The following is a 72,089-nucleotide window of genomic DNA, read 5'->3' as shown; positions in this document are numbered from 1 at the left end:
ATTCAATCAGCAATTGTGACAGTAATTTCCTTAGAGTCCAATGTAGAGCTTGGCCTATAACAGGCTCTCAGTAATTCTTGGTTGCAACATTAAAGGAAACCAAAACAGTCTGATATAAGTTTGAGTCTACAAAAGCAACATGAAGGGTATGGTAGGTCTAGAGAATGAAATGAGTTGCAGTAGAAAATTCATGAGAATCCAGAATGAGCGCCAGGCTACGTGACTCCTGGTTTAGGGCTCTTATTTTCACTGTCAATTTAATCTGAAATTCTTTTCCTAATAATCCCCAAAGCAAGATTCTTTCATGGCAATCAGTTTAAAGAACTCTGTAGGCCTTTGTCCTCTCTCCCACTCCAAATTAAATGCATCCAAGCTACCTAGGACCTGCCCAACATTTTCAGATGTAGAGGGTAAAGGATTAAGGACAGCTTTTCCATTAGAAGATGAGGGACGGGTACTATGTGTGGCCTTGGTATCTCAAACAAACAAACAAATAAACAAGTAAAGGTGGAACTGTGTAAGCCAGTGGAACATCACTGATCTCCTTAGTTACTTCTCTACTCTCATAAAAGAGTGAGTGCAAAGTGGAAAGAGCAAACAAAATTGCTCAACCTTAGAATTTCACACGCCATCCACGCCTATCCAATGATGGGGAAGCTTAGGCTGAAGCTTAGCTTAGGCTGAAATTCTGAGCTTAGGGAATAAAAGTCTTCACAAAACACTCCCAAATTTGGGGTATTATTACATACAACACCCATGGGTACCTCCAATTATTAACTTTCCAGAGAGAAATCCAAGTCCAAGAAATGAAATAAATTCTCTCAGATTAAGTGAAAGGAAACTAAAATCCAGAATTCTTTTCTCCTTGCCATCTCCTCCTACTGTGTCCTGGTCAGGGGGATCTCATAAAGATGCTCCATGTGAGTTGGATGTCCCCCTCAGCAGCTGCATCCTCAGCCTTCCTCCCAGGAAGTGGAGGGTGGGAAATTCCATCAGCATCTACAAAGTTGAATGAGTGCTAACATGAACACTTCACTGATCTCAATTGCCAATGAATCCACATGTCAATGGGATAAATTGAATACCTTGGCTCTAGCCCCACATCCACAAAATATAGAAGCCAACATGCCATTCTCAACAGGTATATCTCAACAGGCGCATCAAATATAGGTATGTTTTTGGAAGTAAATGAATATTTCAGTGTAGATTTACACTGCTGTGGATGTAATTAGCCAAGAGCCATAGCAGTGAAACCTTAGAGAAAAGAGCGAAGAGGCAATCTCCCTGATTTTAGGTTTACAGGATGCCAGCTAATTTCTGAACTTGAACTGTATTGCTGTGAGAAATTTTCTTTCATGCCCTACGCATCCAAAATTCCCAGGAAAACATTCATCTTACAAATTGACTCTATTCTCAGGTAGGGGTATTTTCAACACTCTCATCATGCAAAATTTAGGAATTTGCTGTGGTGGGATCCCAGGGGATCTCCAGTCCATCAACAGTGTTGCTTTATCTTGGCACCCTGAAATGGGCTCTATCTCGACACACAGATTTTACTTCCTCTTATGAGCATTCGTAACAGAGAATGTTCCAAGCAAACTTATTATCCTCCTTCTCCACAGACCCAGTGTCTTGTGATCCTCTTTCTCCTTCGTCTCCAGAAAGATCATAAGACATTGTGAACTATTAGACACTCTTTCTGTCTTGGAATTCCAGAGACCTGTCTTGAAGGCAGTTTTCCCCCAATTCCTGAAGACTTACGCACAGTGGCTCCCTGAACCAAACTTTATTTTGCTGTATCCAAAACCTGTGCTGCCAGAGGGTACAGCAAAATGCAATCTGTTCTCTCCAAGATGCTTTTCAATACATTGCTTTACTCTCTGCTTTTTTATTGTCCAGGCTTGGACTAACTTCCGTTATGAAAATGGTAGCGAGATCGTTCCTTTTTGTCACTACTTTTTCTTTGCAACGGAGGACATGACTCTGTTCTCCAACTTTCTTCAGGTAAGCTCCACTGAATTTGTAAAAAATTTAGCTACTTCCAAGTTCATTCTAAACTTAGTCTTCCATGTATAAGATCAGAAACAACAAAGCAAACTTCGTTCCTTCTTTCCTGCCTGCCTTCTTGCCTTCCTGCTTTCCCACTTTCTCTCCATTTCCCTTTCCTTTGGGGTCGGTAACTACTATTCCTAACATATCTGAGCAGATTCTACCTTGTGGGAAGCCCCATGGTAAGATTTATGACATAGATGAGTTTGAGTCAAGAGTAACTCTTTGTGAAACAAATCCTTGTGTACCTTGCAATTGCTAAGAGGAGTAATTCTCCCACGTGTTATTCCATTATCAGTCTAACAATTCATCCAGGACAGTACTTTAATCCGCCATTCTTCCTGCATGGCTCCTTCTTCTGGCATGCACTATTTGTCCTGAGTCTTCCCTTAAAGTCCTAATTCCATTCAGTGAAGAGTAAGCTTTGCTTAGACTCTAAGAGCAGGGAACACATCTGCCTCATTCACTGCTTTATAACCCGTGCTTATGACATGTCCATAGTAAGTGCTCAGTAAATATTTTCTGAAAAAGTAAGTGAGTAATAATGGCGTCTTAAAATTTATCTTGGAGGGGCTGAAATATTCTATGCTTATCTTTACAACCAGTCTTTTAAATTCTGTCCAGATCCTGTACAAGCTTGAAGTGTAACTGTCTTTATTTTTAAGGCTTTTTTTTCTTCCCTCGGTATTGACTCCCTATATCTGGTTTTAAAAAATTATCTCAGTGATTAAGCCCTGGGTCAGTCTCAGCGGGGAGTCTGCTTCTCTCCCTCTCCTCCCTCTCGTCTGCCCTTTTCCCTGCTCATACTCTCTTTCTCTCTAAAATAAATAAAATAAAAAATCTAAAAAAAAAAAAAGAAAAAGAAATTATCTCATAGTGATTTCTGTCTCTAGGTTCCCACTTGTTAAGTTATTCTAATTTGTCTGAGACTCTCTCTTCATTGACAATTCAATATCTCTGCACTATAATCATCTTCTGATCTCTTAACAACAGACAAGGACAAGGAACCCAGACAGAAGAGTAAAGTGAACAGAAAAGAAGGAACAGATGGTGTATATTTAGGGGGATTCATATAATGGTGGTCATTAATATAATAGGTTGCAGGGAGGTAGGTGAAGATGAAGGCCTGGAAATCTGATTCTAGATAGGAGCCACAAGAAGGATGTTTCAGATCCATGATGGGGGGCAGAAACCAGTTGTCAGGGATTCAGGGACTGACTGGGTGTGAACACATGGAGGCAGTGAATGCAGCTCTTCCTTCAGTAGCCATTACGGGGAAAGGAGCAGTTGGTGAGAGAGACGAGTTGAGAACCTGAGGTGTTGACAGAGGATTGTATGTTTTAGAAAGAAACTGAATCTGAAGAAAGGGAGAGTAGTTTTTTTCCTCTTCTCCACAGCTTCCATTTATGCTACTTTTCCCCACTCCTTAATTTAGTTCCACATTGAGTTTCTTTTCTGGACTAAGCAGTTGGGACTGGGAACAAAATGACAGCTATAACACTGACCTTTCCCTGGAGATGTTCCTCACATGAGCAACAGGATCCACTGAAGACAACCAACTGGAGTGTGATGAGGAACTGCTGCTTTGTGTTAGAAACACAATGCTTTGGGAACGCAGAACAAATTGATTGCTTCTTTGCTTCAGGGAGAAAGGAGTTAGGAATTTTATATTGGTTTATGAATTTTATATTGGTTATGAATCTTTTCTGTTGGTTCTTTTATGCTAAAAAAGTATTAATCTCTTCTTTTTCATTATACAAATCATTAATTGTTTATTTGCACCCTTAACTTTGCCTTTTCTTTTGAAGATTTTATTTATTTGAGAAAGAGAGATACAGAGAGCATGAGAGAGAGGGAAAGAGAGAGCACAAGCAGGGGGGAAAGGCAGAGGGAGAGGAAGAAACAGATTCCCCGCTGAGGGTGGAGCTGAACGCAGGGCTTGATCCCAGGAACCCAGGATCATGATCTGAGCCACCCAAGCACCCCTTACCTTTTCTTTCTTATACTCTTGCTAGCATGGCTCCAAGCCTTTTCTCGTAGTGAATTGGAAGCTCAAATGCAGCTGAATATCCTTTCTACAGTCTTTTCCTGGGCCAGCAGATTTTGTGTTAGATTTCTTATAACACATTTGTTAAGCCCCGCCTTCTTATGCCTATGTCCCTTCAATTACTTAATATTATCATTATCTTATGTAGAAGTTTTTCTCATTAGTCAATTCCTTCCCTGAATTTTTTTTGTTTTGTTTTGTCTAGAATGCTACTTGTCCCTGTTAAATTTTTATTCTCTACCCTATTTTCTTTTTATTTTTTAAGTACCTTTTTCCCTTTGGTTTTTTAAAAGCACTGCCATGTAATAAAACAAACTTTAAGATGAATTTGAAAGGTTTCTTCTTCCACAAAAATATTTTCCAAATGTTTTCCTGTCATTGAGGATTGATCTTTGTCAAAGGGAAGAATAAAATGAATAGTTTCTGGTTATTAGAAACAGCTCCATACAAAATTATAAATCACTGAGATTTTATTTATTCATTTTCTTCATTCATTGAACAAATATTATTGAGAGCCTTCTATGTTCAAGAATGAGGTATTTCCAGCCCCAGTTCTTACAGTTATAGTCATCTTCTGTGGCTGTATACTCTCCCTTCTTCAAACAATGCTCATCATCATACTTTCACCCCTTCTCCCTATCAGAAGCTGCTAAGAGAACAGAATCTAAAACTTCCTCATACTAAGACATGAATGAGTGATAACAGCTTGAATTTAAAATCCATCTCACAAGTATTTTAATTTCAAAGTGAATAACTTAAAATCAAAAACACAAGCAAAGCCAAGACAGTATTATTTCAGATAGTATCAGAAGAAGTCTTCCTGTGAAAGAGAACCAGTCATCTTAACACAGGGAAATGATGCCATGCAGGTAGTACCAGTTTTTTCCAGTTGTTTTGACTTCTCAGTAGCTAACTTCCAATGTGCCTAAACGATGGAGCAAATTTGACTTACTTGATGTGTACAAATTGTTCACATGATTCGAACATCATTGGGTGACCTTTACTTCATGCTTCTTGTGTGGCGTGTAAATGATAGCCACATGAGAACTTGTGAAGAGATACACGAAAAGATCAAGATGACACACCAGGGTGTAACAAGAGAAGGCAGGTTATGTTGGATGTACCAACTTTCCTTATATATTTAACCTCTCCCATCTCTTCCTGGAGTGCTGTCACTTGCTTCATTTCTTGTCTAGCTCCTGCATCTTTGCTTAAGCATTAACCTTGTATAGAAACCTTGCCTGTCTGTCTCCAACAGGCTCTTAAGTGATTATCCTCTCTGCTCTTACTTTGGTCTCTCAGAGCACAGGTCTCTCTGTGCATATCTTTATTTTAGTATTAATCACACTACATACTATTAACAGTTTCCTTGTTTACCTCTGCCACTTCATTTTTTGAGGGTAAACACTGCCTATTCTTTTCTGAACACTCTAGACGTTTAAAAAAAGTTCCTTGAAATCTAGTGGCTGAAAAAAGTCCATTGAATAAATACTAGGATTAAATTAGGGGAGACTTCAAGAATTGCCACTAAGGTGCGCTCTACATGAAATTGGTTTAATCAACTATTATGATAGCACCTACTGTCTAAAGTTTATGATTAATTCTACAAATTGCAGAGAATTTTCAAAAGATGGAGGAGTTCGGAGTTCCTCAAGAACCATTTCTTGTGAGTGTTTTTAAAAAGGGAAGTAAGAGTAAAAGAGAGTAAAAGAAAGCTTCTTGCAAAGCTTTTGGATGATCCGGAAACTCTACATCAAGTTGCCTCTTAGCACACAATTAACATGGTAGTGTATTGTAAGTGCCAAGGGAGCAATGCATCAAAAATTTATTTTGTCACTGGGAAAGTTCCTGAAAATTCCAGCAAGAGATAAATTTATTAAATAAAATATTGTGCATTTTTAGTTGTATTGACCATGCAAATGGCTATGCAAGCTTGGAATGAAGGTATACCTAATGCATCTCCTTGAATTCTCTGATACAGATGATAAAAATTTTTTGACAGTTTAAAAAGAGCACACCTTCTGTGACCATGAAATGTGTTACAAGTGGGTCAGCAATCACCTTATTTTCTAGGGTAAAATCAAACTGCCTTGCCTTTCAATTTATAACACACAATTTTAGAAACCATAAACTTGTGAAGACTTCAGTATGAGTTTTATGGTCTCATCTTAAAAGAACTATACTAAGAAATCTATCATATCTTATGTACACTCTTCAGACATGCTCATACTTCTTCACTCAGCACATGACATCCACTCAGTATTTTTCCCTATATCACTTCACAAACAATGTCCACCCTATTAAAACTTCTCTAATTCTTCATGTATAATCACTTGTTTCTTTTTCTTCATTCATTTTGTATTCAGCTGCTACTTATTTTATATTGCTTTTTATATAATGTGTTATTTGCTTTTTTTGAGAGCATACCTGTAGGCAAAGATTCTTATAAAGATTTTTCGTAAATATATTTTACAGAGTAGATTAGTAACAAATATAGTTGAATGAATGAAAGTTAAAAAACTCAAAGTAAGCATCTCAATTTCTTTTTCCCCAGGCTGCATAGATTCAGAAGTTAAAATTTTTGATTAAAAATCTTCTCCTTCTCCTTCTTCCCCTTCTTTCCCTTCTTCTTCTTCTTCTCTTCCTTCCCTCCATCTCCTTCTCCTTCCCCGCCTCCTTCTTTCTCTTCTTCTCCTTCTCCTTCTTCATTGTAATCATTGTTGTCATCATAAGAAAAATAGAACCAGCAAGATCCTGCCTTTGGACTCAAACTGAAACACTGGCTTTCTGGGTCTCAGTTCTTCTGGTTCTCAGGCCTTTAGACTCAGACTAGAATTATACTATCGAGCATCCTGTGTCTCCTACTTGCTGACTCACCCTGCAGATATTCAAACTTGTCAACCTCCATAATCACATGAGCCAATTCCTTTTATTCAATATTTATATGAGATGGTGTAGTTCCAGTCTGAGTCCAAAGGCCTGACAACCAGAGAACTAATGAAGTGGTCCCCATATGAAAGCCAACAGGTCTGAAACCCAGGAAGAGCCCATGTTTCAGTTTAAGTCCAAAGGCAGAAAAACACCGATGTCCTAGTTTGAAGGCAGGCAGGAGGAATTGTCTTTTACTTGGAAGATGGTCAAACTTTTTGTTCTAGTCAGGCCTTCAACTGATTGGATGAGGTCCACCCACATCAGGAAGAGCAATGCTCTACTCAGTCTACTGATTCAAATGCTATCTCATCTAAGAACACATTCATAGGAACAATCAGAAAAATATTTACCTATTATCTGAGCACCCCATGTCCTAGGCAAGTTGACATAAAAATCAGCCATCACAATCCTCATCATTACTTAATCATCAGTAGAAGATATCATTTATTAAATTTCTGTAGAATACATTGTTGGACTTATCATTACCAGGGAAACCATGGATTCTCCAGTAAATCATAACCTACAATGGCATCAGCAACAAAATAATTTTATCATTTGGGGAGAAACAGTTTTTTTTTTTAAAGATTTTATTTATTTATTTGAGAGATAGAGAATGAGAGAGAGAGCACATGAGAGGGGGGAGGGTCAGAGGGAGAAGCAGACTCCCTGCCGAGCAGGAACCCCGATGCGGGACTCGATCCAGGGACTCCAGGATCATGACCTGAGCCGAAGGCAGTCGCTTAACCAACTGAGCCACCCAGGCGCCCTGGGGAAAAACAGTTTTGAAGAAAAAATGTATATTTTTATGTGACAGGGTGAGAGAATATGTTCATGAACTAAAGAAAAAACTTGACTAAATATTGAAGAAAATACTGTTTGAAAGAAATAGATTCGAAATTAAATCTAAAGTCTGTTGAATATTAATTGCTTTCCCAAATATTTATGTCAGAAAATTCTTCCTCTATATTAGTTAAGGTTATTTCTTTGTCTAGAGGTATGAGATATCAAACTTCATGAAGTTCCAATGCCAGAAATACAACACTATAAAAAATAATAGTGTTTTAGTTAGAACTGTATCTTGAGACCACATTTTGAGTTAGTGCAAAGAAAAGATGTTAAACCAGGATGTACAGTTTCTCCTAATGGTCTCGTTTGTTCCCCCCCCCCCATTTGTTTGTATCTTATAGTAGAGGAGAAACAATAATTTAAGGAGGGAACTTTCAGAAATGAAAGCTTACTTGATAAAAATACAGTGACTTTTATTATAAAAAGTAGAACACAGACATAGGATTGTAGAGATGTAAATGACCTACTTAAATCTAGGGTTTGTGAGTGGCTAACTAATATATAGTTATTACACTGTTTTATCTGATTCAAAATACTGAAGAGCAACTATTGAGACAGAAGAGGATTCAAAGGCAGATTTTGATATCTAATAGCTGTGAAATCTTAGAGAGGCCATTTTAAGCTCAGAGCTTCAGTTTTTCCAACTATAAAATGGGGATGATGACACATAGCTTTCCTAAGTGTTGGAAAGGCAAACACTTTGCCTTTCCCAGTGTGCTCCTAACAGTGGTTCAGTCATCAATAGTTGTTATTCCTTAAGACTGTATGCTGACTGAGTGTAGAGGTCATTTCAATATTATTTATCATTTGTCCCCAGAATCCAGCATACCGCATGCATATGGTAAACATTTATTGTTTAAATTAATGAAAAATGTTCCAGACTTGTATAAGATAGAGCTAGAGAGGGAAGACAAACTCTTCACGAGTGACTCATAAAATAATGACCTTTTAATACAATAGTCTTTTTTTTTTTTTTAAGATTTTATTTATTCATTTCAGAAAGAGAGAGAGGGAGTGAGCACAAGCAGAGGGCACAGGCAGAAGGAGAGGAAGAAGCAGACTCCCCACTGAACAGGGAGCCCAATGCAGGGTTCAATCCCAGGACCCTGAGATCATGACCTGAGCCAAAGGCAGATGCTTAACCGAATGAGCTACCCAGGTGCCCCAATACAGTAGTCTTGTACAAGATCATGTAAGGAATGGTTAGGTCAGGAAAGTATGAATGAGATAGGCTGGGTTGCATTTATCTCTGAGTGAAGACCAATTCTGTGCAATAGTAGTGCATTTAACATTTTATTTATTTTGTGAACATTTATTGAACACCTGCAATGTGATGGTAAAATATACTCTGATGGACATATTTTAACCTCACAAATGTGTCACTACTTGGTGTGTGTTGCTAGAAGTTTAATGAATGGACAAAAGTCAGGTTGACTGTTTATATAAGGCAGTGCCAGCAGATTGGAAGAAAAATGGATATATTTTTCCTGCCCTGGAAATCTCTTCCAAACAGGATGCTGATTTGTTTTCCTGGGATAATTTCGCTCAGTGTACTCAATCTTAACTAGATAAGTCCGATCTCCTGTTGCCTCAGTTACCTGGCAAATTGAAATTAAAGCTCAATTTATAACCTACCTTTTCCACAAGGACTGCTGCCATCATGCGATTCCATTTTCACAATGAAAGCACAAGAGCTATGTATAATTCTACCAAGAAACAGAGAGGTGCATTCACACATGGCCAACCACACTCTTCTCTGGGGAGTTTGGTACACTTCTGGTAAACGTTGTTCCACTACAACTCTGGTGCAGCTGAGGGCCACCCTTTAACATGTTCATTGTAATTGGGCACACATTGAAATCCTGCAGTAATTAGATCAAGGCAACTCCAGACTAGACTTGCCTTGGGCTCTGTAAGGCAATGGGAAATCTGCCAAAACTTCTGGCTGGCACAGTGTAAGTAGGGTCATAAAGCTTCCCAGACCAATGTCTTTCAAAGTTGACAATTTTTTCTTTACAGTTTTATAGGCCTCTTGGGTGTCTTGATAGGGTATAATTCTCTGACTACTAAAAATGGAAATATTTCATGCTGGATAAAGAGAGTGAATTTAATTGGGGAGAAAACACTACACAGGTGGCTTCCCTGCATACGTCCCTGGAGATGGTAACAAGTGGATTTAATACCCACTACCTCAATGGTACTTTAACAAAACAATAAGGTAAAAATGATTCAGACTCTGAAATAGGCCACAAGTTAAGCTTTTTCCATATAAACTAGGAGTGAGGCAAATGTGTTTGTCTAATGAGGGTGACATGAGTTTTGGAAACAGTCTGTTAGAGAATGAGGAGGGAGAAAGTTTGGAAGAGAATTTTTTGTGGGGGCAGACTTTCGAAGCTAGTTTAGGGTTAGGAATACAAGGGAGAAAAAAAGGAGAGGGACCAAAATGGCAGCAGAGGAGACTCCTGAACTTCTCTTCACATGGATGCACTGAATGTGCTGCTACAGGCAGAAAAAATTCCATTTGAGAGAAATCCAGACTAGCTGAGTGACTTCTATACACCAGGTAAATGAGAAAGTACCCACGTTGAAATGGGTGGGAAAGGCTGAGACATACACCGTAAACCCCACCCGGCACACTGACATACAGTTGTGAAAGAAACCCCAGCCCCTAGCTTCCCCCTAAGGAGTTTTACTCCTGCACACCCAGTGCCCCAACTTTTAAGGCTTCCATCCAAGGGACGGGCCTCCGAAACACCTAGCTCAGACAGTGAACGGAGCTTGTGCCCAGGAGGCCACTGGTAGCTCACAAAGAAGTAATTCTTAATGGGCACATGTGTGAGCATTCACTATGGTATCTCCCCAGGGCTCAGCACAGAGGAAGCAGGCAAAAATGCCCATCTCCCAGTCTTTCTCTGGAAGGAGTTTGACTGCAAGCTTTGCATGCTACTGCCTGAGGGTTCAGCTTCTAATTAGCATGTATCTAGGTGTTGACTGTGATCTTCCTCAGAGCCTGGGAGAGCTGGTGGGTACTTCCCCTTTTCCCTCCATCTCACTCGAATGATAAAACCAAGTTGCCAGCACCTCTCCAGAGGAGCACATACATGCATCTGGTACCCCAGCTTTTGTGGTTCCACTTGAATGATGGGTACCAGATTGCCTGACTCTGATAGTCAATGGATCTTGCACACAGAACTGTAGCAAACAAAAAGCAGTTTTAAATGTACAAACACACAGGCATTCATCATGGCTATCCCCCCAGGGCTCAGTGTTGAGGCAAAAAACATCCACCCCCCAGTCTTTCACTGGAAGGGGTTTGACTGCATACTTTATGAATTCCTGCCTGAGGGTCCATCTTGTAATTAGCACACATAAATACTGACTGTGACCTTCCCCAGACCCAAAAGACCCAGTAGGCACTCACCCACCTTCTCCCTCTGGCTTGTTCCAACAATTAAAAACAAGTTGCCAACATCTCCTTGGAAGGAGGTTATGGACACATTTAGTACACCAACTTTTACAGCTGCCAATCCTCCCCCCAAATCACCTAGGTCTGATAGCCAATGAGGCTTGCATTCATTCATGGGAAAATAGCAACAAAAAAGCAGTTTTTAAATGGGTACAAGAGGGCACCTGGGTGGCTCAGTCGTTAAGCATCTGCCTTCAGCTCAGGTCATGATCCCAGGGTCCTGGGATCGAGCCCCACATCAGGCTCCCTGCTCAGCAGGAAGCCTGCTTCTCCCTCTCCCCACTCCCCCTGCTTGTGTTCCTTCTCTCACTTTGTCTCTCTCTGTCAAATAAATAAAGAAAATCTTAAAAAAAAAATAAATGGGTACAGGAGCACCTCCCCATGGCTATCCTCCTGGACTCAGTGCAGCGGACGTAGGTAAAAACACGTGTCTTCTAGTTTCTCCCTGGGAAGGACTTAATTACATACTTTCCTAGCTGCTACCTAAACATCTGGTTTCTAATCAGTCTGCATCTAGGTGCTGACTGCAAACTTTCCTTTGGGACATAGATCGGTCTGGGACTGGTCTCAATTTCTGGGAGCCACTAAGAACAAATAAGGTGGCATAGACAATTACAAATGTTTGAGAGACAACCAGGAGCTTGGGCCATGCTGATTGATGAGGTTCATTTCCTACACATGACCAATATGTAAACATGGGGAACAGTTGCTGTTTTATCTAATGTGCAGAAATCAATAGAGAGAGTCAAGAAAAATGAAGAAACAGGGGAATATGTTCCAATGAAAAGACCAAGATAACCCTCTAGAAACTGATCTTAATGAAATGGAGATAAATGATTTAGCAAAAAAGAGAGTTCAAAATAACAGTCATAGAAATGCTCACCAAGGTCAGAAGAACACTTTATAATAAAATGAAAATTCCACCAAAGATAAAATATCAAAAATACCAAAGAAATCATAGAGCTAAATAATAGAACAATGGAACTGAAAAATTCAATTGTGGGAGTCAAAAGCAGACTGGATAAAGCGAACAGCGCCTCAGTAAACTCAAAAATGGAGCAGTGGAATTCATCCAATTAGAGGAGCAAAAAAGAAAAAAGAATAAAAAATATAAAGATAGCTTAGCAGACTTAAGAACATCATTAAGTAGATCCATATGTGTATTGTAGGGGTCCCAGAAGGAGATAGAGAAAGGGGGAAAAAGCTCACTCAAAAAAAAAAATAATAATGACTGAAAGCTTTCCTAACCTGGGGAAAGAAACAGACATCAAGAGCTAAAAAGCACAGAAAGTACAAAATAAAATGACTCTAAAGAAACCTATATAGACTGGGGGGCCTGGGTAGCTCAATTGGTTAAGCTTTGCCTTTGGCTCGGGTCATGATACCAGAGTCCTGGGATAGAGTCCCGCATCGGGCTCTCTGCTCAGCAGGGAGTCTGCTTCTCCCTCTCCCTCTCCCCTTTATTTAAATAAATAAAGTATTAAAAAAAAAAAAAAAGAAACCTACATAGAGATATATTAAAATTGTCAAAAGAGATAATCTTGAAAGCAATAAGACAGAAGCTACTTGTTATGTACAAGGAAATTTCCATAAGATTATAAGCAGATTTTTCAGCAAACATTTTGCAGGCTAGAGGGGACTACCATGATATATTCAAAGTGCTGGGGGGAAAGACTCTGCCGATCAAGAATATTTTACCCAGCAAAGTTGTGATTCAGAATTTACAGAGAGATCAAGAGTTTTCTAGACAAACAAATGCCAGTGGAGTTCATCACCACTAGACTGGCCTTACAAGAAATTTTAAAGAGAATTCTTTAAGCCTAAACAAAAGGGTGCTAATTAGTAACATGACAACATATGAAAGTATAAAACTCTCTGGTAAAAGTAAATATATAGATAAATTCAGAATACTCTGATATTGTAATGATGATAGGTAAATCACTTATAACTCTAGTATAAAGGTTAAAAACCAAATGTCTAAAAATTAGCTATAACTAAAATAATTTGTTAATGGATAAACAGTATTAAAAGCCATTACTATGAAATGTGTGGGGGGAGTGTAATAATGCAGAACTTTTTTATTTATTTAAAGTTAAGTTGTTAACAGCTTAAAATAGACTGTTATAACTATAAGATGCTTGTATAAGTTTCATCATAACTACAAAACATAAACTTACTGTTTTTATAGCAGAGACACAAAAGATAAAAAGAAAACATACTGCTACAGGAAATCATCAAATCACCAAAGAGAGCAAAAGAGGAATAAAGGAAAAAAGAAACCACAAGAACATCAGTATATAATTAACAAAATGGCAATAGTAAGTCCATACCTGTCAATAATTACTTGAAATGCAAATAGACAAAATTCTTCAATCAAAAGATAACCAGTGGCTGCATGAATTAAAAAAACAGGACCAACTACATGTTATCTATGAATCTCACTTCAACCTTAAGGACACACATAGAAAGTGAAATGATAGAAAAAAGTATCCCATGCAAATGGAAACCAACAGAAAGTATGGGTAGCTATACTTATATCAGAGAAAATAGAATTGAAGCCAAAAACTGTAACAGAGACAAAGAAGGGCAATATGCAATCATAAAGGGGTCAATGCATGAAGAGAATATAACTATTATAAGTATTTAGGAGTCCAGCATTGGAGCACTAAATATATAACACAAATATTACAGTCCTGAAGGGAGGACAGGAGCCCTGGACAGCGTAATTGGGAACAGTACATGTGCACAGGGTGTGCATCTATTCCGACTCCTGTCCCCACCCTCCCAGCGTTGAGTTTCTGGGCTCCAGAAAGCTAACTGCACAACCTTGCCTTGCTCACCAGACTAGGCTGTTTTGTGTCCCGTGTTTTTGCCTGTGTGTGCCTTCTGCCGGAAATGCCTTTGCGCCATCCACCTGCCCCCGCTCGCTCCTAGCCCATCATCATCTAAGGATCCTTCCTACTCCATGTCTGGTCCCAGCATAGAGCTCACGTGGGGGCCGTGCAGGCTCTCAGCTCCACAACCTGAAATCAAAATCTTTCTGTGACAAGGTCTCCAAGATTTTCACATGCTCTTTCAAGTGTGAAAGCACCACTGATAACCGCTGCTTATCCATCAGTGTTCAGCTCAGAGGCCGCCTCCTCCAGAGAGCCCCCCTGCCCTGCCACCCCACCCCAGCCTGTAGCAGGGACAGTTAGAGAGCCACGGCGGCCCAGTGCCAAAGACATCGTAGAAGCTGCAGAGATTCTCACTACATATGTGGGCGCTAATGCAGGCAGTAACACACACAGGCACACTTTGGGTCAAATAGAGTCATGAGTGCGGGTCCTTCTCCAAATTGCTCCTGGACCCTCTTCTGTCTGCCCTGTGCCCAGGGCTGGCTCCTGTCTGCTCTCCAGGCCCTCTGGGGGCTGCCCTGCACCAGCAGTCCATTGAGGCCTGGAGGGCAGAGGGGGGGACTTTGCCCCATTCCTGGGACAGCCCCCCACTGGGCTCAGCAGATGCCACCTCCCTGTCCTCTCTCCAGGCCCAGGGGTGGGACCACCTCTCCCTGTGGCTGGAGGCTGGGAGCCCCCTCCTTGATCCTGCCCTCCTCCCTGCTGCAGCTGGGGACTGTCCCCGGGCCTCTTCCTCCGGACCCTGTGGGAGAAGCGCTCCTGCCTGGGATCTTCCCTGGTCCATCGGGAGACTCTGCTCTCTGTGCAGAAGATCAAGGAGACTTTCCTCTCTTTACACATTACACACACACGTTTTTTTCCTTTCAGTAATTTATTTATCTACAAGCAATTAATGAAATTGTCAATTCTATTTTTACATTTTCCAGGTACTCACAAAACAACTACAATAGTCTAGATTCTGCATCCTGGGGCGTGTGCGTGTGCACGCGTCCACGTGCATGGGAGTGTATGCTTGTCATCAGGAGAAAACTTCGTATTTTGACTGCTTAGAATACATAAGTGTTAAACAATAAATAGTATCTTAAACAAAACAACAAAGATTAAGAAAAAAATCATGGAACAAGGAAGAAATGGTTGCAGATTCTTAAGCTTTCCTATCTATAAGTTTAAGATTAAACTAATCCCATGAATTTAGGACTAAAATAAGAATTCAGGACTAAAATATGAGTTGAGGGCTAAAATTTGAATTTAGGACTAAAATTTGACTTTAGGACTAAAATATGAGTTAGGACTAAAATTTAATTTAGGACTACACTAACCATTTTAACAGTTTAGTGGGATGTTGTTTTGTTTAAGTTTTTCTCTCTCTCTCTCTTTTTAAGGCAATCACATTTTATTCACATAAATACTGAGTTATTTCTGTGGAACTGTAACCCTAGTCTTAGAGCACAGAAATGGTCTTGTTTGAAAGTCTCTATCCATGTCCACGATAGAGGATGTCTTCAGTCCCAGTGGCATTAATTTAAATCTGAACACCATACTGACAGCAGAGAGTTCTAAAGCGTCTGGTGGGGAAGCTATGTATTCATGACAATGTGGACGAAGCTCTAGTTACACAGTCCGTGATGGGGTTCCACCGCTATCCTGCGGAGAGTCACTGTGGCGTCAGTTCCAAAATAAGAGCCATTTCACTAGAGAGAGAGCCATCAGACGTTCTTCACGGAGCTCCGTGCAGATGCTGAGCCGGGCTTTGGCTGCTCAGAGGGCAGCTGCCCTGAGCCCGTTCACCCTTGCAGGCGACTCCGGGTCCCGGGGCCCTCACGGTGGGCCTTCCATCCCCCCTGGGGGCCTGATGACCCCGGGGACCCCCTGACACTTCCCAGCCTGCGTGGGCTGTGGGCGGAGCAGCAGGACCAAAAGGGTTCCTCAGGACAGGCCGGCAGCTGGACTCCACACCGGCTAGCATCCGCCTCAAGTGATCATTCTCTTTCCTTAGCTCCTGGAACTCCCTCTCTCTGGATGCAGCTCCCACCCAGCTCTTTGTGACTCTGTCCTGATGGAAGAGGACCAGCTTGCGATAGTAGGAGGTGGTTCTCTCCAGCTCCTCGCCCAGGTCTTGGGCCATCTTCTTGTAGAGGTTGCGAATCTGGCACGTGAAGTTCATTTCTCTGTGCGCGCTGGCCAGTTTCTTCTTCATTTCCAAGCACTGAGCTTCCGCTTGAAACACTTTTCGGTCAAGTTGCAGGATGTATTGGTCCTGTTCATCCAGGGGGTTCTGAAGTTTCAGCTTCAGTGGCTGAATCTCCTTGTCCAGTTGTGAAGTTTCCTTCTGCAAAGAGGCTTCCTGGGTTTGCAGGCTGTGGATTTGTCGTGTCAGCTCCGCGATCTCTCGCCTTTCTGCCCACAGTCGTCTGGCTCTGTGTTGCGGTTCCCCTTCGGGACTTGGAGGGGACCTAGGGCAGCCAGCATCCTCAGGGACGCCCTTCAGATCCACTGCTGCCCGATGGGCAGGCTGATCGCCATTTCCTGCTCCCCTCTTTGGCTGGACTCCCCGGGTCCTGGCACCGGCATGCTCTGCAGGGAGGTCAGGCGGGGGGATGGCCTGCAGCCCGGGTCCGGCCCTGGATGGGGACTGGCTGGCTTGATCTTTCGGGACCAGCTCCATGCATGCCTTCGACGGCTCCAGCCTTTCTTCCCCCTCCTTCTCCTGCCCTTTCTGCCTCCATCTCGAAACTTTTTGGTTGAGCGGTTCGGGTCCTTCTGGAAAAGGAGTGTTTTCACTCCGATCCTTCGTTCTTTTCGTCAGAAGCTGTTCTCCATCCTTCTCCGATGTTCTGAGGATGGGTTTTTCCCCAGGGACCTGGGGCAGGTCAGGAGGCTGGCCCAGTTCCTTCAGTGCCTTCCTCAAAAAGTTGACAGTGTCCCTATCCACCAGCCTGCTCAGTTCTGTGTTCATTGCCGACAAGCACAGGGCTTGTAACAAGGGAGGACTGGCCACCACCGCGGGCGGCCTGAGGGCGGCCTTGGCTTGTGTGGTTGGGCCACTCTCCTCACGGCGGGCTCCACACACTTCGTGGCGGGCAGAGCCCCTGTGGCCCAGCGCCTTCACGCTTCTTCGAGTGAGTTGTCTCTTCACTAGGAGAACCAGCAGCACAGTCCATATGAGCACCGCGCAGGGCAACATGGGGAGACTCGGGCTGTGTCCCCAGCTTTCAGAAATCAGCTGCAGCGCCCCCCACAGGTGCTCCAACACCAGCTGGCAAGTGGATCTGGCGGCCAAGAGGGGGCCCTCCATGGCTGCGTCGGGCTCCACAGCTCTGTCTCCAAGTGCAAGAGTCCTGTGGCCGCAACTGACCACTCAGAAACCTGTGGAGAGTTCCACCTATGAGGTCAACGGTGCCCGGCAACCAGGGCAGAGCAGTTGGGCTGGGGGAGGGGAGGCCATCCAGGTTCCAGAAAACAGTTGCCCCTGACTTTGCCATGAAGTAGAAAGTTGTCTCAATCACACAAGCCCTGGGGGAGGTGGGAAGGGCTGATCCCAGCCCGGAGCTCAGCCACTCAGGCCCACCTTGCTCTACAGCAAACCTAGGGGCTCAAGGCAGGGCCAGGTCATGTCCGTCCGTGCACACAAGACAATCAGGGCAGAGTGTTCAGGCCTCCTTCCCGGGCGAGGCCCGTTCTCCTGATCTGAAGTTTCCCTCGTCTGCAGGGACCCTGGTTCTGGCTGCAAAGGTCCCAGGTTTGGGCGCCTGGGTGACTCAGATGGTTAAGTGTCTGCCTTCGGCTCAGGTCATGATCTCAGGGTCCTGAGATCAAGTCCCGCATCGGGCTCCCTGCTCCTTGGGAGCCTGCTTCTCCCTCTGCCTCTTTCTCTCTGTCTCTAATGAATAAATAAATAAAATCTTTAAAAAAAAAAAGAAAGGTCCCAGGTGCTCCCTCCTCTGAGGCTCCCTCCCTCCTCTGTGTGGTCACTGTGGGCTGGCAGGTCACTGTGGGTCTGAGACCGAGGGTGTCCCCAAAGGTATTGCCTAAGAGACCAGGATTCCAGTGCTAACAACTCAGGAGAAATCCACCGGAACCGGCTGGTATGACACTTCCGTGGACCTGTGGAGCCAGCCTGTCCTTGTTCAATCCACGTGTTCCTGCAACGGGGTCACTTTGGTACAGGAGACCCGGTGACCCAGGCTGTTTCCCTAGGGGGCCCTCCATCTACAGCCTGTGCCTCCCAAGGAGGGCCCGTGGGTGAAAGTTCATGAGCAGTGGGGACAGGAGAGAAAATTCAAATACGACAACCAGCCCCAAATGGGCCACCATTGAAACTAAGGGTAAAATTGCACCCGTGAGCATTTGCCAAGGTCGCTGGCCAGAGGCTGGTGTGGGGAGCAGAGTGCAAAAGTGCCTCACGGAGGACACGAGCAATCCATGGATCTGCTGAATGGGGCCCCTGTCCTTCAGGGCTGGATAAGATTTTCAGGAGTCTGAGGATGGGGGCGCCAGTCAGAACCAATTTCCCTCTTCCCTCCTGGCCCTGCAGGGTTGCCCAGGGAGGAGACTGTGGGGCGCGGGCAGCCGTGTTTGTGCAGCCCCTTCCAGGCAGCCCCTTTGAGCCTCAGGCCCCTGACCTTCAGGACAGGGGGTGAGACTTCGGGTCTGGGATTATAAGGTCCAGGAGGAAGCCTCACTCAGAAATGCAGAGAGTCACTGCTGGGGCCGCAAAGGCCTGGGTCTTGCCCCCAAAGCCTCCTTCTTCCTGTAATAATCATAGGGCCTTCAGTACCCCACTTTCAATAATGAATAGATCATCCAGATAGAAATTAAAAAAGAAAATAATGGACTTAAGCTACATATTAAACCGCTAAACCTCAGGGAGATACACAGAACATTTTATCCAACAGTGGCAAAATACATGTTTTTTTCTAGCACACAAGGTATATTCTCCAGGAGAGATTATATGTTAGGTCAGAAAAAAATCTTAAGAAATTTAAGAAGACTGAAATTATATCAAGCATCCTTCTGACCACAGTGGTATCAAACTAGAAAACAATTATAAAAAGAAAACTGGGAAGATCACAAATATGTGGAGATTAAACAACATGCTCCCAAAAAAACGAACAGGTCAAAGAAGAAATCAAAAAGCGGGGGGGGGGGGGGGGGGGGGAGGGAGAAAAACTATGAGACAAATGAAAATGGAAACACAACAACCCAAAACTTATGGGATGTGACAAAAACAGTTCTAAGAGTGAATTTCATAACCATAATTGTCTATATTAAGAAAATGAAAGCTCTCAAACAACGAAACTCTACGCCTAAAGGAACTAGAAAAAGCAGAGCAAATGAAGCCCAAAGTTAGTAGAAGGAAGGAAATAAAAATCAGAGTGGAAATAAATGATATAGAGATTAAAAAGACAATAGAAAAGATAAATAAAATTAAGAGCTGGTTTTTTGAAAATATAAACAAAATCGACAAACCTTTACCTAGACTGAGAAAAAAAGAAAGAAGACTCAAATAAATAAAATCAAAAATGAAAGAAGAAACATTATAATTGATGCCACAGAAATACTAAGAATGATAAGAAACTACTATGAACAGTTATATACCAACCAATTAGATAACCTAGAAGAAATAGGTGAGTTTCTAGAACCATACAACCCGGCAAGACTGAATCAAGAAGAAAGAGAAAATCTGAGTAGGTCAATTACTTATAAAGAGATTTAATTAGTAATCAAGACCTCCCAACAAACAAAAGTCCAGGACCAGATGACTTTGCTAATGGATTCTACCAAACATTTAAAGAAGAATTAATACCAATTCTTTTCAAACTCTTCCAAAAAATTGAAGAAAAGAGACACTTCCACGCTCATTTCACAATACCAGCATTACCCTAATATCAAATCCAGATAAGGAAACTACAAAAGAGAAAATTACAGGCCAATATCTTTGATGAACATAATACCAAAACCCTCAATAAATATTGGCTAACCAAATTCAAAAGTACATTAAAAAAATCATATATCATGATGAAGTGGGATTTATTCCAGGGATGCAAGGATGGTTGAACATCTGCAAATCAATCAATGGGATACACCACATTAACAAAATGAAGGATAGAAATCATATTACTATTACAATAGATGCAGAAGAAGCATTTGACAATATTCAACATCCTTTCATGATAAAAAAAAACTCTCAAAAAACTGAGCATATTAGAAATGCTTTCTGACCACAGTGGCATCAAACTAGAAATTAATTATAAGACGGAAACTGGAAAAATCACAAATATGCGGAGATTAAACTACATGCTCCCAAACAATGAATGGGTCAAAGAAACATAAAAAGGCCATATATGACAAACCTATTGCTAATGTCATACGCCGTGGTAAAATACTGAAAGCATTTCTCTAAGATCAGAAACAAGACAAAGATGTCCACTCTCACTACTTTTATTCAACATAGTACTGGAAGTTCTAACCAGAGAAATTAGGGAAAATAAATAAATAAATAAAAAGCATCCAAATCAGAAAAGAGAAAGCAAAATTGTCTCTGTTTCAGATAACATAATATTATACTAAAAAAACTCTAAAGACTCACCCCAAAACTGTTAAAACTAATAAACAAAATTCAATAAAGTTGTGGGATAGAAAATCAGTATGTAAAAAACAGTTCCATTTTATACACTAACAATAAACTGTCCAAAAGAGATATTGAGAAAAAAATCTCATTTTCAATAGCATCAAAATAATAAATTACATAGGAATAAATTTCACTGAAGAGGTGAAAGATCTGTACTCTAAAAACTATAGAGCATCAATGAAAGAAACTGAAGATGTGAATAAATGGAAAGATAGTCCATTCTCATGGATTAGAAGAATTAATGTTGTTGACATGCTCATACTACCCAAAGAGATCTACAGATTCAATGTAATTTACCAAAATTCCAATGGTATTTTTCACAGAAAAAAAAATCCTAAAATTTATATGGAATCACAAAAGACTCCAAATAGCTAAAGCAATCTTGAGAAAGAAGAATAAAGCTGGAGACATCATACTTCCTGATTTCAAACTATATTACAAAGTATGATAATTAACACAATATGGTTTTCACATAAAAAGAGACACATAGATCAATGGAACAGAAGAGAGAGCCCAGGAATAAATCCATGCATATCTGGTCAATTAATTTTCAACAACAGTGCCAAGAATGCACGATAGTCTCTTCAATAAATGTTGTTGGGAAAACTGTGTATTTACATGCAAAAGAATGAAACTGAACCCCTATCTTATAGCACTTACAAAAATTAACTTGAATTAAAGACTTAAGCATAAGAACTGACATCATGAAACTCCAGAAGAAAACAAGGAAGAAGTTCCATGACTTTGGTCTTGACAATGGTGTTTTTAGATCTGACACCAAAAGCCAAGGCAAAAAGCAAACAAACAAGAAAACAACTAGGATTACATCAAACTAAAAAGCTTCTGCATAGCAAAGAAAACCTTCAGAAAATAAAAAGGCAATCTATAGGATAGGAGAAAATATTTGCAAACCACATATCCAACAGAGAGTTAATATCCAAAATGTACAAGGAACTCATATGGTTCAGTAGTAAAGAAATCAAATAACCCAATTTTAAAAATGGGCAAAAGAACTGAAGAACATTTTTCTGAAGAAGACTACAAATGGCACACAGGCACATGAAAAGTGCTCAATATCACTAATCATCAGAGAAATGCAAATCAAAACCTCAATGAGCTGTAACCTTACCAGGATATCTATTATCTAAAAGACAAGAGATAACAAATGCTGGCAAGGATATAGAGAAAAGGTTATCTTTCTATATGATTGGTAAGAATGTAAACTGGAAAGACAACAGTATGGAGGTTTTTCAAGAAATTAAAAATAGAGCTATCATATGATATAACAATCTCATTTCTGGGTATATAGCCAAAGGAAATGAAATCATTGCTCAAAGAGAAATCTATACTCCTATGTTCATTGCAACATTTTTAACAATAACCATCATGTGGAAATACCTAAGTATCTATCAACAGATGAACGGATAAAAATTGTGGTTATCTATCTATCTATCTATCTATCTATCTATCTATCTATCTATCTATCATCTATCTATCTAATGGGATATTATTCAGCCTTATAAATGAAGGAAATACTAAATGTGAGACCTGAAACCACAAAAATCCTAGAAGAGAGAACAGGTAGTAATGTCTCTGACTTTGGCTATAGCAACATTGTTCTAGATATGTCTCCTAAGGCAAAGGAAATAAAGCAAAAATAAACTATTGGGACTATATCTAAATTAAAAGCTTCTGCGCAGCAAAGGAAACAGTCAACAAAACTAAACAGTAATCTAATGAATGCAAACGACATATCTGATAAAGGGTTAGTATCCAAAATATATATAAAAAAAACAACTGATACAACCCTGGGGCACCTGGGTGGCTCAGCCATTAAGTGTCTGCCTTCGGCTCAGGTCATGATCCCAGAGTCCTGGGATCGAGCCCCACATCGGGCTCCCCACTCCGTGGGAAGCCAGCCTCTCCCTCTCCCCCCGCCCCATGTTCCTTCTCTCTCTGTCTAATAAATAAATAAAATCTTAAAAAAAAAAACTGAGGGGGGCAGAGCAAGATGGCAGAGGAGTAGGAGACCTGGATTTCGTCTCCTCTCAGGAATTCAGCTGGATAGGGATCAAACCAATCTGAACACCTACGAACTCAACAGGAGATCGAAGAAAAGAAGAGCAACAACTCTCTGAACAGAAAAGCGACCACTTTCTGGAAGGTAGGAGGTGCGGAGAAGTGAATCCGAGGTGATATTCGGGAGGATAGACAGCGGGGGAGGGGCCTCCATTGGCCACTTGTGGCAAGTGATAGAGCCGCGGAGCACAAAATCGGAACTTTTAGAAGTCTGCTCCTCTGAGGGACATCACTCTGGTGGCTAAGCGGGGGGTGGAACCCTCGTGGGACAGTGTGGTCTCAGGACTCTCGGAGACACAGAAAGACTGGGGGTGCCTGAGTGTGGCAGAGCTCCCAGGTATCGGAGCAGGGAAGCCGGCTGCAGAGGCGGAGCCCAGGCGCGGGCTGTCAGCTCGGGGTTGCCATAAACCGGGATCCGCGGCACAGTCGGGCCACTGCTCCTCCAGCAGGGACCCAACAAGTCACAGATCTGGGGAGACTCACCTTCTTCCCCCGGGAGGAGAGGTGCGGGAGTGCACTGCAGGAATCTGCTGGGTTTGGAGACTCCACACAGGGTCGGATGCCAGAGATAGAAACGCGCGGTCATAGGCCGGTAGAGCATGAAGTGTGGCCGGAGACTGGGGAGACGGGAGTGACTGGTGGTTTTTCTCTGGGGGCTCACTGAGGAGCGGGGCCCCGAGTTCTCGGCTCCTCCGGGGCAGAGATTGGGAGGCTGCCATTTTCACTCTCGGTCTCCAAAGCTGTTTGGAAAGCTCTCAGGGAACAAAAGCTCCGGAGAGCAAACCTGAGCAGATTACTTAGTCCGGACTGGGCAAGGGCAGGGCAATTCCGCCTCTGGCAAAGACATTTGGGAACCACGGCAACAGGCCCCTCCCCCAGAAGATCAGCGAGAACAGCCAGCCAAGACCAAGGTTACCGATCAATGAGAACGGCAGAACTCCAGCGCTAGGGGAATACTACACATAGAATTCATGGCTTTTTTACCATGATTCTTTAGTCTTTCAAAGTTAATTTTTTTTTTTACTGTCTTTTTACTTTTTTTTTTGAATTTTTCTTTTTCCCTTTTTCAACCAACATCTTATCAATTCCTTTTTAAAAAAAGAACATTTTTATTTTTCATTTTTATTTTTCATTTTTAGAGTCATATTCTATCCCTTCATGGTAGTTACCCGTATTTTTGGCATATATATATAAGTTGTTCTCTCTTTAAAATTTTGAGATCGTTTCTTCTAACAGATCAAAATATACCCTAAATCTCTATTGTATGGTTTTTTTCTACTCCCCTGCCTGATCACATTCTCTCCCTTTTTTTTCTCTCTTTTTTTTAAATCCTCTTCTTTCTTTTTTCAAACAACTTTTTATCAATTCCTTTTATAAAATTTCCATCTTTACAGTCATATTCCATCCCTTCATCCTATCAACCCTTATTTTTGTACATATATAAGTTTTTCTTTCTTTAAAATTTTGGGAGGCACTTTCTTCAAACAGACCAAATACACCCCAAATCTAGTGTGTGGCACTGATCTATATAACAGCCTGATCATATTTGATCACATTCTGTTTTTTTTTGTTTTGTTCTGTTTTTGGTGTTTTTATCTTTATCTTTTTCTTTTCCTTTATTTTTTCCTTTTTTTCTTTTTCTTTTTTCTCTCTTTCCCTCTTTTCCCACTGTTTCAGGTCTTTTCTGATTGTTTAGAGTATATTTTCTGGGAACATTGTTACCCTGTTAGCATTTTGTTCTCTCATTCATCTATTCTCCTCTGGGCAAAATGACAAGACAGAAAAAATCACCTCAACAAAAAGAACAAGAGGTAGTACCGACTGCCAGGGATCTACTCAATACGGACATTAGTACGATGTCAGATCTAGAGTTCAGAATCATCACTTTAAAGATGCTAGCTGGGCTTGAAAAAAGCATGGAAGTTATTAGAGAAACCCTTTCTGGAGAAGTAAAAGAACCAAAATCTAACCAAGTAGAAATCAAAAAGGCTATTAATGAGGTGCAATCAAATATGGGGGCACTAACTGCTAGGATAAGTGAGGCAGAAGAGAGAATCAGTGATATAGAAGACCAAATGATGGAAAATAAAGAAGCGGAGAAAAAGAGAGATAAACAACTACTGGATCACGAGGGCAGAATTCGAGAGATAAGCGATACCATAAGACGAAACAACATTAGAATAATTGGGATCCCAGAAGAAGAAGAAAGAGAGAGGGGGGCAGAAGGTATAATGGAGTAAATTATAGCAGAGAACTTCCCTAATTTTGGGAAGGAAACAGGCATCAAAATCCAGGAAACACAGAGAACCCCTCTCAAAATCAATAAAAATAGGTCAACACCCCGACATCTAATAGTAAAACTGACGAGTCTCATAGACAAAGAGAAAATCCTGAAAGCAGCTCGGGAGAAGAGATATGTAACCTACAAGGGTAGAAACATTAGATTGGCAACAGACCTATCCACAGAGACCTGGCAGGCCAGAAAGGACTGGCAGGATATATTCAGAGCACTAAATGAGAAAAATATGCAGCCAAGAATACTCTATCCAGCTAGGCTGTCATTGAAAATAGAAGGAGAGATAAAAAGCTTCCAGGACAAACAAAAACTAAGGGAATTTGCAAACACAAAACCAGCCCTACAAGAAATATTGAAGGGGGTCCTCTAAGCAAAGAGAGAGCCTAAGAGCAACATAGACCAGAAAAGAACACAGACAATATACAGTAACAGTCACCTTACAGGCAATACAATGGCACTAAATTCCTATCTTTCAATAGTTACCCTGAATGTAAATGGGCTAAATGCCCCAATCAAAAGACACAGGCTATCAGATTGGATTAAAAAACAAGACCCATTGATATGCTGTCTGCAAGAGACTCATTTTAGACCCAAAGACACCCACAGGTTGAAAGTGAGGGGGTGGAAAACCATTTACCATGCTAATGGACACCAAAAGAAAGCTGGGGTGGCAATCCTTATATCAGACAAATTAGATTTTAAACCAAAGACTATAATAAGAGATGAGGAAGGACATTATATCCTACTTAAAGGGTCTATCCAACAAGATGATCTAACAATTGTAAATATCTATGCCCCTAACATGGGAGCAGCCAATTATATAAGGCAGTTAATAACAAAAGCAAAGAAACACACTAACAACAATACAATAATAGTGGGGGACTTTAACACCCCCCTCACTGAAATGGACAGATCATCTAAGCAAAAGATCAACAAGGAAATAAATACTTTAAATGACACACTGGACCAAATGGACTTCACAGACATATTCAGAACATTCCATCCCAAAGCAACAGAATATACATTCTTCTCTAGTGCCCATGGAACATTCTCCAGAATAGATCACATCCTAGGTCATAAATCAATTCTCAACCAGTACCAAAAGATTGGGATCATTCCCTGCCTATTTTCAGACCACAATGCTTTGAAACTAGAACTCAATCACAAGAGGAAAGTTGGAAAGAACTCAAATACATGGAGGCTAAAGAGCATCCTACTAAGGAATAAATGGGTCAACCAGGAAATTAAAGAAGAATTTAAAAAATTCATGGAAACAAATGAAAATGAAAACACAGCTATTCAAAATCTTTGGGATGCAGCAAAGGCAGTCCTAAGAGGAAAGTATATAGCAATACAAGCCTTTCTCAAGAAACAAGAAATGTCTCCAATACACAACGTAACCCTACACCTAAAGGAGCTGGAGAAAGAACAGCAAATAAAGCCTAAACCCAGCAGGAGAAGAGAAATAATAAAGATTAAAGCAGAAATCAATGAAATAGAAACCAAAAGAACAGTAGAACAGATCAACAAAACTAGGAGGTGGTTCTTTGACAGAATTAACAAGATTGATAAACCCCTGGCCAGACTTATCAAAAAGAGAAGAGAAATGACCCAAATCAACAAAATCATGAATGAAAGAGGAGAGATCACAACCAACACCAAAGAAATACAAACAATTATAAGAACATATAATGAGCAACTCTATGCCAGCAAATTAGATAACCTGGAAGAAATGGATGCATTCCTAGAGATGTATCAACTACCAAAACTGAAGCAGGAAGAAATAGAAAACCTGAACAGACCTATAACCACTAAGGAAATTGAAGCAGTCATCAAAAATCCTCCAAGAAACAAAAGCCCAGGGCCAGATGGCTTCCCAGGGGAATTCTACCACACATTTAAAGAAGAATTAATACCTATTCTTATGAAACTGTTCCAAACAATAGAAATGGAAGGAAAACTTCCAAACTCATTTTATGAGGCCACCATTACCTTGATCTGAAAACCAGACAAAGACCCCATCAAAAAGGAGAATTACAGACCAATATCCCTGATGAACATGGATGCAAAAATTCTCACCAAAACACTAGCCAATAGGATCCAACAGTACATTAAAAGGATTATTCACCACGACCAAGTGGGATTTATCCCTGGGCTGCAAGGTTGGTTCAACATCCACAAATCAATCAACATGATACAATATACTAACAAAAGAAAGAACAAGAATCATATGATTCTCTCAATAGATGCAGAAAAAGCATTTGACAAAGTACAGCATCCTTTCTTGATCAGAACTCTTCAGAGTATAGGCATAGAGGGTACATGCCTCAATATCATAAAAGCCATCTAGGAAAAACCTACAGCGAATATCATTCTCAATGGGGATAAACTGAGAGCTTTCCCCCTAAGGTCAGGAATGCGGCAGGGATGTCCACTATCACCACTGCTATTCAACATAGTATTAGAAGTCCTAGCCACAGCAATCAGACAACAAAAAGAAATCAAAGGCAACCAAATTGGCAAAGAAGTCAAACTCTCACTCTTTGCAGATGATATGATACTTTATGTGGAAAACCCCAAAGACTCCACCCCAAAACTGCTAGAACTCATACAGGAATTCATTAAAGTGTCAGGATATAAAATCAATGCACAGAAGTCAGTGGCATTCCTATACACCAACAAGAAGACAGAAGAAAGAGAAATGAAGGAGTTGATCCCATTTACAATTGCACCCAAAACCATAAGATACCTAGGCATAAATCTAACCAAAGAGGCAAAGAATCTGTACTTGGAAATCTATAAAATACTCATGAAAGAAATTGAGGAAGACACAAAGAAATGGAAAAACGTTCCATGCTCATGGATTGGAAGAACAAATGTGAAGATGTCAATGCTACCTAGAGCAATCTATACATTCAATGCAATCCCCATCACAATACCATCCACTTTTTTCAAAGAAATGGAAGAAATCATCCTAAAATTTGTATGGAACCAGAAAAGACCCCGCATAGCCAGAGGAATGTTGAAAAAGAAAAGCAAAGCTGGTGGCATCACAATTCCAGACTTCCAGCTCTATTACAAAGCTGTCCTCATCAAGACAGTATGGTACTGGCACAAAAACAGACACATAGATCAGTGGAACAGAATAGAGAGCCCAGAAATGGACCCTCAACTCTATGGTCAACTAATCTTTGACAAAGTAGGAGAGAATGTCCAATGAAAAAAGACAGTCTCTTCAACAAATGGTGTTGGGAAAATTGGATAGCCACATGCAGAAGAATGAAACTGGACCATTTCCTTACACCACACACAAAAATAGACTCCAAATGGTTGAAAGACCTCAATGTGAGACAGGAGTCCATCAAAATCCTAAAGGAGAACACAGGCAGCAACCTCTTTGACCTCAGCCGAAGCAACTTCTTCCTAGAAACATCACCAAAGGCAAGGGAAGCAAGGGCAAAAATGAACTATTGGGACTTCATCAAGATAAAAAGCTTTTGCACAGCAAAGGGAAACAGTCAACAAAACCAAAAGACAACCAACAGAATGGGAGAAGATATTTGCAAATGACATATCAGATAAAGGGCTAGTATCCAAAATCTATAAAGAACTCATCAAACTCAACACCCAAAGAACAAAGAATCCAATCAAGAATTGGGCAGAAGACATGAACAGACATTTTTCCAAAGGAGACATCCAAATGGCCAACAGACACATGAAAAAGAGCTCAATATCGCTTGGCATCAGGGAAATCCAAATCAAATCCTCAATGAGATACCACCTCACACCAGTCAGAATGGCTAAAATTAACAAGTCAGGAAATGACAGATGTTGGCGGGGATGCGGAGAAAGGGGAACCCTCCTACACTGTTGGTGGGAATGCAAGCTGGTGCAGCCACTCTGGAAAATAGTATGGAGGTTCCTCAAAAAGTTGAAAATAGAGCTACCATATGATCCAGCAATTGCACTACTGGGTATTTACCCCAAAGATACAAAAGTAGGGATCCGAAAGGGTACGTGCACCCTGATGTTTATAGCTGCAATGTCTCAATAGCCAAACTGTGGAAAGAGCCAAGATGTCCATCGACAGATGAATGGATAAAGAAGATGGGGTATATATATACAATGGAATATTATGCAGCCATCAAAAGGAATGAGATCTTGCCATTTGCAACGACGTGGATGGAATTGGAGGGTATTATGCAGAGCGAAATGAGTCAAACAGAGAAAGACATGTATCATATGACCTCACTGATATGAGGAATTCTTAATCTCAGTAAACAAACTGCAGGTTGCTGGAGTGGGAGGGATGGGGTGACTGGGTGATAGACACTGGGGAGGGTATGTGCTCTAGTAAGCGCTGTGATTTGTGCAAGACTGTTGAATCTCAGATCTGTACCTCTGAAACAAATAATGCAATATATGTTAAGAAAAAAAAAAAGAAGAAGAAGATAGCAGGAGGGGAAGAATGAAGGGGGGGAATCGGAGGGGTAGACGAACCATGAGAGATGACGGACTCTGAAAAACAAACTGAGGGTTCTAGAGGGGAGGGGGGTGGGAGAATGGGTTAGCCTGGTGATGGGTATTGAGGAGGGCACGTTCTGCATGGAGCACTGGGTGTTATGCACAAACAATGAATCATGGAACACTACATCTAAAACTAATGATGTAATGTATGGGGATTAACGTAACAATAATAAGAAAAAATAACTGATACAACTCAACACACACATACACAAGATCAAATAATCCAGTTTAAAAAGGGGGAAGAAGAAATGAGCAGATATGTTTCCAAAGAAGACATCCAGATGGCTAACAGACACATGACAAGATATTCAACATTACTCATCATCAGGGAAATGCAACCAAAACTCCAATGAGATATCACCTCACACCTGTCAGAATGGCTAAAATAAAAAAAACAAGAAGCAGCAAGTGTTGGTGAGGATGTGGAGAGAAAGGAACTCATGCACTGTTGGTGGGAATGCAAACCGGGGGAGCCATTGTGGAAAACAGATGGAAGTTCCTCAAAAAGTTAAAAATAGAACTACCCTAAGATCCAGTAATTGCACTACCAGATATTTACCCCCCAAATCCAAAAATACTAATTCAAAGAGATACATGCACCCCTATAGCAACATTATTTACAATAGCCAAACTATGGAAGCAGCCCAAGTGTCCACTGACAGATTGGATATACATATCCAATGGATATAGTGGAATATTATTCAGCTATAAGAAAGAATGAAATGCAGGGGCGCTTGGGTGGTTCAGTAGGTTGAGCTTCTGACTTGATTTTCATTCAGGCCATGATCTCAGGGTTGAGACATTGAGCTCCTCAGGCTCCATGCTCAGTGGGGAGTCTGTCCCTCTCCTTGCCCCCCTGCACCCCCCTCCCCGCAGCTTGCACACACACACTCTCTCTAAAATAAATAAATAAATAAAATCTTTAAAAAAGAAAGAATGAAATCTTGCCATTTTCAATGAGGATGGAGCTAGAGACTAAAATGCTAAGGAAATAAGTCACTCAAAGAAAGACAAATACCATATGATTTCACTCATATAAGGAATTTAAGAAACAAAACAAATGAGCAAAGGAAAAATAAGAGAGAGAGACAAACCAAGGAACAGACTCTTAATTATAGAGAATAAACTGATGGTTACCAGAGGAGAGGTGGGTGGGGGGCTAAGTGAAATAGGTGATGGGGATTAAGGAGTACACTTGTCGTGATAAGCACTCGGTGATGTATTGAATTGTTGAATCACTATATTGTACACCTGAAACTAATATAACTCTGTATGTTAATTATACTGGAATTAAAATAATAGCATGAAATAAAATGAAATGAAAATAAATGAAGTAAATACTGCCATTTTTGACAACATGGATGAAGCTAGAAGGCATTAGACTAAGTAAAATAAGCCAGAAAGAGACAAGCAAATACTGCATCATATCACTCATATATGTAGGATTAAAAAAAAAAAGTTGAATTCATAGAAACAGAGAGTAGAATATTAGTTTCCCTGTGCTGGATGGGAAAAGTGGAGAGAGTCTAGTAAAAGGGTAAAAGCTAGCTGTTGCAAGTATAAGATAAATAAGATAAATAAGGTCTGAGGATCTAATGTCTAACATGGTGACTGGAGTTAACACTATAATGTATAATTAGAATTTGCTAAGAGAATAGAACCTAAGTGTTCTCATTGAAAAATAAAATGTGGATATGTGAGGTGATGGGAGTGTTTTTTTTTTTAACTTTTTTTTAAAAAAAAGATTTTTTTTATGTATTTATTTGACAGAGAGAGAGAGATAGCGAGAGCAGGAACACAAGCAGGGGGAGTGGGAGAAGGAGAAGCAGCCTTCCCGCTGAGCGGGGAGCCCCATGCGGGAATCGATTTCAGCACCCTGAGCCAAAGGCAGACGCCCAACGACTGAGTCACCCAGGCGCCCCGGGGTGATGGGAGCGTTAATTAACTCAGTAGTGGAAATCCCTTCATATTGCATGTGTATATCAAATCATCCCACTGTACACTTTAAATATATTAGGATTTATTTGTCAATTCTATCTTAGTAAAGCTAATAGAATAGCAAACGTACTAGTGAAAGAGGTAGGAGAGAGAGGTAAAACTAAACAAAGGTCATATTCTCATTTACGTGGTTTGCTGTTTAAAGATGTCATTACTGTTGCTGAGACAATCAATAAAACATAAGTATATTATTTGAAGCTACAAAGGTTATCTCCAAGATACAAAAGTAGTGAACAAAAATATATATTGGCGGGAGCAGCAATAGCGTTAAACAAGCTAAATCTGTACTGTGATTTATAAATCACGGATATGTATTCTATGATAAAAGTGTTTAAATAGCCTTTTGAAAATAAATTTCGCTAAACATATTTTTAAAAAGAGGAATAGAAGGGAGAGGTAAGCCTAGGAAAGGTAAGAGAACACATTTCCGTCTTCGGAGAGCCCAGAGATAATTCTTGCAGGTGGGAAGGAGATGCCAGGCTCAGCTTACTCTTTAAAATCTTTGTCTGTTACGAACCATGAGAGACGATGGACTCTGAGAAACAAACAGGGTTCTAGAGGGGAGGGGGGTGGGAGGATGGGTTAGCCTGGTGATGGGTATTGAGGAGGGCACGTTCTGCATGGAGCACTGGGTGTTATGCACAAACAATGAATCATGAAACACTACATCTAAAACTAATGATGTAATGTATGGGGATTAACATAAGAATAAAAAAATTAAAAAAAAAAACTTTGTCTTTTAGTCATTCACCTATATGCACTATCTACTTAAAAGTTCTGTGAAAATGGGTGCTAAGTAATAATACATGTAGCGCCTCATTCTCCCGCAGATGAGGCTGGTCACGATGGAAGCGTCCTCACATGCCTGCTATTGGCTGGAAGAGACGAGCCTCCCCACGTATGACAGACGAAGCCAGCTGCACTGTTTGCTGCCCACCGCCACCTCCACCGGGTGTGACCGCGCTAACACAAAATGGGAGCGACAGACTGACTGGCATCCGGAAGAGATTGGGAATATTTTTTCCAAGTATTGCCTCTTTGTCCGGACATTTTCGATCTTCATTTATGTCAGGGAACCCCAGCTGCTCACTGACACCTTAATTCACTTACTCACAGGGTTTAACAACCAGTCACGTTCGGATAGATAGAATTTAACCCCACCAATAAAAACCCCAAACACATCAGATAACAATTTAGTCAATATATGGAAGTAAGCTTTATTGTGCAAAACCAGCGGTGTCAGGTTCTTCAGGGCGCCCCTCTGGAATGAGTCTCGCATCCTGCCCTTCTCCAGAAGGACATGCAGGCAGCTGCAGCCGCGGTCACCTCTACTCCTGACCCCTCTAACCTCGCTGCACATCAGGAAGTTGACTTAGTGGCCAGAACTTTCGTGGAGAGTAAGAGAAGCAGCCCTACAATTTTCATCTTTGTCTTAGTAGCCTGGATGAGAAGTCTTTCTGGAGCTTGGTTCCAAGAGGTATCGGCCACCTGCCTATATCCCTAAAAGACCTAAATTATTCATCTGGTTTAAAGTGTGTATATTTCTGGTGACCTTTCCAGAATCTACCCTGAACAATTCTAATTTGAGTCAAGCTTCTAGTCTGGAAATCAAAAAGCCATTTATACTTTTCTTTTTTTTTTTTTTTTTAAAGATTTTATTTATTTATTTGAGAGAGAGAGAGCACACACGAGGGGCAGGGGTGGGGGCAGAGGGAAAAGCAGAGGAAGAAGGAGAAGCAGACCCCCTGCCGAGCAGGGATCCCAATGCGGGGCTCCATCCTGGGACCCTGAGATCATGACCTGAGCCGAAGGCAGGCGCTTAACCGACTGAGCCACCCAGGCGCCCCCTATTTACACATTTCTTGATGAATAGTAATGTAATATGATCCTCTTTCTCAGAAAAGGAATAGGGAAGAATCAAATTCTGTACCTTCTTAGCATCTATTAAAGGTAATTTGAGTGCCTGACTTCTCAGTAAACCAGTCATCAGGGCTTCCTTTTTTTTTTTAATTTAATTTTATTTTACTATGTTATGTTAGTCACCATACAGTACATCATTAGGGCTTCCTTTTTGTTGTTGTTTAAATGTATCTACAAAAGACCCAATATTCTACGTACGTGTTAATTCTTCTCTTCTTCCCTGAACTACTGGCACCAAGAGATATCGGTCAATAGTCCCTTTTCTTCAAAGTTCTTTTGGTTAATGAAACATCATTTTGAATCAAAGTCTATCTGAGGCTTACAGGAAGTATTGCCAAGTATGGGAAAAGAAAATTCTAAGCTAAAGATTTGTATAGAGGAAAAGGTGTTATCATGTATGTATCTGCATTGACCCATAATTCATTGTGTTTATTTTTAATCTAGTGCAAAAACAGTGATTCATGTAGTTACTATCTGACTTGTAAATTTCCAGACGAGAGGAGGGAAGTGACAAATTCAGCTCAATTTTATTTTCCTACTGTATTCCCTCTTAAGGAAGAAAAGTTCTATTTAGAAGAAATCATCTCAGGATAAAGTTAACCAAAACCTTATAGATGCAAAACAAACATTCCACATTTGTCACCAGAACATAATACTGAACTCTTTTGAAAATCAATTGCTTTGACTAACTGTTTGTGTTTATATAAGTCATTACTAAAAACAAAGTATGCTTAGAGTTGAATTTAAATGTCAGCGTTAAGTTTTATGGTAATTGTAAAAAAATGTGAAAAGACTGTGTTTGAGGATATCCATTGCAGCAGTGTTTATAATAACGAAAGAGTAGAACCATCGTCAACTTTCAACAAGGGACTGATTAAATTTTAAGTGCTTTTCTGTAAGAGAATGCCATATAGTCATAAAGAGGGCTGTGGATGGACCAATATTTATTGACAAGATAGGTGGATATATTGTTGATTAGAAGTGTCTGGATATGTCACACACGTAGGATTTAGAGCATGATGAGAGCAACCGAAGTTATGGTAGCACATATCTGTGGGTGTGGGTTTTTGTAAAGAAGACGGGGCCTGAGTGTCCAAAATGGAGACATGTCAGTGGGGAAGGAGGGAGGCAAAACGTTCCATTCCAGAGTGCTCCAGAACAATTCCATCTCCGGGGGCAGCAGTACTCTGAGCTGCAAAACAATAAGGCTTGTTCCAATTCATTTTGTTTCTTTGGCTCTGGAATTGAGGGTTGTGAGTGGTCTCCTTTTGAGCTGTCATGCAGCAACCCACCCACGTTGGGTTTTCCCTTTAACAGTTCAAGGATCAAAGTGGTAAGTCTGTCTTTATAAAAAGTCCTCAACAATGGTACAATTTTTCCCTTCACTGGAGTACTTATCTGCACCAACACAGTCATCTCTGTTAACTCAAAGTGAATGACTCTAATTAAGGAAGTTACTTCTGAATTTTAAATATCTTCATATGTACCTGTTGGGAGATCATTCTCCATGGGTCTTTTGAGTTTCTGTGTGTCTTGCAAGAAGAGATACTGACCGTATTTGTTGCAGACTCTTTTAAACTGTACAGAGAACAGCCTCAGAGTATAGAGAGTATGTCTCCCCCAGGCGAAAGGCAGGTTTCTTTACTATCCACCATAAGAAAGTTATTGTTGCCCTCCAGGGCAAAGTAGAGACAGGCTTATTGCCCATTGTAAAAGATTCTCCCATTATGTAGCCCCCTGCATGTGCAGGATGAAGACGTGAAGTATTTTTTATAGTAGGGGAACTGTTGAAAATGCCAATACTTGGTCTATACTATTACTGTGAACAACTGTTTTTGTCTTTGATGCACAGGTCTCATGCCACCTGCCAGCATCCATGAAACTGGAAGGCTAACCTGTTAGCTGGGAAGTAGGGTAAAATTTCAGACCCTTCACAGTTATCGAACAAGTTATCTAAGTTACAAGTGTCTCCATTAGGACATTTAATCACATTATTGAAGTAAGAAGGCTTATTGAATGTCAAACACTAACCTTGGATGTATTGATTTCTGACGTTTCTTCTTAAAGTAAACGATTTTGATTGACTTGATCACAAACTGGCTTAAGGTACTTATCATAGTATCAACTAACCTTAAAAATACATTAAGAAATAATTGTCCTTTCAAAGTTATTTCAATTATAATGACTGATAATATACCAGAACGGTTTTCTGACAAATCAATAGAAAAAGAGACTTTGTATTGATCGATTTACTAAAGGTTCATATTGCCAGTGAATTCAAAGCAATTTAAATAGAGAGGAGAACTGGGTCAATATCAGTGGTCAAGTTAGATTGCATTCTATAAACAATGAAATGCCTTTGGTTTGTTTCCTGGTAAATAATCAATTGTTGGAAACAGTATTTCTCAAGGAATATCTCAGGCATGAATGGACTTTTGGTTAATAATCTCATTTTCTTCCTTATGAACTTGTATACAACTTGGAGAAATCATTTTCTCTATAATTCCATGTAATCCATAGTAAGTGCCTCGGTCAACCAGTTGCTTATGTTTATAACTACTGCCAGGCTTTGTGCAGAGGCGTAACATGCCTCCATTCAAGTGTCTTGCATCACAAATTTGACACAGAAGGAAGCTGCTATAATCATAGTACAGAGTACTCAGGTCTGGGGGCTGAGGAGGTGGGAGTAGGGACGTCTGAGAAGTCTTTCTGGAGAAGGTAAGACCTAACGTAGACAGGTGTCTGTGTAAGACTTCAGTGAACGAGAAGTGGATCAAAGCTTGTCGAAACAGAGTGAGGGCACAGCACTGTGGAAACTGGAACAGAGGAAGAGTTGTCCAGGACACAATGAGGAGCATGTGATAGCTGGAGTGTGTAGGGCTTCAGTGGTACACCCAGCTTGAAAGAGGATGATTAGTCAAGTTCAGTCTAGAAATGAGTCATTGGGGGAAAGTTTTCATTGCGAAGATGTTTGAAGCTAGGGAGTGGAAGAGATCAGCAAGGGAGAGTGCGGAGAGTGTTAAAGGAGCTCTTCTCTTCACTCTGAAGAGGACCCCTGAAGGAAGAAGAACCCACCCAGGAGACCTGAAGACTCACCTTCACAAGCAGGTGACTCACTCGTGTACACACAGTAGCTGTGAGAGTGCCAGAGTGCGATTCAGCCTGGCTTGAAAACACCATGTGACCTCAGCCAAAACCTTTACTTAACCTCAGTTTTCTCTCCTATCCACTGAAGAATGGATCTCTGGGACTCACCAAGCTTCCTGCCATCTCTGAATCCCTAATTTTAGTTCCCGTTAATAGTGAATAGAGAATCTGAGGCAAGATCACTGACCAGGCAATCTACCTAGGAATTGCTGGCGTGAAGACAGTAGGCATTGCAAACCCTGTGCCCTCATGCACATCTTTTTGTCTCTGGGTTTATTCCAGTGATGTGAATTTGACACAGAGGCACTGCCTTAGGTCTATCCCCACATTAAGTGTTGGTACTGTTAAGGGGCGCCTGGGTGGCTCAGTCGGTTAGGCGACTGCCTTCGGCTCAGGTCATGATCCTGGAGTCCCAGGATCGAGTCCCGCATCGGGCTCCCTGCTTGGCAGGGAGCCTGCTTCTCCCTCTGACCCTCCCCCCTCTCATGCTCTGTCTCTCTCATTCTGTCTCAAATAAATAAATAAAATCTTTAAAAAAAAAAAAAAGCAATAGCCACTCAGACGCAGCGGAAATATCAAAGCACGATCTATAGTCATAGACTCTGTATTTTAGGAGACGTGTGAAGTTCATTTGCATTGCTACAGTAGCATTAGTACCAATGGCATTCCCACTAATAAAGTCACCAGGAGAAATGACAGTTGGATACATGTAACATGGTATGAAAAATCCAATTTGCATCCTCAAACCCATTAATTCATGTGTTCTAGAGTTAAGATAATAATAGGCTGGAGAATTTCAAGTTTGCTTTGATAGATGAAACGTTTGCTGGAATGGTTTTAAAAAAATTCAGAGTCTGTGTCTGTGTGCCAGGCAGGATCTCTCACATTATAAAAACAAAGCTTCTGCCAAACTGTCTTATTCCTGGAAGTAAAGCAAACTAAAAATCCAACAATGGCAATATCTTAATTAAGGAGGAAGTATAGCACAGTTCAGGCTGTTTCCCAAGACGATCTAATATTTTTATCCCAACAATTTTTTAAAGAACCCACCCTCATGGTTTAAGGCCTGGGTTTATATATTTATCAATAGTCTATTATTTGGGATATTTTATATCTTTAAAAATATTATAGCCGGTTGGAAATATTTTTCCCTTAAGCCAATTAATTTGGAGAGGAAAAACAGGCGAAGAGTGCTGGCCATGAGCCAGGCACTGTGGTAGATGCTTCGTGAAGCTTAGCTGATTCCATCTTCATGGCAGCCCTGTGAGGAAGGCATGAGGAAAGTAAGGATCAAAATTGTAAGTATATTGCCAAGTTGCTTAGCAGTGAAATTTGAGTATCCTTCTCTTGGACACAAAGGAAATCATTCTTTTTTAGGGGATAACATCCGAACACAACATAAGTAAGCTTCAAGTGACTCCTCCCTTTCTGATGGCGTGTTAACGAGAAAAACCCCTTCTTTGCAATAGTCAGGAAGATGACAAGTAGATGGAGCACGGGACGGGGGGCGTGGGGGACCTGCCATCTCTGTCAGCTCAGCCTCCCACCCCATCTGGGCATCTGCATACTCCTCCCCAGTGAGGGGTCACAGTCCTTCAACTGACTGCCTTCTATGATTTTCATTTTTCTCATTTGTGTCTAAATTACTTGTCAATTTCAAATGCTAACAACTCTTTTTTTTCCCCAATGACGAAAATTGTTAGAAGACAAGAGATTTTTCTTCTTTTCTTTCTTTCCTTTTTTTTTTTTTTTTTTTTTGTTGTTAAGGAGTTTTGAGCTTGAACTAGTGGGCTGGATGCATAGATAATAAGTTCAGGATTCTGACTCAGTTTTAAGTTATCACCCTGATTACTTCAAAGTCGTCGGATTTTATAACTTCAGTTCTGATGTTAGACATATAGGAGAGTCAATGCAGCTTCCTCTGTATGTTCCCTGCTGGTTACCGGCTTCTATGACCTAAGTATGCATCTCATTACTTGTGTGGGCAAGGCTCCATCACTTTTTTTTTTTTTTTAATCCATAACAACTACTGAATTTGCATGCATTCACATTTCTTGGATGCCACAGCTGAGTTTCTTTCCAATTTCTGTGAAGATTAGTGGAATACGAATTGCAAATGTGTGAAGTCCTACCAGTTTAAATTAGCCATAATGAAGTCGCCCTTCTCCAGGGTAAAATTATGAGATTTTGGTAGCCAATCTTACAGGTTTTCAGAAGCAATCCCAGATGGGAGATAATTAGTTGAAGGCAGGAATTATTATTTTTCTATATTTAATCAAAGTAACACCACTATTGATGGTCCAAAGAGTCATCATTAGAATGTGAAGCAATTGAGTTCTGAAAAGAATAGCTCTGAGGGTGCCTGGGTGGCTCAGTCGTTGAGCGTCTGTCTTCTGCTCAGGTCATGATCCCAGGGTCCTGGGATGGAGCCCCTCATCGGGTTCCCTGCTCGGCAGGAAGCCTTCTTCTCCCTCTTCTACTCCCCCTGCTTGTGTTCCCTCTCTTGCTGTGTCTCTCTCTGTCAAAAAAAAAAAAAAAAAAAAGAATAGCTGTGTAATGAACCAGAAGCTGGGCCATCAGAGATGGGCCTCTTACTGAGATGCCACATCAGTCATGCCAGTGCGGGGAGAGAGGGTGTTCTTGCCTGATGTATCATGTCAAGGACTTCGATATATCTGCTTACAGATTTATGTTACCTCACTTAGTATCTCTGAGAAATCTGCCTTCCAGTTCTTTGCAGGAGCTACCAATCTATTCATACATTTTGTCTTCTCATAAATCCCTGTCTATTCCCCACGTCTCCAGCAACTGACTTCCTTTTCGATCTCACTTTTGCTTGAATTCATCTTAGCCTCCTGTTTGTCTGAAATGGAAACTCCTGACTATAGAACACACAATTTTTTTCACTTAATGTATAGTGTTCTTTATTGATTTGGCCCTGTCCCCTCTCTAGTCCAGGTTCTCACCAGACTGAGGAGTTGGAGGATGTGTCCAGTGTTCTTCCAAAGATGGTCTCCACCACCAAGTAGGATCTTTGGTTTCTACAACAATATATGGTCGGTTACCACACTTACGAGAGAACTTTTGTACTTGAGGAGTGCACCTCTTATGGTTTTTGGTGACAAGTGTGCACTACTGTCAATTACTCAAGTAATTAAAAAAACAAAAACAGCAGCAATAACTTTATTCAAGTTATAGATTAGATCCCTTGACATAGCAGGTGTTTTTGTTGCATTTTGATTTGTACTAATTCACACGAATGTGTCAACCAGCTACCACTTTAACCATTTCAGTCTGAGAAGTGCTTTGTTTAGCATTGCTTGAATTCTGCACAACCATACTAGTGAAAAATAAGGCTTATTTCTAAATTTCTGAAGATTCTGTCATTCAGTGACTTTAGTTTGGGCAGAGTTTAGATGAAATTTTATCACTTAAAGCCTGCATTTTCATCACTATAATCATATCGCTGATGGAACTGAGAGCTCCAGGTGAGACCCATCTATCCTAAAGACAGGTTCATGATCACAAAGCTTTTGTCAACTCCAAGCCATCCCCATCCCCTTGTGGGACATTTTTAAAGTAGGCACAGATTCACAAGACTGGATTTGACAGGCTCAGTGCCTGCAATGCACACTTATTTTCCAAGTGTTCTAAAATAATCAAAATGACTTTGATGAACTACCTTCCTTAAGCAAAATTGTTCAGGGAGGGGGTCAGGAAAGAGGTTCCAGGCAAACAGGGAAGAACTGTGGAGGTGAGCGGCATGGGCTCACACAGGGCAGGAGGCTTGGTGTAGAGGGAGACTGACGTGGGTCCAGCTGGAGGTGGACAAAGCAGACGGGAAGTTGCTCTAGAAACATCTCAGTAAGCAAACATAAGGGCCGATAGATTATATTATATGGACTATATCATAGTATTTTGATGAGTATTTGTTGAGTGGAGAAGTCATAGAGATTTCACGGTAATGAAGATTTCAAGAAAAGAACAGGCAGAATGCTTTACTTCAGATACGAACACACGGAAGACTGCATAATTATAAGGTGTGTAGGAGGCTCATAGGCATATGTATTGCTAAGGCAAATACTTCATCTCGAGATATCTATTTAAACTCATTAAAAAAGGAATCGGCAATATTGTCAGAGCACATATAAATAAGGCTCGTAATGAGGAGGCTGGATGGAATCATTCCTGTGAGAGTGGGAGGTACTCAGAATTTGAGCAGTGAATCAGCTTCACAGAACCCAGTATTTGCTCGTCATCGGAGTATCAAGAAGTCTGCGTGGTAGGAGGGCTGGCCCACTGTGGGAGTGCCCAGCAGTAAAGCAGAGGGCTTGGGGATGGGGGAACGGGTGAAGCCTCGCTCTCCCTTCTCTGGAGTTCTCCAGCTCAAGGAGGACTCGGAGCCCAAGGCTTCGGCCTTGCTCAGCTCTTAAGGTGGACTCCTTCCAGATCTGCGGGAGGCAAAGGATAGATAGCCAAGGGCTCGCCCATTTCTAGGTAACAGACTGAGTGTTAAGTAGAACAGAGTCAAATAAGTATCTGCCCCGTGTCTTAACTTGGATAGTAGTTGGTTTTTAGAGAGATGCATTGATTAGAAAACTGTCTTCTGGCTTCTCAGTGATGGCCAGCTTCTAGAAGCACTGCTTCACTGTTGATGAAGGGGTGGGGGTGGGGGTGTGAGGAATAGCGCCGACTATAGATTAGCCTGCCGCCAAAACGTTTGGGCTAGGGCCACTGTGAAGAACACTCCTAAGGTTATTACACTTGCTGAATATTCTCTGTATAAACTTGCATGGAGATTGCAAGCACAAGATATACTAATATACTTCCCAAATGGTATCTTGTGGAACATGTAAATAAAAGGTTTATGGATTAAATAAATTTGGGAAGCAGGGCATCTTAACATCCCTTCTTGGCCATTCACTGACTTTCACATTGAACATAATTTTATTCAAAGCTGAGAAAGGTGATGTAGCAAAAAAAACGGTTTAACCAGGGATTCCTTGTCTATCTTTATCAGAGAAGCATTTTTAACAGCATCTGCAATTGATTCCTCTTGGCTTATCTACTGAGCCTACTTCTCTCTGTATCATCACCCACTTCACACAAACATGCTTAAGCCCAAGACTGGGCTTCCAACAGCCATGTTTATACAGTGGAACTAAGGAATTTGTTGAGATTGGCAGGACGGGCAAGGAGGTAATGCTTAAGTTCAGAAGTATGTGCTTAAAGCCCACATCTGCAAGCTGCTTCTCCGTCCTCTGTTCCTCGTGCCCTTTCAGCATCCCTTCCCGATCAGCTAGTTAGGGGGAAAGGCAGTCAAAACTAACTTCTTGAGAACCATTTGCCAACTATGGAAAGATGAGTTATGACCACTCTTTGTTCTCAGGACCTCTCTGTTCACAGGATAGAACTGGACACATAGGCAAGCCTCTGGGCTCTCCCAGACTCTAGATTTCTGACTTTTGCTCTTATCTCCTGCCTCCAGGTGCTGCTGCTGTAGAGGAATAAGGTGAGCATGAGCTTTCCCAAAGTGCAGAGCCTCCCCCTCCATCTCTGCTGGCTTTGAGATGCTTTCAATGCCTGTTAGTAGTCAAGGGGCTGTTGAAAAAAAACTGTGGGCATAGCTGCCATTGCAGAAATGAACCAGGCTCATGCAACCTCAAAGGATACTCCTAATAAGATATCAGAGAAACTCCAGAGCTGGGGGTTTTCAAGTTTTTATGACATGTCCAGGGAAAGGAGAAAGCTGGCCCCCAACAGAGGAGGGAAAGAACATGTTCAAGGAACAGAGGGAGGATCCCAGAGCCTGGGGCCAGATCCTTCCTGAAATCACTTTCAGATCCTTGGGCTCCTAGGAACCCCAGTATCGTTTTTTGTGAGTCCAGACTTTTTTTTTTTTTTTTTTTTTTTTACAATTAACAAAAGGATTTGTATTAGAACATTTACACTCAGGGAAGAAAGAGGTATCTGCATCATCAAATGTGGTTTGGTGTTTTTGGTTTTTGTTTCTTGGGAAATGGTCTTAACCAGTGTGACACCAGTTGACATCATGGGGACCCGGGGCTCAACTGGAGCCTACTTTGTAGACCAGAAGCCCTGGAAGCTTCCCAGGAATATAAGGGACATGTACAGAGATGGTACAATCTATCCTTTGTTTCACTGCACACTTAACTCCTACTGTTATTAAAAACCCAGCTTCAAACTATTCCATTACCTCCATAGTGATGTGTTAAGCTCACGAAAAGTTAGGTGATTTGGTGTTAGGATATAAAGAAAGACATGTTTTATATTTTTTTAATTTATTTTTCTATTATGTTAATCACCATACATTACATCATTAGTTTTTGATATAGTGTTCCATGATTCATTGTTTGCATATAACACCCAGTGCTCCATTCAGTACATGCCCTCTTTAATACCCATCACCAGGCTAACCCATCCTCCCATCCCCCTCCCTTCTAGAACCCTCAGTTTGTTTTTCAGAGTCCATAGTCTCTCATGGTTTGTCTCCCCCTCCGACTTCCCCCCCTTCATTCTTCCCCTCCTGCTATCTTCTTTTAAGACATGTTTTTTAAAGGCAAGGGCCTCACAGCCTTGCGGTGAAGAAGGACTGATAAGCAAAGAATGAAATCAGCCGGGAGAACATCAGAGAAAGACAAAGGCCAAGAAGTGAGAGTCAGAATTCAGTGCCTAACTTTAAAATATTTTGATACATTGTTTTTCCTAGATCTGGGTTGCACAAATGTTAAAAAACAAAAACAAAAACAGGCAAATATAAAGAATGCTACATGTATGAAAACAGACTGTGCTTTCCACAGCAGCACCCCCGATTCTGTGCAGTTACAGGCCTTCACCATTTGAAGATCTGGTACAAGAAATAAATGGCTATTGACGCCACAGTGATCTTCCTGGGCAATGCTGGTCTCAGCCTCTGGCGGCAATCATAGGAGAGCATAGCAACCAAGCAATTCAAACTGGGAAGCCACAGAATGAAATCAATCATCGCTGAAGGGATTAACCTCAGACATACGTGTAGAACAGAGAGAGAGCAAAGATAACAGAAATCTGAGCAGACGCATTTTTAAAAAATCATACTCAATTATTGTTATTGTGTCTCCAGCAAGGACGTGTGTGGATAAAACAAAACGTAAGGTGGAGAAGTGCCTTTTGACTCAAGATTCCATCGTATCTCCATGTGTTAAACTTGCCATAGTCGTTCACTGTTCCAGTTACGCACTGCTGCAAAACAAACACCTGGATGAAGCAAGAACAGTTTATTATTATTACTATTAATCCTCAAGGTTTCTTACCCAGTTGTAGCTCGACGGTGGTTGAGGCAGTAGTCAAGCTGAAAGCTTCCTTGCTCACATGGCTGGTACCATGGCTAAAAGACAAGGGTCGTTGGGGCTGTTCTAGGAGAAATTGCCAGAAGCTGCATGGCCTTTTCTAGTCCAGGCTTGAAAGTCATGCAGTGTCTGGGCGCCTGGGTGGCTCAGATGGTTAAGCGTCTGCCTTTGACTCAGGTCATAATCCCAGGGTCCTGGGATAGAGCCCCAGGTCCAGTCTGTCTCCCTGCTCAGTGGGGAGTCTGCTTCTCCCTCTCCCTCTGCCCCTCCCCCCAAGTGCATGCTCTCTTGCAAATGAATAAATAAAATCTTAAAAAAAGAGACAGTAATGCAGTGTCATTTTCCCCAAATTATATTTATAGAGTCACAATGGCCCATTCAGGTTCAAGGGGAGGGGACAGACACTCCAGCCCTTAATGGGAAGGAGTATCCTTAAATTTGCAGATATGTTTTAAGTTATCACATTCCTGCTGTCTGAAAAATACTTAGCCTGTGGAAAGTCCTTTTTTTTTTTTTAAAGAAATATTTTGTAGCTAAGAAGTGCTTTGGAGTAATTCTAATTTTGCTTAAAGCTGTTCTTTCACATATATCTAGCTGCATGAACAGGAGCAATTTATATAACTTTTTTGAGGCTCTGTTTTCTTGGCACCAAAATAAGGATAATTTTTAGGAATGGTAGGAGAATTAAACAAATAATGCAAATAAAGGGTTTAATATACTACATGTCTTATAGTGGGTGTTTAATCAAGTAATAACAACAAATCTCAATTTCAAGCATTCCAATTCAAGTCATCACCTCTTGCTTTCTTGCTTCCTCTAAGCTACCTTGATTCCAACAGTTGACATATGATTCATGATTCTGTCACTTTTTTACCGAGGTGTTTGTAAATGCATAAAATAACACTGTATTGATAACTGAGGCCTTCACTGGAGGAGGAAGGATAAGGGAAGAGGGACACTCGCTTGTCACCCTGTATCTTCATGGACACTTGGAATTTTTAAACTATTAGGCCAATTTTTAATCTATTTTATTATCTATTCTCAAAAGCAAACAAAAATATATTTATAGAATTTTAAATTGCAAAGGAAACATTAGCCTAATTAAGATAGGAATCCTTCTTGTGTGATCATAATATCTTTAATTTCAGCAAAAATAATTGCTATCATGCTGATTATTGCTTAATTTTATAAAGTTTTCTTTCCCCTTTCCAACTGACTCATATTTTAATCAACAGTTATGTCTTTATAATTATTTACGTTTAGCCTCAGTGGCCCAGTCAGCTCCTTCTACTCTTTCCAAGTAAATGCAATTGCAGAAAATAAAGCTTCTTAGAATTCCTAAACTTCCCCAATAGGCCATCAATCCCTTGTTGATCTCCACAGGTAAGCTGTATGGATTTCCTATTAGGAGGCTTTTTTATTACCATGAAGAAAATAGAGGCTATCAATAAAATGATTTAAACTATCTGTGTCTTTGTTCTTTGAATTTCAATAAACCCTTTGCTGCAGACTCGACTATGTCACATATTAGATGATTTCACATGGTAAGAGTAGCTTTAGAACGTGTCAAGAACCCTTTACAGCAGTCTTAACTTAATCCTGCTGAGGGAGAATTCTCTCCCGCTCAGCTTGACTGTGAGCTGGGACACTGATCCCCCTGCCCTCAGACTGGCACTTACATCATCAGTTCTTCTGGTTCTTAGGCCTTTGCACTCTGACCAAACTATACCACTGGTTGGTCTCCATCTTGCTGATGGCAGATTGTGGGACTTCTCAGCCTCCCTAATCACATGAGCCAACTCCTCATAATAAAACTCCCCCCTCCACTTGGTTCTGTTTCTTCGGAGAATCCTGACTAACACACCTCCTTTACACATCTTGATTTGTTAGTTACCCCTTATTCCCACTCCCAAGTATGCAGGTCTAGCCTTGGGTCTGTCTACAAAGATCTGTTACCTTCATGTTGTGCATTTAGTTACCATTTTGTAGTTGGCCCTTCTTCTCTCCCAGGGAACCCTCTGGGACTGTCAAGTTTCTATAAATGAGAGGCTTCTTTCCACACTTTGGCAGCATAACTTGTCTTTGTATAAAAATTTGTATTCCCCTTCCCCAAAGACAGTCTTAAAGAATGTTCAAAATCTATCCCTTTGAAAAAAATTTCTATTTCCCACTGCAAGGAATACTTTAGCTTTCCTAGTTCCTGTGAAATGTCTTCCACAGATTTACTTCAGGGTAAATGAGTTTTGGCATGAACTACAATCTTTGATGGAGTGTCTTTAGAGGATGAATCTTCCAAAGTAATTTAATCCCAAAGGATTTTTCAATCACAAATGTTTTAGCCATTGTGTCTAGATTAATCCAAACAATTCTCAAATATAAATATATCTTCCTTCTTCCTGCACTTACACATTGACTTTAACATAATTAACCTTATTCTGTTTTACAGTTACAATTGATATGTTTACCAAGAGCCTCAAAATATACTTATTTCCAGGGTACTGTAAAATTAAATATTGGACACTAAAAAGTCTTTGGTTATCTCTTGCTGATCCAATCTTGGAAACAGGAATCAAATTCAAACATCAATTGATCTCATTAATCAGTAGTTCTTATGAATAAAGGCACATATTGTGTCACATATGAGTCAGCTTTAGCTTATTTGAAAATTAATTGCACAAGGTCAAAGTCAACAAGTACCACCAACAATAGCAGGAGTCCCTATGAGGTGTGTAATAAAGGATGAAAATGATTATAATCCATTTGCCAACTGCTTTAGTAAATGTAACTCTGACACTGGAGAAACATTCTCTGCTCTGTCCATCTGTTACTCAAATTGTAATAAAGTAGTTTAAGGATGAGTCATTGTGTTGTTCACATTTCCAGAGATACTTTTTTCTCAATTTACACCAGCAACTGAACCATTGAAAATAATGTTGATAAAATTGAATATAAGAAGAAATAATTTAATAGATGACTGACTAGTGGGAGTGTTTTATAGGCAATACCAACTCAACCATGTCCCTTGGGTAGAAGCAGCTAGTTCTGGTGAAATATCAACTATTAAATAACACCCCTGCAGGAAGTCCCCCTCCCATGCCTTTTCCAGTTCCTCCTTCTCTCTCAATGCCATGGAAGTACCAGTCTGCTTATTTACTACTGGAGAACTTCACTTCCCCTCACATTCCTCCTCCACTAGTCTCCAAGGTCAAGGACTCTCAACGACTTAAGGAAGAATTAACTCCACCTCTCTGTTTAGCTACCTAATCTCTAGGGGTATAGCCTGAGATTCCAAATTCTCCCACCATCCCTCTTTCCTTCTCTCTGCTCCTTTCAAAGGAAGGGCCACTTTGGTGGTTTCTAAGCGTGGGTAAGTTATGTATATAAGACCATCTCCTCAGCAGAGCAGCACATGGGCTACTTTCTCTGGAAAGCAGGGACTCTTGGCCTCAAGCCTTCTCATTACAACTTGTTTGGGAAAAATAAAGCAATACATGTGGCCCAAAGTGAGCGCCAAGCCACACTGCAGAGTTTGAGTGGCAGGCCTAGCCAGTTACACAATTAACTGTATGTTAAAAAATGGATGGAGTGCAAGAAAAGAAAAAAAAATGGATGGAGTAGAAGCATATCCAAAATGGTGGAGTACATGTCTTTGAAAATCTGCCACTTCATAAAAACAATTACACTGATGAAAATAAACAAATCAACAACAACAAACACTTACTCAAAACTCTGGAAATTGGTGAAATGCTTACAAAAAATCTAAGGAGCATTTATTAATGAAAAGTGGCTGAACTAAGGTTAGAACAAGAAGTCTGTGGTATCTTAATTTGCCTCATTCCCATCTTCTTCGCCCAGCTCAGCAGTGGTCTTGAAGCCAATGGCCTTACAAGCATGGTGGCTATGAAGATCAGCAGCTTAGCAGCCCTTGGAAAGGGTGAGGGTAGTTCAGCCCCCCTCAAAAGCTTTACCTCAAGATAATGGCCACTATTTGTCCCTACAAGGTAACAGTAATCAAAACACTGTGGTACTGGCATAAGGATAGACATTCAGATCAATAGGACAGATCAGAGAGGCCAGAAGTAAACCTGTACATCTAAGGGCAATTGATTTCCAGCAGGCGGGCCAAGACCATTTAATAGGAAAAGAATAGTCTCTTTAGTAAATATGTGACAATGCATCTCCGCATTAAAAAATGCATTTGGATCTCTACCTCACATCATATGCAAAAATTATCTCAAAATGGATCTGTGACTTAAATGTAAATGTTAAAACTATACAACTCTTAGAAAAATAATATAGAAGTAAATCTTTGTGGTCTTGGACTAGCAATGGTTTATTAGATATGACTTCAAAATCACAAGTGACAAAATTAAAAACAGATATATTAAACTTCATTTAAATGTCATACTTTTGTGCTTCAAAGGGTACGACTAAGAATGAAAAGACAGCCCACAGAATGCATGAAAATATTTGCAAATCATCTATTTTATAAAGGACTTGTATTCAGAATATATAAAGAACTCTTTCAAATCAACAATAAAAAGACAAATAATCCAACTGAAAAATGGGGCAAAAGATTTGAATAAATAATACATTCAATAAATTGAATATATTCTCTAAAAAATATTACAAATGACCTCCAAGCCTATGAAAAGATGTTCAACATCATCAATCATTAGAAAATGCAAATCAAAACCACAAGATACTACTTCATACCTACTAGAAGGGTTGGAATCCAAAAGACAGAAAAAAACAAGTGTTCACAAAAATCTGCTCCCCGTGCTTGTGCTCTCTCTCTCTGTCAAATAAATAAATAAATAAAATCTTTTTTAAAAATAAAATAAAAATAAAAAATGTGGATTGGTAGGTTTTCATGCATCTTATGTTATTCAGAAGAAAAGGTGAATCTGAAGAAGGGTTTTCTTGTTACATTTTTGGACTTGCCAGTGTGTAAATTTCAGCTTTATTGTGTGGCAAACTGGCTCACATGGGTAGATATACAAGCTTACTGGCCATCCAGTGTGTATTGGAATTCTATTCTGTTTTCAAAAGAGAGGCCATTTTTACTTTCTGAAGAGATCAAAGTAGTGGTGGTAAATATAAATCCTCTTGAGAACAACACCTTCCTTGCAGAGCCTGGAAAACAAATTGATTTTAAAAAGTGGAAAATTTATTGACAAATAGAGATTAAAGTCAGTCATTCTTTCAATTTTTCAATTCACAAATATTTATTAAACACCTACATGCACAAGGTAGTTTTTTTTATTGGAGCTGGGAATAAAAATACTTGATTCCTTAAGATGTTTTCTACCCAAAGCTCTGAAAGGCTTTAAAATAAACATTAATATGCCACTGAGTTTTTGCAGAGATGTTACATTTATAATAAAATTCACCTGTTTAAAAACAAAGTTCTTGCCCTTTAATGGAGAGACAAGCAATAAACAAATAAATAGTTACTTAATACTAGCTCGGGGAATGGTCACTGTTAATAAAGACAAAGCAGGGTAAGGGGTTGAAGGTTCTGGAGGGGAAAGTCCTGATAAAATGGAAAAAAGTCCTTCCAGTGAGTTACCACTTGAGGTAAGACCTAATTGAAGTGAGGAACATAGTCATTTGCAAACATATCTCTCTACAGGGAAGAACAATTGCAAAGGCCCTGAGGCAGGGTGTGCTTGACCTGTCTGTGGTACATTAAGGACTATACTGTAGCCGAGGTCCTGAGATCAAAGTGGATCATGGACAGAGATGAAGTCAGAGAGAAACCGGGAGCAAGATCACATAGGGTCTTGGTAAGAGCTTTGAATTTTATGCTAATATCAGTTGAGAAGTTAAAAGCTAGATGTTTTATTTTTCTACATCTCTGATGCTCATGAAAAGAATCAAAAGTTCAGTTTTAGAAGATGTGCTGTCCCACATTTTCCAAATTTTGAATAAAATCTGATTTTCCATTTCTTTAACACTGGCATATACTCCAAAAAATGGATGAAAACTTGAAATGCCAAATGTTTTCTTTCCAAATTACATCACCACTTAAATCTCCTACTAGCAATCTTGTTACAAAATCGTGTAATATGTGAGAGGAGTTCCAGCGACGGAGCATAACCAGGAGGGGATGCTGACTTCGGAGCGGGTTTGCAGCAACTCGGGCTCCTCTATTCCCTCGGGCACACCAAAGTAAATGGAACAATTCCGTGGTGTCTTTTGACCTGTTTCATTAAGCAAATAAACAAAAGCAGCTGGCAAAACAACTAGTTGATTTATCCGTGCTTTTACTTCTTAGTTGATTGCTTTATTGTTTTTGATACAAATTAGAGTTTTGGAAATAAGCAATTTAATTAGTAATTATCTTCCCCAGAGAATTAGACGTGGAATTAAAGACAAGTTGGATAAATAGGTGTTTCCTCCCTTCCTTGATTTGGAAAAAAACCAGTAGCCCATATAGCAGGGACTCAGAAAGCACTCACTTCCACCCCCCGGCCCCTCGATGCAGGCAGCATGAAGCATGCCACAGACAGCTCCACTTTCTCATGAACTATTAAGAAGTGAACATTTTAAGAAAGATTTTGTGAGGCAGTGGAAGAGGGAAAAGTGCTAAATTACGTGTAACATTTTATTCAAAAGAAATTCGTTCTGGACCTTGTCTTTCAAAGTGTCTAAAACAGTTTCTCTACTCTTAGGGATCAGCTTCCATTTTCCACTGCAGGGGAAGGTGAGTGAGGGTGGAGAAAACCTATTGGTTAGTGGACTAGAGCTTTTTATGGTTCCTCAAGCATGCCCCACTAAGAGGAGAGGCAGGGTCTAAATTTCATTCCGCTAATGAAATGGTCAAGGAAAATGCCTTGAAGAATTGTAACTGGTGAGACAGTAAGAGGATAAGCTCAGTTGAAATGGGCAGCTACATTAAGTGGGCACTGGAGGCACTGGATGAATTTCTGGGGCTGAAACCAGGCTAGCAGAACATGGTGTCCAGAGAGAGTCGCCAACAGCCCGAGGTGGTAATTGGGCAAAGACAGCGTTAGGGAGTTTTCATCCAATTTCTAGAGGTAGGTATGGGAATAAAGGAAAGGACTCCCCAAAGGAAAATGGAACATGGCCACGAACAGGGTAGCCTCATAGCAGCCAGTGATTAGAGACCTACACAGTCAGTTGGCAAAGAAAAACCCATGAGCAGTTCTGGGACTTCAATCGCTGGATCCCGTTAGAGGGAGAGGGGGCTAGAAAGGACAGACACGATGGCAAAATTAGGTAAACCTGGTCTGTCTAGTTCCTTCTGTCGGGGATGTAACAGCATGGCCCTTGCCTTGGAAGTCCCATCAAATGAACATGACAGGCAAATCCATCAGTGTGTTTCAGGGCCCCAAAAACCTACAAGGGAGATGTGATGCAGTGGCTGAGAGGGTGAAAGCATTGGGATTGCTTAGTGCCCATTGTTGTAAGTTAGGTTTGGTCCTGGGAGTGAGATAGAGCAGAGCATGATGGTAGGAATGATGGCGCCCCAATTATGGGGAGAATGGATGCTGGCCACTCAGGGTCAGACAGGAAACAGATGGCACATTCAACTGGGTAAATGAAGAGAGTTTAACGAACACATAATTAACAAAGGTGAAGGGAGAGGTAAAGATAACCTGCTGGGTTGGTGATATACCCCAGAGCTAATAAACAAGCAAAATGCAGGGAGCTGTTACCACCATTAGGGCTTAAAAGGGCAAGAAGAGGAGACATCCTTAGAAGACTACTCAGTATGACCTATGGCCTGTGGTGGTGGAACAGAGCCATCGCTGATCTTGGTCCATTAGGGAGGGAGCTAGCTCAGGGAATAAATAGTCTGATTTCTTTCTCTTCCCAAGCTGCAGTCTCCTACTGGTGCCTCACCTTGGCCAAATTTGAAGCCAACGGGTAAGGAAGCCCAGCTGAAGCATTTTCTAGAGGATAGTTTCCAAGGACTCTGGAAAGGGGTAGTGGACAGATCTGGATGGGAGTGGACAGATCTAATAGCCAGTACAGACCCTGGAAACCAGAGTAGGTTTGATTCTCATATGTGTATGTAAAGTGTGTATATATATATATATATATGTTGAATATACTATATATATATAAATACACATATATACACACACACATATATATTCCTGTTTTGAGATTGCTCTCATTTGTATAACTAAATTTATTTTTATGTTTATTTTATAATGCTTTATAATGTCAATTTTTGTAACTATATTGAGAAAGAACACCTTTGTATTCAAGATGCTTTTTCCTATATTGCATAGAGAACAAAGTTCTAAGTCTTCTGCGGAATGTAGATATATTTTTTTTTTTACAATAAATCAAATTTTATTGCAGAAAACCAATTACTGATGATGATCTCTTTACTCAGAATTGCTAAAATTGGTCTTTATTACATTCTTCGAGTGTGTTGATTTTTTCCCTCTATTAATAAGTCAAAGTCCAGTGGATAAAATATATTTTAAGTTTATGAAATTAGATGAAACTCACTTTCTGATATTCACATCTGAAGACTTAAGCAGTTGTTTTATTGACCTGAAAACTCTACCTTGGGAAACACTGACTTGCTGCCCATACTTTGTCTATCAGAAGGGTAATAAAGATCTGATATAAAGCAGAGTGTGCAGAAATAGATACTGACCTCCCTTTGCAAAAGAATCTCACCTCAAGGGCAATGGATCAGGGGAAGGAAATTAAATCTTTGGGTTAAATTATGGATTTGCAGTGAGGAAATTTGACTACTCCATTTTTTTTCCCTAAATGGGCTCAGGAACCTCATGTGCCACTGAAGATAGAGACACACCAATTAAATGGCCTAAATGACACAGTGGAAACTGCCAGAAGAAGTAAATGTCATCACGGAAAACAATCTGAGAAAATTAGTACAGTGCTTTCAATGAAAGCATTTTACATTTTATTCTTGCCCAGCCAGGAATTAGAACAAGTGTGACGCTGAGCAGTGGGTGGAGGGTTGGAGCACAGGGTGGAGAACAGTAATTTCAGAATGAAAGGCCTCGTTGAAGTCGGAGACAGCTCAGTTTAGCAGAATAGCATAGGGACAGGCACATCCCATCTGTGTGGCATTGGGCAGGTTATGTTCTTCCCTGTTCTTATCTATAAAATAGGGATGGTGTGAATAACATCTGCTTTGCTTACCTCAGTAAAAGAAGTATGAATATCTGAGGGTTTCATCTGCAAGACAGCATAAGGTAGTCTGTAACTTTTTTATGTTTGTGTAAAGAGGAAAAATAGAAAGTGGCTTTTGGTGAATCTCCTAGATAAATTTCTAGGGTAGTGTAAATAGGAATTGACTTGGGCCTAATTGAAGACTGGTTAGGTAAGATGATATTTATTATTACTGATGACACCCCAGAAATGAGCAGTGAGTAAAGTAATAACTAATTTGAATAATTATTTTGGCAGATGATAAAACTGGGCAATGCTGTGTCATTGAGAGAGTTGTGTTCTCCGATATTTAGAGAGAAAATCAGAATAGAGTCCAATTTGATGATTGCATGATGATTCATTAAGCCTGTAGGGTGGACAGAAAGTATATAACTATTACAGATGCATCACACAAACTGAAAGGCATGAAGAGAGACATAGAATGACTTGAATGCATTAACATCATTCCTAATGACCATTTTCTGATCCTATGAACAATCTTCTATCCTCTTCTCTCATCTCACCCCCAAGTGCTTGTTTAATATAAATTTTGGCTGACCCTACCTGTCTAGTAATTGAGATTTAGCTGAAGAGGATATGAAGAGTAATTGCATTCATTAAGACTGATTCAATTTCTGTTTTCTTCTTTAATTCATATTTTGGGGCCCCCTTTTGGGTACCATGTGTCATGCCAGACACTGGAAAGTCAACATAAGCATCCCTGCCTTTGTCGTGGCAGGGTCATTCGGGCTGTCATTTGTGGCTCCTACAAGAACTCATGACTTGGGCTCTATATCCAAGGTAGGTCAACCTGACGGTGAGAGGCAGCTTATGAACTTCCATGTGCTATTTATATCCTAGAATTGGTAAATGCTGGTGCAGATTGGGATGCCTTCTTCCATTCTTGAGGTCTTTTTAGGTATGATGTAGAAATCTTTATCTGCCTTTTAAATCTATCTTTGAGCTTCCTAGGAGATAATTGGGCCATTTGGCTTAGTCATCCAATGCATGGAACTCTGAAAAAACTTGAAGGTGTTAGAGGAAACCACAGATGGTTTTTGAAATAGTAGTTCCTGTGTCTCATAGGTTATACTTTCAGGGACCACACTCTCTTCTTCAATTTTTCTTTCAGAATCCTACCATCCTTCAAGAGGCATCCTTCAAAATCCCACCATCCTTCAAGTGTCTCTTTTCAATGAAATCCTTCTTTATCACTAGACAAAAGGAGCATCTCCTTTTTCCTAAATCATGTAAGACTCCACCCCTTTACCCATTGCTGGATACTGAACCTAAAATTTTCTTCATCTATTTGATTATCTGTGTCCTCCCTTAAATGAGAAGCATCTAGAGGTAAAAGAATGCCATACAGCTCATTGAATGCTGGGCTAGATCACCAGACAGCTGTTTTCTAAAGATGCTGGAACTATTGCTGGTCTCAATGTACTTTGAATCATCAACGAGCCAACTGCTGCTGCTATTGCTTATGGCTTAGACAAGAAGGTTGGTGCTGAAAGGAATGTACTGATCTTTGACTTAGGAGGTGGTACTTTTGATGTGTCAATCCTTACTATTGAAGATGGGATCTTTGAGGTCAAATCCACAGCTGGAGACACCCACTTAAGTGGAGAAGACTTTGACAACAGAATGGTCAACCATTTTATTGCAGAGTTCAAGCACAAACATAAGAAGGACCTCAGTGAAAACAAGAGGGCAGTTTGTCGTCTTCATACGGCTTGTGAATGTGCTAAGCATACACTTTCTTCTAGCATGCAAGCCAGTATTGAGATTGATTCTCTGTGTGAAGGAATCAACTTCTATACCTCTATTACTCATGCCTGGTTTGAAGAATTAAATGCTGATCTGTTCCGTGGCACCCTGGACCCTGTAGGGAAAGCCCTTCGGGATGCCAAGCTAGACAAGTCTCAGATCCACGATATTGTCCTGGTGGGTGGTTCTACCCAGATCCCTAAGATTCAGAAACTTCTACAATATTTCTTCAATGGGAAAGAACTGAATAAGAGCATCAACCCTGATTAGGCTGTTGCTTATGGTGCAGCTGTCCAGGTAGCCACCCTTTTTGGAGACAAATCTGAAAATGTTCAAGATTTGCTGCTGTTGGATTTGGATGTCACTCCACATTCTCTTGACATTGAAACTGCTGGAGGAGTCATGACTATTTTCATCAAGTGTAATACTACCATTCCTACCAAACAGACACAAACCTTCACTACCTACTCTGACAACCAGCCTGGTGTACTTATTCAGGTGTATGAAGGTGAGCATGCCATGACCAAGGATAACAACGTACTTGGCAAGTTCGAATTCACAGGCATACCTCCTGCCCCTCATGGCGTTCCTCAGATTGAAGTCACTTTTGATATTGATGCTAATGGTATCCTCAATGTCTCTGCTGTGGATAAGAGCACAGGAAAAGAGAACAAGATCACCATCACTAATGACAAGGGCCGCTTGAGCAAGGAAGACATTGAGCGCATCCAGGAAGCTGAAAAGTACAAAGCTGAAGATGAGAAACAGCGGGACAAAGTGTCTTCCAAGAATTCACTTGAGTCTTAGGCATTCAACATGAAAGCAACTGTTGAAGATGAAAAACTTCAGGGCAAGATCAATGATGAGGACAAACAGAAGATTCTGGACAAGTGCAATGAAATCATCAATTGGCTTGATAAGAACCAGACTGCAGAGAAGGAAGAATTTGAACACCAGCAGAAAGAGCTGGAGAAAGTCTGCAATCCTATCATTACCAAACTGTACCAGAGTGCAGGGGACATGTCAGGAGGAATGCCTGGAGGCTTTCCTTGTGGTGCCTCCTCTGGACCCACCATAGGTTGATTAAGCCAACCTGAGAATAGGTCTAGCATTGTTCCACGCAAAATATTCGAAGGACCCAAATTTGTAGCAAATTCCATGGCAGTTTTAATGTTGAGCTTCTATAGTAAATAAACTGGGCATTCTTGATACTTGAATATGGAATACATGCACAGGGAACGGAAATAAACATTGCACTTTATAAGCACTGTATTGTTAAGTGGAAAATGCAATGTCTTAAATAAAACTGTATTTAATTGGCACCAAAAAAAACCCAAAAAACAAAACAAAACGCCATAGCTTTTTGTATCCACCCGCTACTAGGAATAGTAAGTTTTCAATAAATATAACTTGAAATAATTAATTTGTTAAAAGTACACATCTGATTTTTTATTTGTTTGGTGGAAAAGTTTTTTTTACTGCCCTTGCCATTAAGAACATACTAAATGAAGAGATTAATAATGTCAAGGTGTATTAATGAATTACAATTCAGAGTGTCCACCTTCAATCTTAGTTATACTAAGACAGATTAGAAATGGTAGCTTAATTTTTAAATAATGAGTTAACTTTCCACTAAAGCGTAACCATTAGGACTACACTCTGAACTGGTTAGTTTTCTCCTTGACTGACTTTGCTCATACTGAGGCAGTGACCCTCAATACCAAAGCGATTTGTCACACAAAGGAGTTTTATTGCTTCTCAGCTGGGCATAGTCAAAATTCCTTGCCAAATGTCAAAGCTGTAAATACTAATAGATTGTGTAGATGTTCTTTTGGAATTTAAGATTGAACTGTGCCCTCTATTTGGAGGGGAAAGTTCTGGGTCTCCTGTTTTTCCAAGTATGAAGTGGACTGTTTCCAGCCAGGAGGCAATAATCCACCGGGACAGATTTGAAGGAATTTGAGTATACTTTCATCATCCTCTGGGGTACCTTTGACAAACAAATGATCTTATAATCCTTCAAATTACCTTTCTCCCTCTTCTAGTCTAGCTGGTTCATGAAATTCTAACTAGCAGAATCATGTCATCCACTGAATTAAACTCTTGTTCCCAAGGTGCCTAGGTAAAAGTACACATAACTTATATGGAATAGGTAACAGGTTGACAGAGATTAATTCCTCAGATTAAACTGTTGTTGAGGAGACACACTCAATCCTGAGGGAATGAGCCACAGAGTGGAAAATGTTTGGGGTCTGAGTAGTTCCAGGAAAGGCAGCCTTCAGTATTTGGTCCAGGAAGTTGAGGATGGGCAGATTGCCTAACAAGTTTTGCCCACTGGGGTGGCTGGCCCAAACACAATTCTCAACTGGATGCTTTGAGGCCAGGAGCCAGATACAAATATTATTAATGCTTCTTGGGTTTTGAAAATATTCTGAACAGCTAATGGTATGATGTCAGAGTGACAAGAACACAGGATTTGAAAGGGAAAATTTGCATTCTATCCCATGACTCTTTCCTTAACTAGCTACGGATTACTTGAGGCCATTTCCTTATTGTAGCAGGATGATAATTCACTCGTTATACCTTTGGTTCCTCCTTCAGTGTTTCCTGATATCCCAGCCGTCTTCACAGTCAAGTAACAGCGAGCGTTTCTGTACTAATTTCCCTAAGCTGTTGACTTTCAAATTAGACTTTTGTGACCCACAAAGAGAAAATAGTTTGAGAAAAGAGGTTTATGGGTCTAAAAAATCTGTGTTTTGATCATCAAAATTCAGATCCATAATGGTGCTGAGCATGGTGTTTAAGCCAGAGCACTAGCTATGTGGGTTTCTCAAAAGTCAAAGCATCCTGCTCCCATAAGGCAAACCAGGAGTGAGGAGGGGTATTAGAACTTCAAGACAAGTTTGGACATTAAGCAGTAGATTTGTGTGCCCCACTGTCTTCTGAAGATATGGAAGATGGGTAACCAAGATTTCCTTGCCTCACCATAGAAAGCTGGAAGTGAGGCAGATGGGACTTTGTGTGTTTGTTTAGGCAGGGGACCTGAGACAACATGGGTAAGTTTCACCAGAAGGGCGTGAAAGATAGGATGAGGATGGAAGAGAGTGGATGTAGCTGATACATTCAGTGGACCTGAAAACATCTCATAGTTGGGAAGAAGGAGTTCAGTGGTAGATAATGGCATGAATAAACAAACGTTTCTGCATTTACCAACATCAAAGGATAAGAACAACCCAGAACTGATGACAGACGTGTCAGTGGATACTGTTTGGTATGGACACATAATGACAGATAAGCAAATCCTGCTCTCCACTTCTCCCACTTACTTTGCTGGTACATAACCTTCCCATCTCTGCCCCCATAAAGCTGGGGGAGGGAAAAGAGGCAAATAAAACTGTAAGTGAACTGAGTCTGAGATGCATATACAACAATTAGCTTTTCTACCTCAGTTAAAATGGAGAGTTAGGATAGAAATTCGATTCAGTTATAAAACAGATTTTTACATACTTATAGTCCTGGTTTATGAAATAAAGGTCAATTACATAATTAAATTTTATAATATGTGTGACACAGCATTTTGAAAATTTGAAGCATCATTTAAAGACTTAAGAACAAATAGAAACCGTAAATGTGTTGGACCCTTCTAAATAACTGACATTTTCTTTTAACTGTATAGGTGTGTTGGTATGCCAGACAGGATTTGTCATGTACACATCAAGGTTCCTTCCTCTTCCTTTCTTCCTTCCTTCTTAATAGATCCCTGCATTTGTTCAGGGATCCATCCTCTTCTTCTGGCCGCATCTTTCTAGGGAGGAGGGCCTCAGATTGTGAGTCGTGATCGTTGAAGCCAACCATGGTGGACCTTTGCCCTTGCGGTGGCTGGTTTCTGTGTGAGCCAATTATGACCACTAAGAAGTGAGCATAAATCTGCCGAGGGGTTTATAGGAAACGTTTCTGTTGTCAGTGAAACTTTTGAGAGAACATGTTCATGTTTTGCCTCAGAATGTTGCCATGCAAACATACTATCTGTAAAATGATTTAACCTGATGGCATCAGAATGGGAAGACTGAGGTTGTTGATACTCTGTATAACCCAGCACTGGAGATGAACGATCTGCAGAAGTTGTGTTGAGCTGTTCTATTTATTTATTTTTTTTTAAGATTTTTTAATTTATTTATTTGAGAGAGAGAATGAGAGACAGAGAGCATGAGAGGGGGGAGGGTCAGAGAGAGAGGCAGACTCCCTGCTGAGCAGGGAGCCCGACGTGGGACTCGATCCCGGGACTCCAGGATCATGACCTGAGCCGAAGGCAGTCGCTTAACCAACTGAGCCACCCAGGCGCCCCGAGCTGTTCTATTTAAAGGCATGGTGAGCCAGGGTTTTCTGTTACCTGGAGCTGAAATCATACTAACTTTTCATTTTAATATCATTTTTAGGGTCCCAGATAATGTTCCATGAGTGAATCTTCTCTGCTCTTAAAATTCAGTTTAAGATGGCCATCTCATGGTCTGGCCAGTGGTGTCGGCCTCAGTCAGTTGAAAGCAAAAAAAAAAAGAAAAAAAAATTCTATCACATATTTTGCTCTGCGCATGACCAGCTGCCTTCAAAGATATTAGATGAGGATGTTAAAAAAAATAAATCAAGACACAAAACCTTGCTTAATTTTCTGGGAATTACATTCACTCAACCTTACCCTTAGAGGTCTGGGAACAATTTCCCAATGTGCTCAAAGAAAATAGTCTCAGCCTCAGACATAGATAGGAAAATTTAAAAGCTATTAAACTGAGCTGGTCTCTTTCTTTATTTCTGCCTCAGGGAAATTAGTCAATTGAGGGAAACATTTCAGAAAGTACACAGTTTTAAAACAAAATGTCATTGTTAATGATTTTCTATCATTGTTGTAACCTGTACCTCCACAGTAATTGCCACTCTCTGACCCACTGGTCAAATGGTATCTTTCAGTTAGGAGAAATTATGTCTCTGTCATGTATTAATAAAGCATAGCACTGTATTCTTCAACTCACTATTAACAATTACAGATCTATATCCAGAGATGAGTCCCAAGAACAAAGTGCTATCAAAATTTACTATGCATATAAAGCCATATTCATATGCGTTGCTCTCTTCTCAGTAATGTTACAGAAGAACACGAGAAAGGAAATGACAACAGTTTCAAATGTGTAACACAGCTGAACTGGTCTCTAACACCTGACCAAGCGAAGAAAAAATGAGATTTGACACTTCAAAGTTATCAGACAGGTGGAGGATCTATTGCTAATTCACACTTGCTAAAAGCCAAATGAAAATGGTACTGGTTAGATGATAGACAATAAATGAAAAGAGCTCCCCTGGTATCAGACTGGGGGAGGGGTGGCTAACTCTTTCCGACAGTACCAGTGAAATTACCTTGGCCAGATGTGCTCATTTAAAAGTTTTTCAGTTCTTGTTCACTCAAGGGTGTTTCATAAGTTGGAGTTTTATCATCCAGAACAAGCTACTGAGGCCAACTGTAGCTTAAAGCCTCTATAAGGAATGAAACTCAGAATCTTTTCTGACATGTTCGCATTAGGAAAATCGTGTAAGAGTTCTAAAAACAGGAAGTCCTATGAAAGATAAAGAATTGAAAGGAATTACATCTGTATCAATAGCCACTAAAGATGATTTAATAAACTACGGTCTGTAAAAATGAAAAAGTGACTGGAATAGGTTATTTTTCTGAGTCACTGCTGATATGCAGGCCCTTTGCTGATGCTTTGTGTCTGCAGCTAATCTGTTCAGCCACAAAATATCATGAGTGATTCTGCAATTATGCCTAGAGAAACTAATTACTCGTCAGTGAAGGATTTCCAAGCTTCACTATCTTGCTTTATCCCAGATTCTTTTCCCATCTCTGCCTCCATTTGCAGACAATTGATCAGGACACTTTCAGACTATAAAATATGCCTCTTGAAGCCAAGAATGTATTTGGGTGAGTCAAAATGTTTAAAGAGCATTGATGAGGAACAACATCTTTGGAAGGAGCGCAGGCATCAGAAGCCCAGGGGTCCAGCCTCAGTCTACTGTTTAGGGAGCTTGGCTGGGTCCTTAGCTATATTTGTTCATTTCTTTCTGGGCCTCAAAATCCTCATAGAACATCTCAAGAACTATTTTGCATTCTTAACGATAATAAAACTTTGCCAATTTATGAACATCCTTCCATGACTCAATTGCCCTGACTTTATTGATGAAACTCTCAAGTGTGTACCTATTCTCCCTACTACCCTTTGTTGTTTCAAGGTTCACTACACACACATACACACACTCTCACACACACACATGCGCACCCACGTTGGCATCTTGAAAATCTACCCAATATTGCCATTCTTAGTTAAATAAGTTCTGCAGCAATAATTGCTTCATTCCACTGAAACGAATATTAAAGATATGTCCTACACATATAAATGTAGAGAAATATATATATTTAGAGAGAGAGAGAGAAATAAGTTTATTGGATACATAATAAATGTTGCATTTACTCAACCTATCATGTAAATTGAAAAAAGCTGCCAGGTCCACATAAAGCTCTTTGAATGAACAAAAAGTTTCTAAGTATTAAGAGTGCCAACTTCTTACACTGGTTTAAATTTAACAGATTAATAACCAATAAGAAGAGCTCTATAAAATGCAAGATCCTTTAGGAAAGAAAATGTTCTTACCCATTGCTCTTTCTAGCAGAAACAAGATTACTTGTGCCTAAATTAAGTACAATTTCTACTTAATTTATTACTTTGTATTGTACTTGGAGATACACTAAGCATGAAATCATCTTATAAATATAAATTTCCTTCTACTCCAATGGTACTGATGAGGCAGTGTGGAATAATGTTGAGTATTTTTCGTGAAGAATTTAAAGGATGGAAAATGGATTGTAAGTTGGCCATTTGTTTTACTCTCTAAATGGCAGTCTTGTCTATTTCCAGAGTTTACAGGCACGGGAGGTAGTTAATTCTGATCCAAACTTGGAGCGAAGTACCTTCTTTCTACTTTGAGTGACATGCCTAGTAAGTTTCCAGAAGTTCTCTAGAGCTTCTTTCTCATTTATAGCATTGGGTATTCTTCAATCACTTCAGACTGCTATTTAAGTTTTTTAATATTCATACACAAATATTCACTAATCTTCCTTTAAAAGAGACAAATGATCTCTCATTGAGAGGCATTGAGCATGAAATGCCAGGATAACTGAGAGAGATTCTTTTGATTAAACTACTCCAAAGTGATCCAGGGCTAGGTAAGTTGTTTCTTCTTGCATCTCAATATTTTTATAAATAGGAGTTAAATCATATCTGTCCCCTATCTGTTCCTCAGGAATGTTGGGCAGAAAATATAACAATTTTTGTTTTAAATGGCTTATCATCACTTAGAGGTACAGCTGTTGAGCCAGGTAACCATGAAAGAAGCACTTGAGCGTGAATGAAATGACAATCACGTGTTTTTAGAATTACAGGTAGAGAAAAATATGACAGGAATGCAGAATTAAATCAGGCAGTAAATAGTTTTGCTGAATACATTTTCAGGGGGTGAAAGAACTCACGTAGAGGTTGTCACAATCTGTTGAAATAAAGCAGATAAAAGGTGAGGAGATAGGTAAAAGTACAGCTTGGACTAAGGGGAAGGTGGGTGGCTGAGCTAACGTGTGTGAAGTGCGTGGCCTTGGAGTAACACATCCAGCTGTTGACCTGATAGAAACATGCTGTAGGCATGTAGCTCATGGGTCTTCCAGCTGGTTTCAGGTCTCTGACACATAATAAACCATATTTCATGGCTATGTATGTTACCTCAGCTCCCCTGAGAAGATAAAGTAAACCTCTTAGTCTCAAATCTGGGCCCACTAGGCAACTCTAGGTTAGATGGAAGACTCAACTGAACTCTTATAGCAAATCTGATCCCCTTAATTGGGTCAACACTTCAAGTCTGGAAAGACTTGAGTGAACATTGAAATGATGAAAGCAAGGATTATGCAGAGTATGAATACTTTTGCATCAGGTTTAATACAATGAGTATGTTTGTAATTTTTCTCATAATTTAGGACTTTAGGGCATTTGATTTAATTTTATTTTTTTAAAAAAAGATTTTAGGGCACCTGGGTGGCTCAGTTGGTTAAGCGACTGCCTTCGGCTCAGGTCATGATCCTGGAGTCCCAGGATCGAGTCCCGCATCAGGCTCCCTGCTCGGCAGGGAGTCTCCTTCTCCCTCTGACCCTCCCCCATCTCATGCTCTCTCTCTCTATCTCATTCTCTCTCTCAAATAAATAAATAAAATCTTAAAAAAAAAAAAGATTTTAGTTATTTGAGAGAGAGAAAGCAGAGCGGAAGAGAGAGAACATGGGCAGGGGTGGGGGCAGAGGGAGATGAAGAAGCAGACTCCCCACTGAGCAGGAAGCCCGATGTGGGGCTCGATCCTAGGACCCTGAGATCATGACCTGAGCCTAAGGCAGATGCTTAACCTACTGAGCCACCCAGGCACCCCGGGAATTTGATTTAATTTTAAAATTGTGTCTTTAAGTTAATAAGCATCAGAAATCTGACTACATTTATAAACATTTTGGAAAAGGGGCTTGATAGTCACTGTATGTATGTGATTGCTTCATTTGTTAACAGGAATAATTTAAGTACTTGCAAAGTGTTTTTTTTTTTTTTTTTTAGATTTTATTTATTTATTTGACAGAGAGAGAGAGAGCAGGAGCAGGGGGGAGCAGCAGAGGGAGAGGGAGAAGCAGGCTCTCTGCTGAGCAGGGAGCCCGATGCAGGGCTTGATCCCAGGACCCCAGGATCATGACCTGAGCCAAAGGCAGACAGTTAACCGACTGAGCCACCCAGGTGCCCCATGTTTTTTTGTTTTTTTTTTTGTTGTTGTTTTTAGGGCCGTAGGCTTTCATTGTCAGGCACTTGAAATGCTTAAAAAGGAAATCAAATCTATTAAATTGACACATGAATTTAGGATAGTTAATGAATCCTAGTTACATTAAAAGAGTGTTAAAGGAATTTTTCTGTACAATATGGATGAATCAAACAATCAGAGAAAGGGTAATTGTACTTATTTTACTAAGTTTATAAATAAATAATATTTGTATAATGAACTTAAAGGATTGAGGAAAATATGTATGGGATTTAGACTTTTTTAGTAAATTAAATAATAATTTAAATCATAGTAGCTGTACTTGTTCTTTCCATATCTTTCTACATTGAAAGATAGACAAATCAAAGAACGACTCTTTAACTATAGAAAACAAACTGGTGGTTGCCAGAGGGGAAGTGGGTGGGGAGATGGAAGAAATAAGTGAAGGGGATTAAAGGTACACCTATCAGAATAAGCAGTGAATAATGTATAGAATTATTGAATTACTATATTATATACCTGAAATCTGGGCCACTAGGCCCATACATAGCATTGTATGTTAACTTTACTGGAACTAAAAGTAAAGAAAAAAATTTTTAATTAAAAAAATGTATAAATGTGACCTTGTGACTCCCTTATTTAAAAACTTCTAATGACTTCTACTCTAGTTTTTTTTTTTAATATTTATTTTTTTATTTACTTATTTATTTGAGACAGAGAACATGAGTGGGAGGAGGGGCAGAAGGAGAGAGAATCTCAAGCAGACTCCCCACTGAGCGTGGAGCTCAGTGCAGGGCTTCATCTAACGACCCTGAGATCATGACCTGAGTCGAGTCAATGGTTTTGACACTTAACCGACTGTGCCACCCAGGTGCCCCTCTAGTCTATTTCAAAGCAAAGGCTTTATAATGACCTTCAACTGCCTGCATGATCTCACGTGCCTCATCTGCTACTGATTTCTCCCTATTACGTTCCACCCAGGCCAACTGGCTTGAGCATGTCTGGCGCTCTTCTGCCTCCATATCTTTATACTGGTTGTTCTTTCTACCTGGAAAGCCTCTTTTTTTTTTTTTTTTTTTTTTTTCCTTTTTCCAGATAGCCCCATGGCTAGCTTCTTCATTTCCTGCAGACATTTACTGAGGAGTCACCTTCCTGGGAGGCTTCCATGCCCAGGGACACAATCTAACATTTATACCTACATCCCCTTTGATACTTCATAACCCACTTCTCAGCTGGCAGCTTTACTTTTTCTCCTGATGACTCATTTATCTTTTTTTTAATAGTTTTGTTTAAGATTTTTATTAATTTATTTGTCAGATTGGGAGAGAGAGAGAGAGAGAGCACAAGCAGTGGGAGGGGCAGGCAGAGGGAGAAGCAGGCTCCCTGCTGAGCAAGGAGCCTGATGCGGGACTCGATCCCAGGACCCTGGGATCGTGACCTGAGCTGAAGGCAGACGCTTAACTGACTGAGCCACCCAGGCCTCCCTCATTTATCTTTTTTATGTTTGTTTATCTATTTCCTCTACTAGAATGTAAACTCCATGACCCTAGGGTTTATTTTGAAGGGGGTGGTTTATTTTGCTTACAAACATGTAAGCAAAATGCCAAGAATAGCTGCCTGGCACAGAGTAGGACTCAGTCAGTAACTATTAAATTGATGAGGGCATGAATGTGCACAGATCAGCTTCACACTTGGAAGATACAAAATTATGTAGATAGACCATGGCATCTAGAATCATCTTTCTTTCAGTTATTCATTTTGCTTGCTCGTTTCTTACCTTCCTTCAGGTCTCATTTCAAATGTCACTGAGAAATCTATCCCAACTTTCCCATCAAAAATAGCGCCCTCCAAAATGTTCTATTTTCTTCTCTGCTTTTAGTTTTTCTCCGTAGGCTTTTTGGCACCTAACATGATATTGTGTATTTATTTATTTGTTTTCTGCCTCTAAAATGTAAGTGTGATGGAGACAAGAGCTTTGCTTTTTTCCTGCTCATAAATATATACTCCACACCTTGAACAGAGCCTGACCCCCAGTACATACCTGGTCAATATTTGTTAAAGGAAGGATTGCATGGATGGATGCAGCCATGCCCTCTCTTTTGCATTCCAGATACACATGAGCCTATTAGACACCACTGAAGGAATGTTTTACCTCAAAGACAGCAGGTTTTGAACTGAACTTACTGATTTCTTCCTTCCCTGTTCTTTGATTTGGTTGTATCCCTTAGACTAGAAATCTCACATCATCTTGGCTTCTCCTGCCCACCTAATTTTAGATCCGTAGGTGCCCCAAGTCTTGCTGGCACAGCCTGTCTCACCTCTGCTCCCTCCCTAGTCACCTGTTTCAAGTGTCAGAGAAGGGTCTGCATTTGTCTCCTCTTAAGTCTTCAGGTTCTTTGCAATTCATCATCTCCACTGCTCCCAAAGTGAAATTCCTAAACTTCGACCCTCAGTTTTCCTTAAAATCTTCATTGGCTCTTAACTGAATGTTCCCTTGTGAAACATTTGAAGCTCTTCACCATCTATTCTGAAGCAAATTTCTAGTCTGAACTTCATTTCGAGTCCTCTATCATCCACACTCAGACCAGGACTTTTCAGAATTGCATCTGGGCCACTGACAATCAGAATCACCTGGGACCCCAGTCCTTGGACCCCAATCCATACCTATGGATCAGACTCTCCAGACAAGCAGCCCTGGGAATCTACATTTTTAATAAGCTGTCCAGGCAATTTTTAAGCACAGAAACGTTATAATCACACTGGATTATAAACTGCTCAAAAGAGCTCTCTGCTCTGGGCTCTCCCTGACCACACTTTCTTTTGGTCTAGAATGCTTTCTCACTCCACAGACCAAGATTATTATGTTTCTTTCTCCATTTCCCCTACTTTCACTCAGAGCACCCCCTTTGGGGTATTCCTTCTTTCTCCATGCTCCTTTTGACTCATATCCTGTTCATGTGTATAGCCTCTCCCTAGCATGTTATTTTTCACCTAACAGGTCTTCAATCAATGTTTGTGCAATTGAATTTTTTAAGTGCTCAAAGCTAGTTGAAAGCTTAGACACTGTTAAATCACAGAAGAACATGAGATTAATTCACGCTGAGTATGTCTGGCAAAGATTTCGCTGGTTTGCTTTTATCATTTTTGTGTTGCTAGATAACAAGTCTCCAGCTGCAATTAGCAAGCACCTTTTCCTTAGGTAACAGACATGGAGGTGGACACCCTACAGACTTCAGAAAATTGAAAGTCAACTTCGACATAATAGTCTCCATATTTTCTCTTTAAAAAAATTTCATATCTCTATGTGCAATGCAAGCATTTCTTTGCTCAAAACTATATGAACTTTTAAAATTTGCTAAAGATTATTTTCAGTAAATTTGCCCTGAGCTGGGCATTGAAGAATGAGAAGGATTTCAAAAGACAAAACTCATGATTATGCAGCCTAGACAGAGGGAAAAAAAAAATCTTTGGGAAAACAGTGAATAACTCTAATGCCATAATTAAAGAAATAATTTAGATAAGAGCTGGCTGATGTATAGCCATAGTTATCCTTCCAAAGGAGTGTCTGGCTTCTTTATGCTTTGCCAGCGAGGTAAAACTATGTTACCTTCACGGTGAATCATACCTCCCCCCTCCCCGACCTTGGAAATCAAAATGGCTGTCGCTCTGACTGACCAAAGGCATTTGCTCCTAGATCTGGCTTAAGTTTTTGGGAATGCAGTTGGGATAGAATTGGAAAAAGTGAAGAACGACAAGAATGCTTCCTTTCTGCTGGCTCAGGGAAACTTAAACTGCCCTTTCTGGTATTCAAAAGGAAAGCAAGTCCCATTTTCATGTTGATCACATCTGCAAAAAGAAGAGAGTTTATCACATTCTCTTCGAAACAGACTCTAAACATGTCATTTATAATCTCTGCACTTATTTTAAATTGTAGATTGGAAAGTTTTATGTTAGGAAAATAAATTATATTATACACACAAAAATTAGATATATGAAAATAGTTACTCCTAAGTATTTCACTTTATTTCTCAAGCCAAATTAGTCTTGAAATTCAATCTATGTAAACTTTGGGGAGAGGAAGAATATACTTTTAATCCTCCTTTTTTTTTTAATGATTTATTTATTTATTTTAGGGAGACAGAGCACATGAGTGGGAGGGGCAGAGAGAGAGGAAGAGAGAATCCAAGCAGACTCCCTGCTGAGTACTGAGCCCAATGCGGGGCTCGAGCTCATGACCCTGAGATTGTAACCTGAGCCAAAACCAAGAGTCAGATGCTTAACCGACTGTGCCATCTGGGCATCCCTTAATCCCCCTTCTCATAGTGGCTTCTGTGACCATGGTATTTATACATACATGACAAAGATAATTTTATTTAACATGTATCATGTTTGTAATGTGGGAGGGAACAAAGACAATCTTTTTCCAACAAAAATATAAACATTATAAAAGGGAGGATGATACTAATTATTAGTAGTATATTTGGAATCAACATATGACATAGAGAATAGAAAGAATTCCATTGTTATGCTAAGTAAAAATTATTCATGACATTTGTTAAAGAATGGTAAAGCAGACTTTATTTAAGGAGTACCACTGTGGTAGGTATAGGGACCACTGCAATGGGTCCTGCAGTGTGGGAGAAAGATTGGGTTCAACTCCAAAAACAACAAGGAGAAGTGGAAATTTATAGCCAAAGAGCAGTGTAGGGAGCCAGTGGATGGAAAATTACAAAGAGAACACATCAGAGTTGAAGGGTGATTCTGGCTAACCCAACCCAACAGGATTCTTGCTGAAGGCAGGCAGGTGGGGGTGAATGGGAATAAGGGAATGGGGGAGAATGGATGATGAAGAACCCAAATAGATATCAAGAGTGATCAAATAGGAAGGACGGGGATTCTAGGTAAATGGACCTCATAGGACTCTTGCTGAAAATGGACAATGCAGAGATGAACATGGAAACACAAAAGTCAGGACCTAGTTGAGAAGAAAGTTCATAGGAGCCTGACCAGAGTGTGGTCAAGGAGAAAAATCTTTGTCAGTAAAAAAAATAGCAATTGTTGAAAATTTCTAAAGGTTTATCCCTAGTTTTCCATATAACCCGTATTTTTTTTCTATCTCAAGCTTTGCAAACTTTTGCTTATGAAGAAAAAAAATAGGATAAAATTGGTAATGATATAAAATGATCGAAGCAATTGCCTTTTGAAACTTTCTTTCCATCAGTGACCACCAACCAAAATGCTGATGGTTCATGCTCAAAAAATGCCAGGCATTTCTTACAAAGAGGACTTCATTTTCAAACTACTCTACTTTATTGTTCTTTCCTAAAGTATTCTTTGGAAAACTATTTTGTAGTTTTCTGCCCATGTTCTTGTTTAAAAAAATTAGTCCATTATTTAGTATAAGAATTAACATAACAATGTCCAAAATTTTAGAAGAAACAAAACCCCTCACAACCAAGATATGAATTTGATCAGAATTAATTAACAGATTTTGTTCTTTCACTATATATATATATATGAAAATAGTTATTCCTGGTTTTTTTTTTATTATTTATTTGAGAGAGAGAGAGAGAGCATGAACAGGGGGGAGGGGCAGAAGGAGACAGAGAAGCAGACTCCCCCCTGGGGCAGGGAGCCTCATGAAGGGCTCAATCCCAGGACCCCAAGACCATGACCTGAGCCAAAGGCAGATGCTTAACTGGACTGATCACCCAGGTGCTGAACAAATATATCTTTGAGAACTTATTTTTGTGCCAGGCATCATGTTAGGTCCTAGAATCACAAGACTAATGAGATACAGGAGCTAATATTAGTATGTTTATGGTCTACTAGGGGAAAGCAGCACATTTTAAGATCATTATGATACAGTATGATCTTTGTAATAAGAGGAATATGCTCAAAGTAGGATGCCCCAGTGGTCGTTCAGAATTTCCCACAGGTTCATGGGGGTTTGGGCTATCATGACATTCTGTTTTTAAGAAAGCTATTAATACATAAACTAAATTTTTCCCTTTAAGAAAGAATGCAGTTTGATAGTATCTGAGAGGATCTGGTAAGCTTATGCAAGGATCTGTGCTCACAGGTCCCTGTGGTTTTTTATTTTTTAGCCACTCAGCTCAGGATAGGTTTTGACTATTATATAATCTGGAGTTATTTTTATTCATTGTTGGCTATATTTTTAATAAATATTGAAGTGTAATTTATGTGCAACAAAAAGCATCCATCTTAAATGTATGGTTCAGTAAATTCTGACAAATAGATGTGACATGTTCACAATCAAGATAGAGAATGTTCTACCACCTCAAAGAGTTTTCTCATGCCCGTTTGAAGTCCATGAGTCCCACCCCCTACTTTAGGTCATCTGTGATCTGGCTTCTATCACTACAGATTAGTATTTTAAAATTTCATGTAAAGGAATCATTCAGTGTGTACTCTTTTGTGTCTGGCTTCTTTCATTCCACATAAGGATTTTTAGATTCTCCCATGTTGTTGTATATATCTGTAATTATTTTTCATTGCTGTGTAGAATTTCATTGCATAAATATACAAACTTTATAATTTTTGTGGTTGTTTAGTGAACATGGTGGTGACATATTTTAGAGATTCTAGTTTCTATAACTTTCTTCTAAGGAGAGTTGATGTTTGTTCTGATAAGCAATTCAATTACTGTCTGATTTACTCCAACTTCTGTAGGCTTAGCTTTATATATTGTGGGTTTGGTGTTGTGGAAAGCCCTAAACCATTTTTGTTTAGCAGAACTCAACTGCTCAACTGTATTCTGTGGATCCTATTGGTGTTTGGTTTCAAGCTTTTTAGAGTAGTTCTAGAGTAGAACTTATTCTAAATAAGGTCTTGGTTTTTACTCCTATAGTACCTCCTTTTTGGTGTCTCCACTGTGTTAAAAAATGACTAAAGGAAACAACTTAGATGTTACTACTAAACAACTTATTTACTACCTCATTAAGTGGACAGTCTCTTTTCTAAGAACTGCAAAATGGGGCTGAAGGTAAGAAGCTGTTACAGTCTGAAGAATAAAGAATAAGGAAGAGGCCAGTAGCAAATATATGATTGTCTGGGGCCACATAGTCTACTTTGTTTTGGGTGAGAAGACCCAGAGTTGGTTTGGCATTTGGGGATTGGGCTGACTAGACATAGTGTGTTTTTGGTCAAGTGGAGCATTTACAGGGACATGTGGTCATCTAAGTTTTGGTTTGCTGATGTTGCATTGTGGGTAGGAGTGGCTCCATCTTGAGCCAAGAAATTTAGTTCAACAGTTGGATGTCCCATGTTAATAAAGTCTTAACCTGTCTCTCCAATCTGGAATTCCAATGACCCCCACACTGACTGATCAATGGTAGATGTGCTTGGCTCTCAAATCTGGAGCTACTATTTCCTGGGAAACCTTAATGCACACATGTCAAGCACAGCCCTTGGACAAGGCCTCATGGGAATCCCCACTTGGACTTTGGGAACTCCCTCTAAATAAATTATCTCCCTATTTTTTGTGTGTGTGTGTGCCTTCATGTGCAGAATGAAGCTTTGTCAGCTTTTGTAGACCCTGATTTCCGTATCCCCAAGCTCAGTGGGACCATTGCACCCCACATGCTGTATTGAGGTCAGGAAATTGCCTCATCTATTTTGTATAATTCTATGGCTGCTTATGGTAGGTCTAGTTTAGTGTAAGTTACCCTATCATAGCCCATAATAGATAGCTGGTTAAACAGAACAAATTACATTGAGTTTGAATTTCAACATCCTTAATTAAAATTTTGGGTAGGCCTTTATAACATGCAGTTTCTCTCCAAAACTACTTTTAAGCTAAGAACAAAGCACTAGCAGGAGTTTTCTTTTAGAGGAATTTTTTCCTGCCTACCCACCTGACCCACCAGTACATAGTAAACACACCTCCATTTCCCCAGAGAACAGTGAAACTGAGAGAAAGAGGGAGGAAAGAGAAAGAATCCGTAAGCTTGGGGCACCTGGGTGGCTCAGTAGTTAAGCAAGCGTCTGCCTTTGGCTCAGGTCATGATCTCAGGGTCCTGGGATCAAGCCCCACATCGGGCTCCCTGCTCAGCGGGAAGCCTGCTTCTCCCTCTC

The 72,089-nt window shown here is 40.2% G+C and overlaps 1 protein-coding gene and 1 pseudogene across 1 annotated transcript; one reads left to right on the top strand and one right to left on the bottom strand.

Annotated features, from left to right (window-relative positions):
* Window positions 1-14,047: 14,047 nt before the first annotated feature.
* Window positions 14,048-33,582, bottom strand: LOC118014841 (melanoma inhibitory activity protein 2-like). The gene is made up of 2 exons (XM_035011186.1): window positions 33,568-33,582; window positions 14,048-17,985 (listed from the first exon to the last, which is right to left on the bottom strand). The coding sequence occupies exon 2, from the start codon at window positions 17,529-17,531 to the stop codon at window positions 15,954-15,956; it is 1,578 nt and encodes a 525-aa protein (XP_034867077.1). The 5' UTR covers window positions 17,532-17,985; window positions 33,568-33,582; the 3' UTR covers window positions 14,048-15,953.
* Window positions 33,583-54,032: 20,450 nt separating this feature from the next.
* LOC118015372 lies at window positions 54,033-56,216 on the top strand (annotated as a pseudogene).
* The last annotated feature ends 15,873 nt before the right edge of the window (window positions 56,217-72,089 follow it).

This window comes from Mirounga leonina, unplaced genomic scaffold, assembly GCF_011800145.1.
Source record: "Mirounga leonina isolate KUSES-001 unplaced genomic scaffold, KU_Mleo_1.0 Mir_165, whole genome shotgun sequence".
Classification (NCBI taxonomy): Eukaryota; Metazoa; Chordata; class Mammalia; order Carnivora; family Phocidae; genus Mirounga; species Mirounga leonina.
Note: the sequence above shows the minus strand (reverse complement) of the source record. Positions and strands in the feature narration are given on the sequence as shown.

Excerpts from the sequence above, each read along its gene's own strand:
- LOC118014841 (XM_035011186.1), bottom strand. The coding sequence starts at position 17,531 with ATGGAGGGCCCCCTCTTGGCCGCCAGATCCACTTGCCAGCTGGTGTTG.